The sequence below is a fragment of the Panthera pardus genome, unplaced genomic scaffold (genome assembly GCF_024362965.1).
Source record: "Panthera pardus isolate Hobbes unplaced genomic scaffold, ASM2436296v1 HiC_scaffold_26, whole genome shotgun sequence".
Lineage (NCBI taxonomy): Eukaryota > Metazoa > Chordata > Mammalia > Carnivora > Felidae > Panthera > Panthera pardus.
The window spans coordinates 27,442,480-27,514,568 of NW_026526832.1; the positions used below are offsets into that span (position 1 = coordinate 27,442,480).

Below are 72,089 nucleotides of genomic sequence, written 5' to 3' on the forward strand. Positions count from 1 at the left end.
GGGTCAGAGAGAATAAAGAGCTTGTCTGTGATCACAGACAATGCTAGGATTAGAACTCAAGTTTGTTTGATGCCAAAACCCATGTTCTTAGGCACTCTTCCTTTTTCCCAACCAACGTGATGTATTTGTATTAGCACGCCATTACAATCAAGGCTTCTTAGTAGCTGTGTGACCTTGGTGAAGAAAAATGAATATTGACCCCTGCAGATATCCAGGTCCTAAACCCTGGAACCTGTGAATGTCACCTTATATGGCAAAAGGAACTTTGTAGATTTGATAAAATTGGGGATCTTGACCTGGGGACATTACCCTGGATCTTAAATGTAATCACAAGTGTCTTTAGAGGGAGGCAGAGAGAAGTGTGACACAGAAGAGAAGGAGGCAATGTGACCACGGGTGCAGGGACAGGAATGATGTGTCTACAAGCCGAGAAATGTAGGCAGAGGCTGGACGAAGCATGGGACGTACTCTACCCCCCCCCCCCCCGGAGCCTCCAGAAGTGCAGAGCCCTCACAGCACCTTATTTCAGCCTCTGAAACTCAGTTCAATCTCCTGGCCCCCAGAACTACGAGGCAATAAATCTCTGTTGTTCTAAGCCACTAGGAGTTTGTGATACTAGCTCAGTAGCCATAGGAAACTAATACTCAAGAACGTCATTTAAACCCTCTACTAAAACACCAACCTCACTTGGATGTTGGTCAACTTGGGTAACACCTAATAAATATCTTCCTTGTTTTTCTGGGGAAAACAAAAAGCAAATACATTTCTCAAAATTGGGATTCTTTACAGCAGGAGAAGAGAGTACAGAATGGAAATTGATAGGTTTGAGGAACACAGACATTCCTTGTTCCGGGGCAGTTAGCAACCGCTTCTACCTTCGGCGAGTGTGAAGCAAAGACAAATGAATTTTTAAGCACTTTTGGTAACTGTTCGCTTAAATGTAAACTGTAAGGTGTGTTCTCTCAGCCTCCAGAGATCTTTAAAAACTGAGGAAACAGTAATCTGTCTCACTAATTTGAGGGTCTCAGCAGAAATCATTTCCATTACTCCTTGAGGCTCCCTGCTTCCCTGTGATGCTTTAACACATCATTTGTGGAATTCTTTTACCTGAACCAGGTGTTCCGAAATGCCAAGTAACTGGAGCCTAGCAATTATGCAACGCCTTCTGATACCAGATATTAGATACTATTAAGAAATTGTTGGGGCGTCTGGGTGGCTCAGTCAGTTAAGCGTCTGACTTCAGCTCAGGTCATGATCTCGTGGGTTCTCGAGCCCCACATCGGGTTCTGTGCTGACAGCTCAGAGCCTGGAGCCTGCTTCGGGTTCTGTCTCCTGCTCTCTCTGTCCCTCCCCCACTCACTCTGTCTCTCTCTCTCAAAAATAAACATTAGAAAAAAATATTATAGAAGAAATTGTTAATTTGGGGCCACATGGCTGACTATTGGTAGAGCATGTGAATCTTGATCTCAGGGTTGTAATTTTAAAACCCATGTTGGGCATAGAGTTTACTGTAAAAAAAAAAAAAAAAACTTGGGGCTCAGTCGTTTAAGCTTCCCACTTTGGCTCAGGTCATGATCTCACAGCTCGTGTCAGCTGTGCTGACAGCTCAGCGCCTGGAGCCTGCTTCAGATTCTGTGTCTCCCTGGCTCTCTGCCCCTCCCCCACTCATGCTCCATCTCTCTCAAAAATAAACATTAAAAAAAAACTTAAGAAAAAGAAATTGTTAATCTTTAGTTTAATTAATGGCATTGCATTTGTGTTTAGAAGGAGTATTTTTTTTAAAGATACTTACTGGAATACTTCTAGATTAAATGATATGCCTGACATTTGCTTGCAAAATACACTGGAGAGGAAATGAGTTGAGCAAGAGAGGAAATGAGCGTCTAATGAGATGATAATGTTCACATATGGTAGGTACACGTAGTTCCATGATGCTATGCTCGTAACTTTTGTACATGTTTGAAATTTTTCTAATAAAATGTAGGTAGGGAAGGAGGCAGGGAGGGAGCAATGCATTGTGGTTGTGGTCCTGTCTGGATCTAGTCTCTCTCTATGCCTCGAGCTGCTCGGCCTCCGGTGAGTCACTCCTCTTTCTCATCTGTTAAGTGGGGAGGGGGGCCAGATGACCTCCCAGGTGCCTCTGAGCTATCACACTCCTGGCTTTAAGCAGGGCTTAGCCCTCCTGTGTGCCTTCTTTCTCAGCTCACCCCTCCATTCCCCTGTGCTCCTAAATGCTTTGGCATTCTTCCTGAGAAGGGCAAACTATCAGATGCCAAAACAACCAAAGGTTAAGCCACTGGGTGATTTTCAAGCAAATCAAGTTCATGGATCTACTGATGTTCAAGAGAACTTTTACCCACATCACCCTCCAGCAATTTCAGGGGACTTTACTCCTCGTCACCAGATAAAGTGAAAGAAATGGTTCTGCAAATGTCTTTAATAACCTAAATTACAAAAAAATTTATGTTTATTTCTTTCTGACACAGAGAGAGACAGAGCATGAATGGGGGAGGGGCAGAGAGAGAGGGAGACACAGAATCAGAAGCAGGCTCCAGGCCCCAAGCTGTCAGCACAGAGCCCAACGCAGGGCTCGAACTCACAAACCGTGAGATCATGACCTGAGCTGAAGTCAGTCGCTCAACCGACTGAGCCACCCAGGTGCCCCTGTAACCTAAATTTTAGAGCAAGCCAATTCCCTGTGTCCTCAACAAGAAGATCTCATTGGTTAGGACTCCACTGACAGAGAATAAGACCAATTCATTGGCAGGTTAAAATCTGATTTTGCTATGTAAATTTCGAATGTAAACAAAGTTAGAGGGGAACTAGCCAGTTTGCAGAAACAAAGTAGATTACATAAATGTCAGCGACAGAAAGGATTCTGGTGATTATTACACTTAAATCCAACCGAAGAAAAGAAGCTCAGAGAAGGGCTGGCTGCTGGGCCTCCTGATCACACAGCTCGTTAGCCCTGGTGCTGACACCCAATCCCCAAGCTTCCTGATGCCCACTTCTTCCTTAAAGCAGACATGCAGAGACAACCAGTCACAAATCTGCCTAAGAACATGAGAAATACCTTTTTGCTGACATAAGGCAAACCCCCAATATCGCATTGAATCACATGGAAGCTGCTGTTATTCTAGACTTTTAAAAACTGATAGAATAATGACAATGTCATATGGTGCAAATCATCCTTTTCTGAATGCTAGAAAATGTTTTTCCAATATTAACCAGGGCACATAAACCCCAAGACAATGCACAGCATTGTGCCCTGCTCTAGATGGGGATGATACCAATTGCCCCCCAAATTCTAAGTTAAATATAAAACCAACACAAGGGGATGAGCTCAGGCATATACAAAAGCAACTGTGACTAACATAGGCATGGTTAAACTTCCACAGGAAAAAAAGGGGTGGGGAGACCGTCACATCTAAAGGTGGAAGATCCTTTAACTAAAGAAGGGTGGTGGTTGCCAGAGCGGGGAAAGAGAGGCCCCAAAGGCAGAGATTAGCACCGTCTGCAGCTGGGACCCATCCAGTGGCAGTGAAGGTTCTATCTTTAAAACTGAACCAAACTCACCAGGATCTCAGACTACAGTTCCCAAACAGCTCAGGTATGACCTCCTCCAGGAAGCCCTCTCTCTCTCACACACATACACACACGTACACATACATGTCAGCTGTAGCCCAAAGTCTCCCTGAGGGCAAGGACCATATCTCTGTCTTTTATTCCCAGTGCCCGCCCTGAGGACCTGTCCCAGGAAGCACTCAGGGAATGCCAAGTGTTAGCCTGGGCAAGCTGAGACAGTAAAACAAATCTGAGGACATGGAAGAAGAGGTCACAGGGTAGGGACAAGGATTTTGAAAGAACTAAAAGACCAAACTCTCTCAAAGTGGCCTGGTCCCACTCAAAGGGACCCCAATGCCCAGGACTGATCACACCACAACAGGCAGTGCCAGAGGTAGGTCGATCGGGTTGACTGGCTTCCTCCTCCACCCCTCAGTCCCCACTCACAGGCCAGCAAACCTGTGCAGTGGGCGTTTAGCGGCTAGCTCAACCCTTAGGCAAGAAGGAACCCGCCATCTCACCGCGTGGGATGAACAACAGGTGACCTGCACGGACTGTGGGAAAGCTAAGAGAGGCATACACCCAAAAAGGCACTGCAGCTTTGTGTCACTAGAGGCCCAGTGACCCGGCAGGGATTTTGACTGAAGAGCGGGGCGGGGACTGAGGTGAGAAGGTTCCGGGGCAGAGGCTTCCAGCCAGTGAGCCCAGAGGGAGGCCTGCTACCACCACTCGCAGGCACACGCTGCTGAGCGCCCTGGCAAGCCACCATCAGGGAATTAATTCGAGGTATAGGCAGAAACAACTCCTGTTCTGCTCCAACCAGAAAAGCTCAGGTAGAAGGTACAGGATTCTAGCTCTCCTTCAATACCCACCCGCTGAGAGACATTCCTGAACTCTTGTGCCTGCCACTCGTGCCCAGGAAGCACCCTCACAGTCTGCCTCTGCTTCAAGGGAATTCTAGAAAACTCTTCTCTGTAAACAAATGTGCCTGCTTTGTGGGTCAGGAGAGGACAGGTACATAGCCAGCATTTTCCCCTTTCGACTCACATCCTGGAAAGATCAGAGTCCGACAGTTGGTTGCTCTTTGTCTGTTCAGATGAACTCTGCCCTGATGTGTCCTTAAATCTACTCCCCAACACAGTGGAGCCGGAGGCAGTGTGATGTAGTGTTCAAAGCACAGCCTCTGGAATCTGGATCCTGGGGTCCTCGGCACGACTCCATCATTCGCTGTGTGCACTGGCACTTTTCTTGGAAGCCTCAGTTTCCTCGTCTTAAAATGCAGACAGGAACAAACCCTTGCCGATAGTGATGTTGTAAGCAATCAGTGAGATGATTATGTAAGGTGGGGCACTTACATAGCAGCCAATTATCATTATTGCTGGTACTATTATTACTATTACTATTGTTGCTCGTATTACTATTATTACTAGTACTATGATTACTAGTAGTATTGTTGTTACTATTACTATTACTATTACTATTACTATTACTATTACTATACAAGCAGTCTTCAGCTACTTCACTACTAATTGGGAAATCTTTAATAAAACTGGATCCCAAATTCTATTGCTATGCTTCAAAACTATATTTATGCCAACATCAAAAAGGCGTTTGGGGGAAAAGAAAGATTTTTCAAATGGGCAGGGGATGACACACATGAATGAATAAACCTCCAGATTTAAAAGTGACTGTAAACTCTGTTCAGTTATATCCGTCTCAGAAGTCACGGAAACGTTAAGAGGAGAGATGAGTCAGAGTTATCTTCATCAGATAACCCACAGGCAATGTCCTTCTTTCAATGAAATGCGTCTACAGACATAGGAAGTAGGGTAATAAATCCAGGCGGCTTTTCCATTCAGAAAGATCTCAGGGAAAGGACTCGGTCTGACGGCATGAGTTAGAGTCACATACACCTCCAAAATTAAGATTTTTCACTACATTCTCTCCACATGGGATGGAATTGTTCTGGAAATGAGTATGTATGTCTTCTTTCATCATGAGGGGCTTTTACATAAGATGCAGACATTACTGTCTCGAAGGCTATTTTTAAGTGGTGGCTTATTTTATAGCTCCTGGCGTAGCTTTTCCCAGTGATTACAGTTTCACTCCTCTGGCCATAGTGAATCATATCTGTGTGTTTGAACACCATTTCTCCTTCCTTCCACTCATGGAGTCTATCTCTGCCTGTGAATGTGGAGATTTACTCTGCCTTGCATACTTTTCAGGTGATGAGGTTTTATCTGGACAGGAGAAATCATAAAACACAAAATACACACTAGAAACATATCTGTAAGGGCACATGCTTCATTCACATATGGCAACTTGAGTATGACCCAAACCTGTACACGTGTAATCAATATACCCTGGACGGCATGGTTTCATCACGGACATGATCCTTCTGCCTGCCGCCCACCACCACCAGTCTACTGAACAGAAGAACTAGCCCATGGTAGATGTGTATCCAAAATTCAGAAACTAACAGAAAGGACTCTTGATGCTCCAAAAAGAGAAGTTCCCTTCCAGACCAAGTTTGAACATCCTGAAATATACTTACTTGACGTAAAAACGTACAACCAAGACATTCTCCACACTGAATTAGGCAAGTTTATTAGGCTCCTAATTTCCATGTCTAGAACGTGAACATGGATTTACATGCATTGTCTCATTTTGTGGATCTTACATGCATGGAGTCTTCAGTCAGCCGGGCCTCTGATTCTACTTGTCAGTAATGTACAGTTAGCTCAATGTGAGTAGATGACAAACACAGAATGATACATAAGCCGTAGCAATAAATCCCACCCAGTCCCATTTACCTTTTTTTTTTCCAAAATCATATCACAACTCTCTCTTGTAAAAAATAAATTTCAGAACAAGGCATTTAATTCACTTTACTGAGAAAAATAAAGAAGATTCTATCATTTTGGAGCAATGAATGTCCAACTATGGCTGAAAGGTACACCCTGAGAATTAAATTATTTTAACGAACCCATTGAGGTTTATAAAGCTGTGTTAACCTAACGTCAGGAAGGGACACAAGATACAGGCACAAATGTCCCTGCTCATTTTGCTGTGCAATTCTCCAAGGACGCTGTGTTATAAACATCCTCATTGTCTTCAATGCTTGAAGCATCTGTAGAATCGGGATCGCTCACCACAATTCCCACAGAAGACAGACTGGTAATGAAGGCGTGCATCCGCTGGGCATAAATGTCCCTAATGTTAAAGTAAGGTAGCTCGTGACACTTCTCTGGTGGGTCCTCACTGCACTGGTCCACATCAATGTCCTTCTGCTTCTGGTAGTACTTGGAAAACTTGTTGAAGATAATGGTGATAGGGAGGGCCACCACCAAGATGCCACAGATGATGCACGTGCTGGCGATAAGCTTCCCGGCCAAGGTGACTGGGTGCGTGTCTCCATAGCCCACAGTGGTCATGCTGATGGTGGCCCACCACCAGCAGATGGGGATGCTGGTGAGGCTGGATGTCTGCTCGTCTTTCTCCACAGAGTAGATAAGCACAGAAAAGATGGAAATGCCCACAGAGAGAAAGAGAAGCAGGAGCCCAACTTCATGATAGCTGTGTCTCAGGGTGGCACCTAGAGACCGAAGTCCTACTGAGTGCCGGGCAAGCTTGAGGATTCGGAAAATCCTCATAAGCCTGAGGATCTGGACCACCTTGCCCATGTTTTCAATGTCCTCACTCTCTTCCTCCTTGGTGTCTACAGCCAAGGTGGCATAGAAGGGGATAATGGAGACGAAGTCAATTATGTTCAGAGGGTTTTTCCAGAATTTCTTTTGACAGGGAGCAGCAACCAGCCGGATGGCAAGCTCGCCAGTGAACCAAGCAATGCACGCGATCTCCACACCTTCCAGCACGGGGTCATCCACCTCTCCGTCCTCGTTCTGGAACTCTGACATGCTGTGCACACACATGGCCACAATGGAGGCCAGCACCACGCTCAAGGACGAGATGGCAATGAGCTTGGCAGACAGGCAGTAGGCTGGGTTTTCCATTCGAATCCAGATCTTCTTCCGGAGCTGACCAAATCGCAGCTTGTCAAACTTCTCCAGCTCCTTCTCAAACAGGGACGACTCTTCAAAGGAGGTGTCGGTACTCACGTCATTGCTCTTCTGGTCCCAGTCCTTCTCGTGGTTATCCTCCTTGCGTTCCTGGTAGCGATTACTGCAGCAGGAATCGATGAAGAGCTCGTTGATGCCCCAGTACTCGATCTCCTGGCAGAATGAGAATACGCACAGCTCCTCCATGACATGCAGCTTCCCCGTGTAATAAAAATTCAAAACGTATCTGAACAAGGAGGGGTTCCGATCAAAGTAGTACTCCTTATCGGCCACACTGTAGTCATCGCACAGCTCCAGGATGGCCTCTTCCGAGTGGCAGGTGAGCAGTTTTCCAAGTCTGGTGTGAGGAAACCGCAGGAGGGTGCTTTGGTCGACGGACTGCTTAAAGCCCCCCACGTTCAAGTTGACAAGTTCCTCGTCTTGTCCAGGGCGATGGAAAAACTCACCAAACACCATGGTGGATACAGGAGGCAGGGAGCTGGATGGGAAGGGAGATGAGGAAGTTCACGCTGCACCTGGAAGGAGCACAAGACGGCATTAGCGCTGCCCCGTTGTGCCTTGCCAAGCTTATTTTTAATCTGCCCTTTCCAGGATGATGGGCTACGTGAAGAGCAAAGCAGGAAATGGAATAAGAAGGAAAAAGCATTATGCATTTTAACCGGAAGAAAATGAACACAAAACAGATTGTTCTCCAAAAACTGGGGTTGATGGATCCATTTTTTAGGAAAAAGAAGACTGCCATCTAAGTTTGATGAACCTTTGTTCCTAGTTCTTTATTTTTTTTAAGCATACAAAATTTACCTCCAGGCCCCCAAAAAGCAACGCCTTGTGGATCACTTACACAATACAAGCATCCCCAGTCTCAACCACAAGGTTCCTGCATTTGGCAATGCTCAGTTCAAACGTGACAGGCTGGTTGCTGCCTGACTTGTAGCTCACCTCTCCCTGTGGCCAGGTCTCAGTCATGCACCCTCACAAACAGTTCTCTTCTCTGCTCTGACCCTCACCCCCAACCCACACGTGACTGGGGGCTCAGCTCAGCTCTTATAAAAGATGTAGCTTTCCCCTTCTGCTCCCATGTTTCACTCCTTTAAGAGAAAGCCCCATTCCTACATTTGGATGTGGACAATCAAGAGCATATAATTATCTCCCTGTCCTTAAGTACCCTACATCTTAAAGATATAGTTACACTTCATGGGATAGTGTTTCAGGTACATCCACAGAGAAGACAGTGACTTGGGGAAACCTCTATAAGTTAATTGCACTATCAGTTTCCTCATACAAACACTCTCCTCTCTCTCCTGCTCCCTCCCCTCACAGACAGTTCCCCACACACTCCCAATTGTCCCATAGACACCCAGTCTATACTGGCCCAGCACATCTAGTTCTGACACTAATTAGGATGTACCAGATCCATTTCTCAGGGAGAAAGTAATAGCTTTGACTATCACCCAATACAATGATACTTCCTCAGAGCAAATGGTGCAGAAAAAAGAAAGGTAGGAGACTATCATATACTAAATTCCTACAGGGTACTATTAGATGCTTCGATAGACACGATGCCATTTAATCCTGCCAACACTTTACAGAATGTGTACAGAAAAATGGATGCTCAGAGAGGTTGAGTCAAAGATCACAGTATAGGTAAATGGTAGAGCCAGAATTTAAACCCAGGTTGGATTAATGCAAATCCATGCTACTCCCACTATATATACCCTCTCCTCCATCCACTTTCTTCCTTATTATAATCCAATAATGCAATGTGGGAAATGCTATAACAGAAATGAGTCAAGCATCTTTGGGCTTATTGAGAAAAGAGCAATGACCCTTGTCATTGGTTACATTTGGCTCAAACATTAACAGTTCAAGCAGAGTTGACCAAACAAGGGGAATGGGCATTCCCAACAGTGGGCACCAAGGGTTGGGCATAAGCAAGATTGGGAAAAATCTTGTATATCAGTCTACAGAGTCTGGACTTTACCTGTAAGCAAGACCACTAAACAATCTTTGTTTATTATTTATTTTTTATTTTTTTAATGTTTATCTATTTTGAGGCAGAGAAAGTCAGAGAGAGACAGAGAAAGACAGAGAATATCCCAAGCAGGTTCTGCACTGTCAGCACAGAGCCCAGTGCAGGGCTCGAACCCACAAACCATGATTTCATGACCTGACCTGAAATCAAGAGTCAGACACTTAACCGACTGAGCCATCCAGGTGCCCCTAAACAATCTTAATCAATGACTGGACACAGCTGTCTTTGCCAACGGTGACTTAGAAAGACCCCACTGACAGTGGAGCAGGGGTCTGCTTGGGGTGAAAGTTCAGGGCCAAAGAGACAGGGCTACAACAGAACAGGTGAGAGGAAGGGAGAAGACCCCAACTCACACAGTGGTGGTGTGTGTAAAGAGGAAGTGACAAAAATCAAGGAAAGTTTATAATGTCAAATCAGCAGTAATTGGTGATTAATTTGAAAGAAAAAAAAAGGACAGGAAATTAGAAAAGCAAAAAGAGAATGTGTTTTCTACTCTGCAGTAAGTGGGTGATACGGGGACACTACTAGAGGAGGCAAAAAGATCAGGAAGGAATTTCTTGCCCCTTGTGTTTACGAAAAGCCAAGGCTGTGTGTGAGACAAGAGACTCCTCCTTTGAAAAGGATGCACCAGAGAACACAGCCTTAAAGTCCAGCCTTCTGCCATCCAGCCCAGGAGGAAGCCTACAGTCATAAAGTAGGCATGGGCATTCGCTCTCGAGACACTAACCGAATGTGCTCCCATGAGTGTGTTCCCATGAAACCAGAGACCGCAGCATAGCTTGACATGCCATTTAATAGATTTGCTGACCTCTTCAAAATACTTGGGTTTTTTTCTGCCTCTGCTTTCTATTTTTAGTTAGATATCTTCTTTGAAGGGCCTAAATCAGAGCTCCTGGCTTGGTCCAAATATTTATGGAACTTCAGATCTCTAACAGCAGGCTTGTGCTCATGGCAAGTATAGTAGTAAAACGTTCCAAGGACCTAGTTTTAGCTAAGCTGGCACTAAGACTTTAATGGACATTTTCTTCGGGTGGCTTATTTTTCATCTCTTTGGCTATTCTGGAAAGCCCCAGCAATAGAATGCCAGGGTCTGCCTTCATGACACACCTGCATAAGCCGGTCTCAGGGGGTGTGTCATCCACTTCCCGATCATTCCACGGGCACTTTTCTACAGGACCCTGTTATCACCCTTGATGCCAGTCTTCCCATTCTGTCCTCCTAGCTTTGCATTCGCTCTGTGCTGGTGAAAGAGAGCCCTTCGTGAGGCCCACTCATGCCTCAAAGTCTGATCATTAAACCAACACACATCATAAAAGAAGGGGCTCCTGTTGGGGGCTTTCGAGAGAGAGGAAAAGGGAAGCATCTCCAGATCAGGTCCAATGCTTGAGCTCAGAGGGCAAGCTAAGTTGTCCCAGGACACAGAGGCCAGAGGACGGGGTTGTTTTCCTTGGCTGTGTCCATCCCACAGCAGCCAACAGGGGGCAGGGAAGAAAGAGTTCTCACCTTACCTTCTGTAGCTAGGCTCCCTGGCATGCAGACAGTCCCTTGCCAATCACAAACATCCCTTCTGTCATTTGTCCCTCACTACTACTCTGGGATTTTGCCAATGAGGAGGCAGGATCAGAAGAGATAAGTGGGCATAATGCAGCTATTAAGGGTTAGAACAGAGGCGCAAGCTGGGGTTCCTTACACCAATTCCAGGGCTTTCTACAGCACTCTGCCTCACACATCTAAAGCAACATAAAGAAAGGCAGATACTGAACATCATTATTTCCAAGTTTCCTATTTCAGATCAGCATCTATTTAACAGCCATTCATTTACTCCTACCCAGAACACATTCATCAGATCAAAGGTATATTTACACATATCTATGTACATTTGAGATTAATATAAATTATACATTTCTAATTTATTTATATACGTAAATGTATACATTTATTTATAGATGTAAACATATATACATTTATCTGTATTTATAAATACATAAACTTTAAATACATTAAAGCATTTTCTTTATGCATGTCCATGTGATCTATAATCCAAAAATTGGCCTGCATCCTCTATTAATGAGTCTGTGGGGAAGTGGGTGAGGAGGGATGGGCGATGCAAAATGAAGGGGAACCCTTTTGGAGGAGAATTTGACAAGATGTAGCAAAACTGTACAGGCATTTACCCTTTGCCCCAGCAATCTCTCTTCTAGAAATCTCTCCCAAAGAGAAACAGACAAAAATTAAAAACACTTGCATAACTGGAAACAATCCAAACAGCCATCAATAGAAGATTGGCCAAATAAACTACGGTCTCTCTCCCTCTCCTCTCTCTCTCTCTCTGTCTCTCTCTGTCTGTCTCTGTCTCTGTCTCTCTCTCTCTCTCTATATATATATATATGCAATGGAGTGATTTCTAGGATATATTATTTAAGTAAAGGGAAAATATGTGTGTGTATGTACATATACATGCATATACACATACATACGAACACGCATGTACACACATGCTTATGTAAAGAAAAAGAAATGGCAAAAGGATAAACCAAAAATGAAAAAAGTGCCTCCCTATATGGGGAGAGAGGGAACAGGATATAGGGCACAGTGTTGGAAGTTGGACTTGGAACTGTGTAAATATTTTACATAATTATGAAACAAAATTAAATTTAAAAAAGACAATCCTTGGGGCGCCTGGGTGGCGCAGTCGGTTAAGCGTCCGACTTCAGCCAGGTCACGATCTCGCGGTCCGTGAGTTCGAGCCCCGCGTCAGGCTCTGGGCTGATGGCTCGGAGCCTGGAGCCTGTTTCCGATTCTGTGTCTCCCTCTCTCTCTGCCCCTCCCCCATTCATGCTCTGTCTCTCTCTGTCCCAAAAATAAATTAAAAACGTTGAAAAAAAATTAAAAAAAATAAATAAATAAAAAAGACAATCCTTAAAAATTTAACCTTACTGTATATCAAGTTGGTCAGTAACTTCAGAGAGATAAATTATTCCAAGGGTTTTTTTCATTTGTTTATTTACTTTTGAGAGAGTGCAAGCAGGGGAGAGGCAGAAAGAGGGGGGCAGAGGATCCAAAGCAGGCTCTGCACTGAGAGGCGGACAGCAGAGAGCCTAATGTGGGGCTCAAAATCATGAACTGCAAGATCACGACCTGAGCCAGGTCAGACCTTCAACCAACTGAGCCACCCAGGTGCCTCTCGAGGTTTTCTAAATTTAATTTAATTTCAATAATCTGACTGTACATCCATAGTGGTATACACCATAGGACAAATATAGTATAGAAATCTTAAAATATTTTTAGTATTCATGTTGGTATAATTATTCTGAAACTTTTATGCATATACACATAGGTTAAAGCAAGTAAATTATTATGTTAATATCATTATCCCCCAAGATTTTGAGGGCAAAATAAAAGAAATATAAATATAAAATCAAAGAAATGAAATAAAAACCCAATGATCCTAAATCTGAACTAGAAATATCATTATGGACTGATAATTTAATTTTTCTTAAAAGAAAATCTTATTTCCACTGAAAAAACCTACAACAGAATGACTATCTCCAGTGGATGCTCTGAAGCATCACTTATATTTCCCCTTTAGAATTAAAACACTCATTCTCACACTTGCTCGAAGTGTTAATAGCTAAAGGGCTCTCAGTTAAGTCCCTCTTTGGGAATCACCCTCAGCCAAAGAGAGCTGCCTTGCCCAAGGTCACACTCTTTCCCCAGGCAAGTTCACATCCAGTGGCTTATGTATGGGGAAGCTACAACGACCCAGCACCTTTTTCTCAAGGTGGGCACCCGAGTTCCAGAGTTCCCATAGGATCAGCTAAGATTTCTGTCACAACTTCATCCCAGTTCAACGCCTCTCCTTGCCCAACCCTACTTCCTTCAATTCCCACTAGTATTTGTCCCAAGGGAACCTCCCAACAAACTTTCTGCACATAAACTTCTGTCTTAGTCTATTTCCCTGGGAACCCAACTGAAGACACCAAGTCAAGAGCAATGAACATCTCGAGTTTGTGCAGATTGAGGCATCAAAATACAATTTCTCACTAAAATAACAAGGGCTTCTTGGAGAAATAGCCAATCCCAGGTCTGGGGTAAGAAATACACAAAATAAGCCTGGACTATCTTGTTACATTAGAAAGCAAGGAACAGAAGGACAAGGGAAGGGAAGGACAAGGGAATATTCAAAGGGACTCAGGACCAACTGGAGACTCACACTGGCCAAAGATTTATGCATCAAAAAGAAAAAAATCTCCAATAGACTGAAACACATCAAGTATGTTAAAATCCCCGAGTTCATAATAATATTTTTTAAGAAAGAAAGAAAGAATACATTGGTCACCTTTGAAGGGTACTAAAGTACCAACTCGTTACTCTGGAATGTGAGACAAAAAAGAAAATCAAACATTTATCTTGTTTTCCTGCATGAATTATACCTTAGGAGAACCATATAGTAGTTAAAGAGGGAATTTTTCCTTATAAAAATATTCCAACAATTCAAAAACAATTGTAACAGAAACAATTAAAATAGTACACTAGAAAATGTTTATTTAGATTGAAAAACACAGTTTGAAAGTAAAAGCATGAAAACAGTAACCAAAAGAAAGCAGGAGTGGCTATACTGATAACCACACAAAATTTAAGACAAAAGTTGTTACCAAAGACAAAGAGCATTATATAAAAATAAAACAGTCAATTGATCAAGAAAACATAAAAATGACAAATATGGATGTACCCGGCAATAGAACCCAAAAATACTATCTCTATTTGTAGATGACATGATTATGTATATAGAAAATCTTACAGAATACACACAAAAAATGTATTAAAACTAATAAATAAATTAAGCAATGTTGCAGAATATGAAGTCAATATACAAAAATCCATTGTATTTCTGTACACTAGCAATGAGTAAACAGAAATATGAAATTTAATTTTTTTTTTTTCAATGTTTTTTATTTATTTTTGGGACAGAGAGAGAGCATGAACGGGGGAGGGGCAGAGAGAGGGAGACACAGAATCGGAAACAGGCTCCAGGCTCCGAGCCATCAGCCCAGAGCCTGACGTGGGGCTCGAACTCACAGACCGTGAGATCGTGACCTGGCTGAAGTCGGACGCTTAACCGACTGCGCCAGCCAGGCGCCCCAGAAATATGAAATTTAAAAAACAGTTCCATTTATAGTAGCATCACAAAGTTATTATTTAGCAATAAATTTAACAAAAGTGGTACAAATTTGTGCCCAAACTACAAAATATTGTTGAAAGAAATTAAACAAAAATAAATGTACAGACATCCCCATATAGCAGTACTCCCCAAATTAATCTATAGATTGAACACAATTGCCATCAAAATATTAGCTGCCTTTTCTTTTCAGAAATTGACAGACAAGCTGATTCTAAAATTCATATGGAAGTGCAAGAAACCCAGAATAGTCAAACAATCTTGAAAAAGAAGAACAAAGTCAGGAAACTCATACTTCATGATTTCAAAAATTGCTACAAAGCTACAGTAATCAAGACAGGGCAGAATTGGCATAGGATAGAGAGGGAGATCAACAGAGCAGAATTAAGAATCCAGAAACACATCCATATCTACTGTCAACTGATTTTCAACAAGGATGTCAAGAGAATTCAATGGGGAAAGAACAGACTTTTCAATAATTGGCACTGGGACAATTGGACAGCCACGTGCAAAAGAATAAAATTGGATGCCTACCTCACACCATATACAAAAGTTAATGAATCAGTGGATCAGAAACCTAAATATAGGTGCCAAAACTATAAAACGCTCATAAGAAAATACAAGCATAAATCTTTGTGAGCTTGGATTAAAGTGACTTCTTAGCTATGACACCAAAAAGCATAATAAGAGGAAAAATAGGTAAAGTGACTTCAAAAGTAAAAATTTTGTGTTTCAAAGGACACTATCAAGTCAAAGGACAAGAATCAAGAAAATGAAAAGACAACCCACATGATGTGAAAAAATATTTGCAAATAAATTATCAATAACGATCTAGTATCCAGAATAAAGAGCTCTTACAACTCAATAATAAAAAGCCATATAACTTACTTTCAAATGGGCAAAGGATTTCTTCAATAGACATTTCTCTGAAGATATACAAATAGCCAAAATGTCCGTGAAAAGACGGAAAATCATTCGTCATTAGTGAAATGCCAATTAAAAACACGAGATAACACTTGACACTACTAGGATGGCTAAAATAAAAAAGTAATAATAATACAAGCATTTTAGCATAATGCAAGTGTTAATGAGGATGTGGAGAAACTGGAACCCTCATGCATTACCAGGGGTAATGTAAAATGTGCAGCCATTTTGGAAAAGAGTTTAGCCCATTTCTGAAAAAGTTAAACATAGAATTACCATATGATCCAACAATTCCACTCCTAAGTATATTTATAAAGGAACTGAAAACATATGTACAAACAAAACATATACACTAATGCTCATAGCAGCATTATTGATAATAGCCAAAGAGGGAAAACTACCCAAAAGTCCATATCCATTAATTGATGAATGGATAAACAAAATGGTCTATCCATTCAATGGAATATTATTTGGCCATAAAAAGGAATGAATTACTGATACTACAACATATTTTGCTGTAGATAATAATGTTTTGAAAACATTATTCTAATGAAAGAAGCCAGACCAAAACAGGCCACATATTGTACGATTCCATTTATATGAAATATCCAGAGTAAGCAAACCCATAGAGACAGAAAGCAAATTAGTGGTTGCCAGGGTCTGGGAGGAAGAGAGATACGGTGTGAGTGCTAATAGGTATGTGTTTCTTTTGGGGGTGATAAAAATGTTCTGGAATTAGATGACTGTACAACCTTATGAATATACTAAGAACACCCCAATTATGTATTTTAAAAAGGTAAGTTGTATCGTAAATGAAGTATATCTCAATAAAACTGTTCTTTAAAATAGGGTTCCATCTAATGGAGAAGGAATGATAGAATTAAAATCTCCCTATTTCACAAGGTCATCATGAAATGACAGTTCTGGGTTGCTAACACCCAAATAAAAAGCTGGTGGGGAACTTTACCACAGCTACATCAGAATGGCAATACCTGAGCTCACTGATCAAGCCCGAAGTAACAGAAAGAAACAAGACACAATGTGCCTCATGATGGAAGTACATACACAATTCTGCAGTATTTCAACAACAGCAACAACAACAAATCAGGCCTGAATTTTATTGAGAGTCTAGATCTGCCACTTGAAATCACATGGAGATTTCAGGGGAACATGTGCGGTGAGTGACACAGCGAAATCTAGACTGTGGGAAACTGTACAGACAAATGGCACAGACCAGATAAGCGACATATCAAACAGATCCAATGTGTGGGCTTTGTATGACTCCCGATTTTAACAGGCCAAATGCTTAAAAAAATATGAAAAACAGGGGCGTCTGAGTACCAACTAGATACGTGATCATATAAAAGAATGATTATTAATTTCTCAATGTGCTGATGGTATTGTAAGTATGCTTTTCAAAAGAACCCTTATCTTTTGAAAGTATGTATTACAATTTTATGGATAAAATTTTACATTTGAGATTCATTTCAAAATAATCCATGGGGAGTGACAGAGTCGGGAGGGGTGGGGGGTGGGGGAGGTGTATTTTACTCATACAAGATATGGCCATGGATTGATCATTGCTGCAGTTGTGTGAAGGGTACAGGAGTTCAATGTAGTATTCTCCCTATTTTGGTACATGTTAAAATTCTCCATCAAGGGGCCCCTGGGTGGCTCGGTCGCTTAAGCGTCCGACTTCGGCTCAGGTCATGATCTCACGGTCCGTGAGTTCGAGCCCCGCATCGGGCTCTGTGCTGACAGCTCAGAGCCTGGAGCCTGTTTCAGATTCTGTGTCTCCCTCTCTCTCTGCCCCTCCCTGTTCATGCTCTGTCTCTCTCTGTCTCAAAAATAAATAAACGTTAAAAAAAATTAAAATAAAATTCTTAAAAAAAAAATTCTCCATCAAAAATGTTTCAAGAAAAATTTACCACGCACCTTTTTGGGCCATGTACTGTGTAGTAAGTGCTTTCATACACACTATTGGTTACCCTTGAATTCCCAGCAACTCATGCAGTACCCGGGCACTAGGAGGGAATGAGGAAGCGTCATGGAATGAATGAAGAACCTCCTTGAATTCTCTAACAGTCCTTAGTGGTAGATCTTATATCCCACGTTGCAAATAGGGACACCTGAGATGCAGAGTTTGGTCAACATTATCCAGCTTTTGTGTGGCAGACTCTTTCCACTATGCCTCAGACATGAGTATTTAAATTTAAGTGGGAGGCAGGAGGGACGGGCTGACTTTTAAATTCACAGAGTTTTTTATCATCCTCATTAAAGAATGCTATACTCCTTACTGGGGGATTTGGTATAAGCATACCGAGGACACATGGAGTCTCCAATCAGGCACATCTGGGAGCACAAAAGGCATTTGGCTGCAAAGTTGAAAAATCAACTGCTATTTTTGTCCTCTTTCTCAAGAAGATCATTGGCTTCTGTATCGCTCCCCCTGCCTACTACTAACCCAAGCTACTCATGGTGAGAACATTATCTACTGTATTTGGCTACCTTGTGCCTCTTGGTGTTTACAGGATTGAAAAGAAAGAAAAAGATGTCAAAAATCCAAGATATCCACTGAAGCTTACAAGAAAACCTGCATTGATCTTCTCTCCAAGTGGCACCCTGTAAAAGGCTTTTCAAAGCCATTAACCTCTTACTCACCTCTTCTTAGTCCACTTCCCTCTTTTTTTGCTTTATGCTCTCAAACTCACTTAAAAAATACTCTCAGAACAGAGTCTTTTCAAGGCTGACAAATACACATGCACACAAGTGCATGAGTGGCTTTGATAATGCTCTTGCTTTGCTCGGAAAAATAACAAAAGCATAACAAACACAAGTCGGTATTTTTATGGGGCAGAACAACTTTTTTCAATCAATCCCACAAAAGTAAAGAAAAACCTAGATTCCTTCTGCCCTCCCACTTGTCCAAAATCTACGTTAAATCCTCCTATCAAATTAAAGCAAATAGGGCATTTTTCAGAATTAATACTGCCATCTTTTTGGAACATTCTTTTAAGAGCTGCATTTTATCCCATTAAATATAAAAGAAAAATCACTAATTTTTAAAAAAAATTTTTTTTTTTTATTTTGAGAGAGAGAGAGAGCAGGGGAGGGGCAGAGAGCGAGGAAAAGAATCCCAAGCAGGCTCCGAACTTTCAGCGCAGAGCCCAATGTGGGGCTTGAACTCACGTACCACGAGATTATGCCCTGAGCCAAAATCAAGAGTCGGATGCTTGAAAGACTGAGCCACCCAGAAGCCCTAAAAATCACTAATGTTTTCTAAAAGGTTAGGTCCTGCTAACTCATATTTCTGCCCATGGCATGTGAGAATATTCCAAATAAAACCAAGCAGATGTAAACAGAATTAGAAATCTAAAGTCAATCCACACCCATGAATGGAGGTATCCTCCCCAGGCACCTTCGCTGACCTTCGCTGATCTTCTCTTCCAGCAAGCTCCCTGTGTACTGGTGTGGGTAACATGTAAGGAAAAGAACATCGGTAATAGATAATGGGCCAGAGAAGATAAGAGGGCATGGTCAAATGTCAGTGGCATTGCATAGCCCACCCTATGTGGATTCGGGAATGGAAAGCTAGGGTTCCTTGCTTTAGGCCCTCGTGACTCAGTGTTGTTAGAACCAGTAAAATAGTGCCATTCTGAAAAACAAATAGCTACTTCTGAGACATCTAGAAGGTCATGCCCAGAGCCAGTGTATAGAATACATGAAATTTCAAAGAGCTTTCTGGAAGCGAGGCAGCTCCCTCCACCTGGAACAGTCCTCTTAGAACTGTATTCATTCCATCTGGACCTCTAGTTAGTGTGGCTGCTCCTCTCCAGGGATCCTGTAACTCATACAGCTCATCTCCAAGCAGAGGCTGCTCAGAAGACTGAGTGATTTAGTGAGACAAGTGGCCAGAAATCTGTCCTATTTGTAAAAAGCAAAGAATCACAGATGAAAGATTTTCACCGTGGACTAGGAAAAATGTGGACGGACAACAAGACAGGAGCCTATCAACAGTCACGTTATGTGGAGGAACCCACACACTAGTGGTTATACTGGTGAAGTTCTGGAGTCCCGGGGGGGAGTTCTGGAGAATCTGAACACACCTGAGCCAAATTAATAGGTCCCCTCCACCCACTTCCTCATCCCCTCACCTTACAACAGCCCGCAGGGCACTATTATTTTAGCATCCACCACAAGACAGTATAATGTTTTCACAGCTCTCCTCACCACCACAGACCTGACCATGGCTGTCACTAGACCCTAAGCTCTTCCATGGAAGGAATCATGTATTGCCACCTCTACAGTCTCAGCCGTTTATGCTAATTTCTGCCCATGGTCTAGTGAAAGATACTCTTTTATCTGGAAGAATTAAAAGGCTATCACTGTTTTCGTCAAAGAGCTAGCAGAATGATCTACACCAGACAAGGTGAAATGAAATGCTTCCAGCAGCCAAACAAGTAAGTTCAACAAATAAAGTGGGCTGGTTGGGACTGTGGTGAACTCTCCAGGACATTGTTGTCCATTGTCCTTTGTGGAAGCAGAGGGCTGGTGCTCCAGGAGAACCCAGAAATCCCGATTTTTATGAGGGATAGCTCAAGTTTTATTAGACTTGATCCAACATGTTCCCAACGTTATGTGGCTCACACAAAATGTGTCTCCATGCCAGCTACTTCCGATAAGCCCCCAATCTGCAGCCTGACCCAGACTTACCAACCCAACTCCACAGTCCAGTTTAAACCAGACTGACTTAAATGGACACAAATGGAATTTTATCTCAATAATACTAGTGCTACTTCCTCATGTCTGAACTATCAATGTCAAAAGGGCAGATGGGCAATGTGGGCTACGGATTCTTCCAGAGCTGCCTTCGTGCATCCCCCAAAAGAATCCAACCTATTTCCTCCCAGGCTGGCTCTCTCCTTTCCTCCTTCGGTCACGTGCCCCAATTGCCGGTGAATTTGAGTCAGAATAGTCTCCCTGGTGTCTAACCTTCATTTCTGTCACTATATTGTAAGGCTCATTCTGCCCTCCCTTTGATAAGTAAGGGGGCCAGAGAAGAAGATCAGTGGAAGCTCTTACCTTTGTGGTGTTGATGTCACACTCTCTGCCCTCATCCTGTCCAGTGGAATGTCCATCATCATCCAAGAAGCTCCGCCCTTCTTTCCTCGCAGGAATGTGTGGTGTGCGCAGGCATTTAGTGGCCAAAAAGAAGGGAAGAATCCTGTTCTCTGGTTGTAAGGGCCAAAGCAATCACTGGGAAATCACTCTCACCTGCCAAAGAAACCATAGGTCAAGTTTTGGCTCCAAGGAAGAAACACACCCAACATGTTCTATCTCAAACTCAGCAATCTGGGCGTTTTACTGATTAGACCTATATCTTAGAGGCCCATCTCATCTTAGGAAGTGGGTGGTCTTCTCCCCACCACGGAACCATCATCACTCCCACTGGACACATGGATAGAGAGGCATCAGCGTCCCAGGACCAGACTCACAATTGCTCTCAGGCTCACAGACTCTCAGATCTTGACTGTAGTGGACACTTGGGACTCTCCACAGACCCCAAAGCCAATAAAACCTCCAAAGATAACACGATGCACTAGAGACAGGGCTGCGGTCATTCACCTCCCACACATAATTTCTTCTGGGAGCATTATTTCCCTAGCTAATTCATCAAGGATATACTTATAAGCCTCTAAATGAATACATTTTAATCCATTTCAGAGACCCAGTTCTGAGTGTGACTGCCCTAATAGAATTAACAGTGCTGCTCTAATTTGAAATCAATTTCAAAGACTGGCCAAATTCGATTTTGCTTTATTTGTCCATTGTTGTATTTCACAGATCAGAAAGGACTACACAAGCTAGATCAGAGTCCTCCAGTTAAAATGTGTGTGTGCGTGCGTGTGTGTGTGTGTGTGTGTGCATGTGCGTGTGTATGTGTGTGCAGGTGCGTGGGGGGGGGGGCGGGTAAATTTGTATCAAAACAAAAGGACAAATTTACATTTCTCTCTCTGAATAAATTAAAGAAACCACAAAAATGTCCAGTTCCCAACAAGGTAAGCTGTGCCTCATGTTGATACATTCCCATAGATTTATACTAGGATCTAAGCATCCATCCATTGATTTTCATGTTTTCAGATCAATGATATGTCCTACACGGTGGGGGGGGGGGGAGGCGGGGGGCTGGGGGGGACAGGGGCGAGGTGGGGAGGAAGAAGAAAAGATTGATTCCCAGCTTCAGAAAGAAAATGAACGAAGTGCCTCCAGCTACGTCAGTCATCAAACAAGCATTCATTATAGTTTAAGATCGGCCTGGAATTATCCTAGGCACTGGGATTACAAACAAGATGCAGTGGCTGCCCCTCCTCCCCACCCCCCAGGAGCTCCCAGGCCCAGAACCAAATGTAATAAACAAGTAATGGTGTCCCACCAACATCAAGGGGGCAATGGTGAGGGAGCAAAGCAGGAACACACCGGTCCCAACAATGGCCAGAGCAACGCTTCGGTGTGTTTTCACCTCTAATAAAGATAACAAGGAAAGACCCAGAAAAAAAAAATGCAGCTCTACCCAAAGGGAATTTCTGAGATGGGACTCTTAGCAGAAGAGGTAGGGAAATCTCAACAGGGATAAATAATATCAATTCAGGAGCTAAAATCTGTCCTTCTCCTCCTCCTCCTCCTCCTCCTCCTCCTCCTCCTCCTCCTCCTCCTCCTCCTCCTCCTCCTTCTCCTCTTCTTCCATGGCCCCCCAGCAACACATCATTGGGTCAACCTCAGATATTTGTGTTCCACTAAAATGCTGCTCTCCCTTTTTTAAAGGGTACAGCACACACATACAGTCTTTCCTTTGCCTACCAGATGCCTTTCCAAATGTAGCACATTTTAAGGGAAGGTAAGATTAATCTGGCTGGGAGATAATTAATTAACTGCAAACCTCTTTGATGTGACTATATTAATTACTGAAGAGAAAAAATTAACAGCACTTCTAAGAAACCCCAAGCATTGCTGAGCATTGGCTCATCACAGAAGGGCTGGCCCAGGGACAGACTGTGAGGTGAGCCAAGTGTATCTTTTTTACAGAAACTGGTACCTAGTGGGGCCCTCCATCAATGTCTGATAAATTACTAACGTCCCGGGCTGCCTTTTCTCTTTCCCTACCCAAACTCAGAATTCTAGTGTTCTGCTTCATTTCCCATCACTATGACTCCTGTCAAAAAAACAAGAACAAAAACAAAAAACAAAACTGGAGTTTTGGAAAAGATATACCAGTCAATACCTCTCAGTGTGAATTTATGCCAATTCACTCTCCTCCTAGGGCATTCACATTCTAAGGGTGACCTTTCCCTTCTAAAATGATAACCAGCACTTTCTGAGTCCAGTACAACATGCCAGGAACCTCCCAGGAGTTTCACACACGTATCACCTTAACCACCGTTAAGTGTTAATTGTTGTGACTCCCCTTTTATAGGTAGGACATCGAGGCTCAGGGAAGCTATTTGTCCAAATGCCAGAGCCAGGATTCAAACTCAGGTAAGTCTGCCTGATGTCAATCAGCATAGAAAATCGAGATCCACATCCAGTGGTCAGGGAAAGTGAAGGACTGGGAGAAGTGGGTAAAACATGGCCCAAACCAGCAGGATTTGGGAAAGAAAAATGTGTGCACCCAACACATTCTCCCCTTCCTGCTTAACAGCCCCACCAAATGGTTCTATCCTCCATGTTCCTACCACCTCTGTCAGAGCCTAACGGTTCAAAAGAAGAGAGTATTGTTTGTGACTTAGCACTGAAGCAGGTTTCTGACTTTGGTGAGTGATTCAGCAGGATTGGGGCAAAACACATCAAGCTCGCTCAGGCATTGCTCGCCTCTGTAGAACTCTCTTCGCAGTAAAAAGGGAGATCCTCTCCAGCATCCTTGTGATAGACCCTCCAGCTCACCTAGATTTCCTGGTGGGTTGACCACAGCACTCAGAAATATACAAAATGACTTTCTCCATTATGTAGAGGGAAAAAGTGAAGATCAACTCTTCCATCATCCAGAGAGCTGACATCCAGTCTTGGAACAAAACGAGGAAAATCACATGGACAAGCAGACAGTGCACAGGGGTAATAATAGCTCCCTATGCCCTTCTCTTAAGACTCAAATTAATCTATAAAATCAGTGCCTGAGAGATAAAAGCAGACATTCCAAGTGTCACTGCTGGATAGGTCTGTGTCTTACGGACTTGCACAAATCCTGAGCGTACCTGTTACTGCCCTGCTCCCGTTCTTCTGAAATATTGTCGCCTCCGTGCTACCCACTAGCTGAGAAGCCTCCAGTTAAGGACAGTGTTAAAATATCAGTCTTCATATTAATTATCCCTGTTACACAACGGTGGTTGACACATTTTTATTGAACCAATTCCTCTCCCCCACGGCAATGAGACTAAAGAGTAAATTAATTAAAAGAATCAATATGGATAAGGAAAGGCAGTTGGTCAGCAAGGGAAGCAGAGGAGGAAAGTGTGAAAGATCAAAGTTGGTTGCCGAGAGCCATCCCAGCACTTTCTAAAGGAGGTGTAATCCTGAAGATGTGGCACATTCCAGCCCCGATGGGCACATCTCGCATGGAGTTTTAAGTGTCTAGACCTAGAGTTTCAGCTATCATTAGATACCCCAAACCCTCTCCTTTTCAGATTCTAGGCTCCCTGAGGCACCTCCTGGCCATTTCAGTTCCCAGGCACCTTGCCAACGGAGAGCATATGAGCTATGCTGCCAACAACCGTGTCCACTCTATCCGCCGGTTTTATTTATTAGTGGAATGTAATAAGGTGGGAAGAGGTTTATTCACTCAGTTTTCTGTGAGTTCCTATGAGAGTCAATCTGCTAGAGTCTGGTACTCTGAAAGCGAGTTTCTGAAGTTGCCGGGCTGAGAGAGAGCTTGACCTTGACCTGTGATAAGGTCACCAGGTAAAGAGCACCATCAAGCACCATCCTGACAGCCAGCCAGCTTCCCTGGAGACATCCTGACCTTGCAAACTTCTACAGAGTTTATTCACCCTCAATGCTACTGACATTTTGAGGCCAGGTAACCCTCCTGTGGGGGGCTGTGTCATGTACTTTATGATATTTAGCAGAATCCTTGGCCTCTACCCACTAGACACCAGGAGCACATCTCACTTTCCCCTAAGGTCGTGACAACCAAAATTGTCAAATGTCCCCCGGAGAGCAAAACCATCCCCAGTTGTGAACCCCTGCTCTAAGGAGACCTCAGACACCTGTCTGGAAGCTGGGAGTTCAGAAAGCTCAGAATGGCAGATGGTACTAATACTTTGCTGACAGGGGCCAGGGATATTCCCCAGACACTTGTTCTTTTAGAATTCAGTCATGGCATTTCTGGTGTCAGACAAGCGAAACTTTGCAAGTGAGCAAAGATAAAAGGAGGGTTAACCTTTTGTTGAAACTCGAAGCATGCTTCGGGCAATTGGAGTCTGGAATAAAGGTTAGTGATTTTCTCTGAGAATCTATATGATATTTGCTAACATTTTGGGGGGTAGAACTGACACACAGCACAATGCATTAATATAGTTGGAAAGATGGCTTACTACAGCTCTTCGCAGGTACGGGTCCTCCCGCTGACCAGACCCACTCCTTTGTTTTTTTAAATGTTTATTTATTTTTGAGAGAGAGAGAAAGACAGAGATCAACCACAGGAGAGGCAGAGACAGAAGGGTGCAGGCAGTTCAAAGCAGGCTCTATGCTGACAACAGAGAGCCCAACGCAGGGCGCAAACTCATGAACAGTGAGATCATGACCTGAGCCAAAGTCAGAAGCTGAACCAATGGAACCACCCAGGTGCCCCTGACCAAACCCACTCCTGACCAAAGCTCCAATCTTGGAAACTCATCAATGTCCCAGGAAAAGTGCAAATACATGTTAGTTTTATAGTCTCACCACTATTTATCAATCACAGACTAATTTTCAATAAGATCTAAGAGTAATGAAATAATAGGAATAATAACAAAAGGTGAAATTCGATGCTACTCCTATCTTGATTAGCTAATGAGAGTTGTGGTCTGGGGTTTTGCTTAAATAAAATTAAGATATCACAGTCAGTCTGAAATCAGATTTAGTGTCCCAGAAAAATTGTAGTTATATTTAAATCCTATAATCCAAAGAAATCAGAATAATACAACACTTTCCAGTTGATTCAGACAGTAGATTACTAAGAATATCCCTGACTTACTTAGTTTTTCCAAATTATCAAATTTCAAGATATACATTAATATGAGAAATCCTTGAATTAACGAACACTTTTTAAAAATTTTGCTGTGTCCCAAGAAGAAAGTGAAAACTTCTCAGGTCTAATACATTCAGGGATTAAAAATAAATTTATAAAAAATAAGAATGAAAATAAATTTATACAAGTTCTGGTCTTCAGGGAGGAAACCAGTAAGTGCCTTCCAAAGCAAAGGCTCTAAATTGTACTTGAAAAGTTAATATAAATGATATTTTCTTGGCCATCCAGAATGAGCAAATGCAACACCATCTCCAGAAATCCCTAAGGCTTGAAGCACGGGTAACTAAATACCACTTTCCTCTTCTCGGGTTTTATGTTCCTAGACAACCCTCCCTGGGGAACAGAGGGAGCCAGCAGGCTGCTGCTGAGTCACTGAGTCACCTCCAAAGGCAATCTTCAGAACGGAGAGTAAGGAAAAGCCCTGTGGAAGGGTGTGCACTTCAAAAGGGGGAGAGAAATCTCATGGTCACTGATCCCAGCAAGGTCATCCCCATGTGTTAACAGGGCTCTGGGACCACCCTGAGTGGCCCATATGGCTGCCACTATTCCACCAGACACCCCCACTTGCAGACACCCCCTAAAGCACAACTGGCTGAAATCTGGGGCTCAGGCTGCAGCCAGGTAACAGGCAGGCAAATCAGCCCACCCAGGGGCTTTAGGCCCTGTGCTCTGTCTCATTCGTCCCCAAGTTTTCAATGGCTGATGCATCAAGTGTCTGCACTAACACAGTGACAAAAAGAGCAACTCAAAGCGAGCAGTTCTGTAGCGTAGAGAGGGAGAAACATAGCATGCCAGGATAATTGTGATTGGAAACAGGTAAACGGAAACCTTCTGGAGGACACTGTAGCAATTGTGTATTACAAAACTGTGGTTCCACCTCTGAGAATGTATCCTGAGGGAATGAATTAGACAAGTGTGCAAGGATGGGTATCCAAGGATGTTCACTGCATCAGTGGTTACTCATAAGCGTAAAAATTCGAAGGCAAGCTAAACGTCCATCAACAGGGAAATAGTCAGATTAGGAGGTAGCCATGTAATACTAGTCTGTGGCCATTAAAAACACCAAAATCATAATAATGGAAGGAGGTCCCGTATACTGAATCAGGTGTCTCAACACCTCTGAGTGTTTGCACGTCTGAACCCATTTAATCCTCATGACACTTGAACAGGTAGTATTTTTATTGGATTCATTTTACAGATGGAGAAACTGGTAGATAGAGAAATTAACTAACTCTCCAGGGTCAACAGCTAAGTGATAGCCTCATGGTTTGAATCTGAGCAATAACACTCTAAAGCCATCCTGTTAACTGCAATCAATGCTCTACTACCTCTAGATTCATGAGAAAATCATCAAAATATGCCAAGTAAAAAAGAGAAAATTATAATACAATATAATGGCATGATCTGATCCTTATAAAATATGTCTAACTTTACAAAGTGAAAAAAAATAATCTATAAGAATATACACTAAAATGTTAAATGCATTCTCTCTGGGTGATAGAATTCAGGGTGATTTTTGCTTTCTACTCCGTACCTCTCAACATTGTGTGACTTTCTTTGCAAGCATTAAGAAACACTTGTGTAAACAGTCATTTCTATTTGGAAAATAAACAATTGAAAGTAGGCTTAGGCAGGACTTGGGGAAAGGAAGGGGGGTGGACATCAAGTGAACGTACAGGCTTGGCGGAGGTGGGACCCTCGGCCGATGGACTCCTTGTGAGAATCATAAGCTTCTGCCGTAGATCCACGTCTGCTTTGTGGCCGGCACTGTCCCAGGGACTACAGAAATCAAAGGACAACATGACTCTTGCCCTCAGAGCTTAGAGTTGCTTAGAAGCGGTTACAGGAGGGTACGTAGGTAAATAAATAAGTGTAGTACAGGCGGGAGATGTCAGGTACCCTGAAGAGAGGTACCAAGAAGGTTCCATGGAAATTCAGAGAAGGTAATGGGTCCCTCTGGGATCGGGAGGTAGGGAGAATGACAGGAATGGGTGGCATTTGAGCTGAGCCTTGAGAGTGGGGTCAGACATAAACAAGTAAAGGAGACAAGTAAGTGTAAAAAGGCCGTTCTCCAAGGAGAGGAAGGAACATACGCAAAGCCGCGGGACTGGAAAGCTTGTGTTACGCACAGAGAGCAGAAAATAGTCGAGTCTGGCTAATGGAGCCCTATGACCTAGAGCTATTCATATAGAATATAAAGAACTCTACCTGCACTACCCACACCTTTGTGAGCCAGGAATCACCAAGGTGAGTGATATCCTTTAGGAAAGGAGAAAGGATTACAGGTGACCATACAGAAAATCTGCTGAAACAGGGACCATAACCGAGGTCTCCTGAACTATTTAGCCACAAGGAACCAGTCAGGGAGACATAAAAAAACAAAAACAAAAACAAAAACAAAAAAACCTCTTGGAGTTATCGTTGTTCCCAGAACATCTCAAAAATTAGAGGTTGGTGTTGGGTACACCAATCCACCGGCAACTGCAGCGATCAAAGGTGGCAAAGAGTGAACCCCAGTAGTGTCTATGGAAGCACAGACTGATCAGGCCAGAAACGTGGGCAACATTCCATGAATTCACCCACTTCTCTTTTGCACCTCCACTTAACAGAGCAGGAAAGCAGGGGTCGGTAGGGAGAATTCAAGAGGTCCTTGGATTTAGACAGGGGGTGGCAAAAAATCTTGATTTTTCACTGAAGTTAGTAATCCCCCCCTTAAAAATGCAGGCAGTGGCCCAGGGCAATAAGAGCAGTACCAGTGACTTCACCCCACTAGAAATTCCAGATAATTCTGTATCACAGCAGAATTGTTGCAGGCCTCAGAAAATAATCACATAAGTTCATTGTTTCTTTGAAATCACAGTAGTAACAGACCAACTGCTAGGTCATCCTTAAGGAGCTGATAAAGAAGCACACATATCCCTAAATCATAAGGTGGTTTAACTGTTTTGGTAACTGTATGCATTTCCATACAATTGGGTTCCTTTATAGTCTGTGGCTCTTATTTTTTGTATCTGAAAGCACTGTTCTGAAAAGTGGTCCCTAGGCTCCCAGACTGCCAAAGGGGTCCCTGGCACAAAAAGGATTAAGACTCCTTTAGCTAGAGATCCTGTTAAAATATACATCACACCATGTACTCCTGTGTTCAACTCTTCAGTAACTTCCATCTTGCTCAGAGCAAAAGCTCCCTTCCTCCATTTTATTTATCTGATTTCACCTCCTTCTCCTTTCTCTCTTTCATTCCCCTTGGCGTACTGGTGTCCATGCTATTCTTTAATCATTCCTGCCTCAGGGCCTTTGCACTGGTTGATCTCTGTCCCTGGAATGCTCTATCCACAGGGGATTGTATGGCTTCCCCACTCTCTTCAGGCCTGGACTCAAATACCTTCCAAATGAGCCCTTCCTCAGTTACCCTACCTAAAATACCCCTCAACGAAACTCCTATCCCCCCACTCCTTGCTATATTTTTTCTCCTTAGCATTTATCACTCCCTAAAATAGACTTAAAGACATATACTCTGTTTTTTTTATCATATTTATTATCTATTCCCCCACTCAGATATGAGCTCAGTGCAAGCAGGACTTTTTATGTCTTAAATACCACCATAACCCAAGTGCCTATAACCTCGTCTGACACACAGTAGGTTCTTAAAAATGATTTGTTGAATTCATTAGTTAGCATTTGTCACATAGCTTGGCTACTGGCTGCTTCTATCCTATGTCGAATTTTAAAGTCTGTCTGTCTACTGTGCTATTGGGAGAAAAGAAAAATCACAGCAAATGTGTTTCTGAAGTTGTGGTCACCACAGAAGAAAGGCAGCTGATTTATCAGCCACTGCAGAAGGAGATGCATTTTCTTCCTTAATAAAAAGGGTTTTCATCAAAGGCGAGATAGACAAGTTCACACACACACACACACACACACACACAATAGGTTATCAGATCAAGTTATATCATAAAACAAATAAAAAAAAGTAAATGGGAAAATTGGCACATGGCATACAACCAATAAAAGGCCCGTGAACCCAAGCTGCCAGAGAAGTGATGCTAGTTGATAAGACCATCACACAGATTCCACCTGGCAAACGGCAGGAGGAAATGGACAGCATACAAACACATGAGTAAATGCAGGCAGTAAGTCACCACATGGACACTGCTCAACTTAGCCAGCTCTGCTGAAACGCACAGGGGCCCCTTTTAAGGCACTGTTACTCAGACTAGCAAAAATGCAGGTAGCCCTGGGAAGATCTGCAGCTGGCAGGGCAGCCTTCACAGACGTACAAAGCACCTCATTCCGTTCCACCCCCTGGAGCATTCTGTTTCGGTAAGAACAACCAAAGCAAAGCCTGGATTCCTTGTAGTTCCAAAATGTGAGTCGAGGACAGAGAAAGTACTATTTTATATCACAAACATCCTTATGTGCTCAGCTCACTCACATACGGAAAAATAAAACTCTCCCAACCCCAACTGCCCTTCACAACACAGCTTCTTAAAATCATCGTTTACACTCACCCTTCCTTCCTCTTGTGCAATTCTTGCCCTGACACTCCACGAAGTGTTTTTTTTTTTAATTTTTTTTTTTTAACGTTTATTCATTTTTGAGACAGAGAGAGACAGAGCATGAACGGGGGAGGGTCAGAGAGAGGGAGACACAGAATCTGAAACAGGCTCCAGGCTATAAGCTGTCAGCACAGAGCCCCACGCGGGGCTCGAACTCACGGACTGTGAGATCATGACCTGAGCCGAAGCCGGCCGCTCAACCGACTGAGCCACCCAGGCGCCCCTCCACGAAGTGTTTTTGCTGAGGGCACCTCTGGTTGACTTCTGCACCAGACCTCCATGTCCAAGGCATGTGTCACTGTCCACTTCCCACCTCCCAGCCACCTCCCGGCCCCTCCCAGTTCACTGGTGCCACTTGTCTGACTACTCATTCTTGGCTTCCTGTGGCACACCGGCTTCACCTTCCCAAACCTTAAATCTGGGGTCACAAAATAAAATACCTGCAGGGGCCAGGTGCCTGAAATGAAAAAAAAGAGGACATCCGGCCACGGTGACAAGCTGCAGAGCACCGGCCCTGCTGAAAGGGGACTGCTGTCCCTTGTTTGTGCACATCAGGTAGTCGGATTGCCCAGTTTGCCAAGAACACCCACAAATCTTGTTTTTATGTGAACTTTCCCAATTTTCTAAATGTTGGCAACTATTGGTTTTAATGTTTTACTGCTGTGAGCCAAATCAAACAAATCTGTAGCCGGATACAATCTGCAGGCCTCAGATTTGGGTCACTGCAGCCCCAGGGGCTCCTCGTATCCCTCTACTCTCCCTGGGAATTGCATTATCTCCAACCCGGATCTCCCCACTACATTTCAAACTCTTGTAACTGCCTACTGGACGTGTCCATTAGAATGTCCCATTGGGACCTTAAAATAAACATGTCCACACTTCCCTTCATCCTCTATTCCCCAACATTTCTCAAATTCCTTTCCTTTCCTTGTCCCTCCCGCCTCTGCTTTAATTCAGACACTCAGTATTTTTCCATGGTTTATTACGATACATTTCTTAGTATCTTCCCTGCCTTAGACCTCCCCCCATCCCCTACCTTTTTGTCCATCTCAAGTTCACACTACCTTCTAAAATGTGCAGGCTTAAAGTCCTCTGATAGCTCCCTTGCCCTTCAGAATAAACTCTGGTTCCAGATTGCTTGAGTCTGAATCCCAGATTCAACAGCACTAGCTGCGCAACCTTGAGCAAATCACTGAAGTTCTCTGAGCCTCTGTTTTTTCATTTGTGAAACATGGATACTAAGTATCACACACCACATAGAGCCATCATGAAGTTTTAAAATGAGAATAAGGGCACCTGGGTTGCTCAGTTGGTTGAGGATCCGACTTCAGCTCAGGTCATGATCTCACGGTTCATGGGCTCGAGCCCCACATCGGGCTTTGTGCTGACAGCATGGAGCCTGCTTTGGATTCTCTGTCTCCCTCTCTCTCTCCCCCTTCCCCGCTCACGCATGTGTACATGCTCTCTCTTTCTCTCTCTCTCTCAAAAATAAACATTTAAAAAAGAAAGAAAATCTTTAAAAATGAGATAATAAAAATAAAGCTGTCTGTGCTTAGTACATAGTAAGTGCTCAATCAAATGTTAGCTGTCATTATGTTTCCTCATCCATCATCCTCACATTCCACAACCCAACTCAACTCTAGGACTATAAAGAATAACCTGAAATTCTCCAAAAGTACCCCCGACTTCTCACTTATCTATCTGCTCAGAATGCCCTTCAAGACTCATATTCTCTATCATATTCTCCAGAACCGAGCCTTGACCCCAGATCTCTCTCTACCCTAAAACCAGCCACTGGCCCCCTCCGCCATTGCCCCCTCCGTTGAGTATTTAACTTGCTAACCTGGAGTAGAACAATTTCCCAGAAGCCTCCACCACAGCACTGGGAGCCCCACAAAGGCAGGGCCTATTTTTTCTTAACCTTTGCATCCTTAATGCCTAGCAGGAAACAATGAATGAGTGGACGAACTTCTTTAATCCCCAAACCAACCCAGAAAGGCTGGCATTATTATGATCCGCCATTCTGGATGAGGTTCAGAAGTGTTAAGCACACAGGAGAGACAGCGAGCCCAGTGCCCGAGCCCAGCTTTCCTGGGGAGGCCCGTGTTGGGGAAGCTGCTCACACTTTGCTCCTCTTGGCGGTGCTCTGCTGGCTGTCTTTCCACACGAGGCTCATGTCCTTAAAACTAACTGTACTTCTGTCTTATCTCCCTAAATAAGTGTGGGACGACAAAGACGAGTTTTCATCAACTCATGCTCTTTCCACCAAGAGCTTCAAAATATCTACAAAGTCGTTGTAGATACACGCAATCAGTAAAAGAGTCAAATTTTTTCCTGTGCTTACCTCCATGAAGTATGTACACTCAGTCTTCTTTACAGTCTCCATTACAAAAATAATCTCTAGTAAGCCCTTATATGGAGCTTACTTTGTACCAGGCGCTGCTTTAAGTATTTTATCTACCTTAAGGTAGATGCTATTATTATCCCCACTCGGCAGATGAGCAACTGAGGCCAGAGAGGTTAAATAACTTTCCCACCATAAGGGGCAGAGCTGAGATTCAAATTTGTAGATAAGAGCAGAGGCTGTACCTGGCCTGCCAGGATTTGAAACTCAGTCGTGCCAACTTCTAGTTGCATCCTTGGGTAAATTATTAAAATCTCTTAGATGTTTCCTTGTCTGTTGATCGATAGATAAGTACATGATAGACAGATAAATAGATAGATAGATAGATAGATAGATAGAAATGGTATAGATAGAACAAGAAATATAATTTCACTTAAGATAAAATGATAATGCCTACCTTAAATTGCTATGAGAATGAAGCGAGTTGATATGTATACACATTCAGAACAGTGCCCAGCACACAATGCAAGTGCTACACAGTGTTCATTATCATTATCATGTGAGTAAGAGCTGAAATTCTACACAGAAATTCTCCTATATCCGTCTGATGCTCTTTTCACTCCGCCAGGTGCACACACCTCAGCGGAACCACCTGCAACACAGGGAAGCCGGCAGGGCCGTCCGCAGGGCCTTGGTCTCCTGTGCCCCTCTCGGTACATCCCTGGCTCCATTTCAGCAAGCACCATCCTTGAGTTCACCCCCCACTCCCCTCTCAAAAGCAGCAGAAAAGGCTACAAGCTTAGCCTTTACACGCCGGTGTGAAATAGGCCTTTGGATAGTTCCCACATCTATGAGGGTTCTGGGGATACCAGCAGGAGATACTGGTGTTGGCTCACTAAACAGACAGGACTTTTGTCCCAAGGCAATCTGTGGCTCTCAGGGTCAAAGAGAAGTCTGAAAAAAAAGCACACCTGGAAACAAGCAGGAACTGGGGACCTTCTGAGGGTCTGCAAGCAGAAACTACTCCTAAAGGAAAGGTCTGGTCGGGGAGCCACTCCAGAAAGGACACATCCAGCGGCCTCTTCCAACCGGGAGCGCCAGACACATTAGGGCTTTTCCAAAGGATTGTAGAAAAGCGCTTATTGCTGCTGGAAGTAACAGACTGCTTTTGGCAAATCATAACTCCTCAGCACATTCACAACAAACCCAGAGAGCCAAGTGTCTGTTGCTGTAGTAAGCTGCCACAGTGGCTATTTCATGGGGTGAAAAAACAAAAGTTGCATTTAACGTTTTAAAAGATACCGTCAAATAAATACGATAATTCCTTTAGCATCCAATCCATTATCTGGAAGGTAGAAAGAAATGTTCTTCTTCACAAACATCCACATCCAGCTCCTAGAAGCTATCCTGGGAGGATTTTTTAAAGCTTTCCCCAGGACTGTCTGCTGTGACTAATTCCATACTTCATCAACATGAAAAAAAAATAGAAATAATGAGATTCCCCAGACAATGCAAGCCAAAAAGCTTTCAGTTGGACTTGTTAAAATTAGATCTCACACCTCTCTTTTTTCCAGTTTGTTTCCTAAACGCCATCTCCTCCTTGAGTTTCCAAGTTCTCAAGACAAGGAAGAAAGAGGTGGGGCAGAGCTGGAGGGAGGAAAAGGAGATTCTCTGAAGAGCACGGCATCCACGTGAGAGCACAGCTCAGGACCATGCGCCAGGAGAGAGCTCTGGGCACCACCCCGGGACAGGTGCAGACTTTCCCCAGAGAAGCTGAAAGAATGTCTTCACTCCACAGAAAATAGGAACGAACACTTGAAAAAAAGCAAACTTTGTATACCCTGAAGGAAACACTGGATTGCTTTAGCTGATTTTCACGCTCAAAATTTTCCATGTCTTGAGTTTCCTACTCAAGTCAGTTTAGCAAGGGGAATTCCAAACAGGTACACGCTAGATCAATTTTGTAGCTTCTGAAAAAGTTAACAACAGAATGGTGCAAACAGGGTTTTTTTTGTTGCTTGTTTGTTCCATAAACAAGAGAAAAATCATGTGTCGTCCCCCCCCCCCCCCCCAGCTAAGGAGCCACCTAGTTCTTTTATTTGAAATCACAGATAAGCAACACATTGAATTGCTAAAGTTCAAGTTCCTATAACATTTGATGAAAAGAGGCTAAAACAAAGAACATAACAAAAAATTAACTTGGCTGCAGATTTATTCTATAGCAGTAGTTCTCAAAGTGTGGTCAGGGGACCCCTGGGGTTCCTAAGACCCTTTAAAGGGTCCATGAGATAAAAAACTCATTTTCATAATAAACGAAGATGTTATTTTCCTGTTTACTCTCATTCTCTCATAAGTGGCCGAGGAGTTTTCCAGGGAGTATATGATGTGTGAGATCACAGACTACACAGAGAAGCAAGGCTAAGAATCCCCCTGCCTTCCATTAAACCAGACAATAAATACATTTGTAAAAATATAAAATAATGCTACTCTTGTATTGTTTTTGTTTTGAAAAAAAAAACAATTTTTCATAAAGATATGTCATTTATATTAACATGTAATGAGATTACTATTATTATTTTAAATGAATTAATAATACTTTAAATTTTAACCTCTTTAAGATTTTATTTTATTTTAAATTTTTATTTTATTTTTTGTGAAACAGAGAGAGACAGAGCACAAGCAGGGGAGGGGCAGAGAGAGAGGGAGACACAGAATCCGAAGCAGGCTCTAGGCTCTGAGATGTCAGCACAGAGCCCAACGCGGGGCTCGAACTCACAAACTGCGAGATCATGACCTGAGCCAAAGTTGGACACTCAACCGACTGAGCCACCCAGGCGCCCCAAGATTTTTGTTTTTTAGGTTTTTTTATTGTCTATTTATTTTTTTTTTAATTTTTTTTTAACTTTTTATTTATTTTTGAGACAGAGAGAGACAGAGCATGAATGGGGGAGGGTCAGAGAGAGGGAAACACAGAATCCGAAACAGGCTCCAGGCTCTGAGCTGTCAGCACAGAGCCCGACGCGGGGCTCGAACTCACGGACTGCGAGATCATGACCCGAGCCGAAGTCGGCCGCTTACCCGACTGAGCCACCCAGGCGCCCCTTGTCTATTTATTTTTGAGAGAGACAGAGACAGAATGCAAGTGGGTTAGGAGCAGAGAGAGAGGGAGACACAGAATCTGAAGCAGGCTCCAGGCTCTGAACTGCCAGCACAGAGCCCGACGCGGGGCTCGAACTCACAAGCTGTGAGATCATGACCTGAGCCTAAGTAAGATGCTCAGCCGACTGAGCCACCCAGGTGCCCCAGCCAAGATTTTATTTTTTAAGTAATCTCTACACCCAACAGGGGATTCGAGCTCAAAACCTTGAGATCAAGGGTCGCATGCTCCACCGACCGAGCCAGCCAGGTGCTCCTAAAATATAACTATTTTAATTTCTAACATATATATTGATAAATGAGAGTACACACTGCAGCAGCCGGAGTGATGGCAGGGCAGGCATTTAGAAAAGTTTCTTTACTTCTTTGACCAAATTTTAGTTGAAAGGAGTGTGTATGAAACTGTAACCAAAGGAGGCATGATGCTTCCAGAAAAATCTCAAGGAAAAAATATTGCAAGCAACAGCAGAAGCCGTTGGATGGGGCTCTAAAGGAAAGTGTGGAGAGGTTCACCCAGTTAGTGTGGAAGTTGGACATCAAGGTCTCGTCCCAGAATATGGAGGCACCAAACTAGTTCTAGAAGACAAGGACTTTTTATTTAGAGATGGTGACATTCTTGGAAAGTATGTAAACTAAAACACATTATTGAAACGGTATCGGAGCACCTGGGTGGCTCATTCGGTTAAACATCTGACTTCAGCTTAGGTCATGAGCTCACGGTTCATGAGTTGGAGCCCCGCATCGGGCTCTGCACTGATGGTACAAAGCCTGGCTTGGGATTCTCTCTCTCTGTCTCTCTCTGCCCCTCTCCCCACTTGTGCTCACTCTCTCTCTCTCTCTCTCTCTCTGTCTCTCTCCAAATAAATTAACTTAAAAAAAATGGTACATGTAAAGCTGCCCATTCATAACTGAAGTTGTGAAATCTTTCATCATGTAGTATAATTTCTATGTCTCTCTTTTATAATAAACTAATGGTATCCAAAAAATACTGATAGTTATAATTCACACTAACAGGAGCTTTGGGGGGGGAGGGCGTTCAATAATTTTTAAGCATGTAAAGAATCTGAGATCAAAACATCTGAGAATGCTATTTTTCATAGGATTGGAATCTCAATTTCTTTTTTTTTCATCAAATTTTTTTTTATTGTGAAAAAATACACAGCACATATAATTTACCATAGTAACCATTTTTAAGGGTACAGTTCAGTGGTATTAAAAGTATTCCTGGGGCGCCTGGGTGGCTCAGTCGTTTAAGCATCCGACTTCGGCTCAGGTCATGATCTCGCGGTTTGTGAGTTCGAGCCCCGCGTCGGGCTCTGAGCTGACAGCTCAGAGCCTGAAACCTGCTTCGGATCCTGGGTCTCCCTCTCTCTCTGCTCCTCCCCTCCTCACGCTCTGTCTCTCTCTCCTTCTCAAAAATAAATAAACATTAAAAAAAATTTTTTTTTAATTCCTAACATGCAACCATCAGTACCTTCTATCTCCCGAACTCTTTGCATCTTGTCAAACTGAAACTCTATACCCAGTTACTACTTGTCTATGGTTTGTCTACTTCTGTGCCATCAGCTGAGCTGCTCACACCAGTGAGCACACCTGTGGGGCACGTGTCTGAGTGCACGGTGTGTGGAGCAGGACCCTGCTGCCAGGGGAGAGAACGGCCACCTCTCTTCTACACCTCCCAATCCTGGAGTTCCAGTACGAACCTTCTAGCTTCCCACCCTTTACAACTTGCCTCTGCATCTATGGGCATTCTGAAACCTAACCCCGGTGTCTAATAAATGCTTACGTAGGATTTATCTCTGAGTGGCGAACCCTACCGTATGAGGGAAGGGCTGTAAAACAGGGCTGGCTTGTGCGATTTTAAATGATGTGTCTGGCTGACAGCAGCGACTGGCCAAAAGCAGCTAAAAGCAAACCCATTCGTTTAGGACCACATGGCACAACTTCATCCTGTACTCTCGGCTTCTAAGCCCCACATAAAGGACACTGCACGAGAAGGCAAGATGCACTAGAGCGTCCACATTTTAAGTCTGGGGGGCACCGGGAGAAGAAAACTCAGTGCCCCTCACCACAAAGATGCACGACACTGACATGTGCTTTTTAATCAGATCAGGAAGTCTGGGGAAACTGCATAAAAGGTGAAGTTCTCAGGCATCATATGAACTTCCATGAGGTTCCTATTTTTGCATATCCAGAGAGCCTATCCTGTAGATTTGTGATCTAAGGAGATGGTGAGAAAAGATGGGCTTATGGAGACCCTTTCACTCTTTGACAGAGATGATTGGTAGATGATCGATAGATTAGATAGATAGATAGATAGATAGATAGATAGATAGATAAAGATTAGGTAGATAGGACACTGCCACACAAAGATACTTTGCATTTACACATTTAGCCTGGAGGAGGAGAAGAGTCAACCCTGAAATAGCCCCAGGGCTAAATCATGACCAGGCATTGTCTAATCACCAAGAGGAGGAGGGTAGGAAGAGGTTTGAAGTCAGCAGCCTCATGAGGGTACCACACTTAGAATACTGGGAATTTTAAAAACCCACAAGAAAAACACGGCACAGAAGGTATATTTATTGACCTCAAAGACAAGCATACTGATATAACCTTTTGCCAGAACCCAGGCGCCTCCTCTCTGTCCAGACCTTCCAACCACAGTCTGTAGCTACCAAGTTCTCCCATCCCTCTGGCCAATTAAATTGTTTACCTTAAGTAAATCCCAGGAAATGCTTTTAGGGTCACCTTGGCACGTCAGTCAGGGCTTAAGAAAGCCAGACCCGTCCACAGCAGAATGAAAGTTACACAATGTGGGCATGTTTGGGGCGCCTGGGTGTCAATTGGTTGAGCATGTGACTTCGGCTCAGGTCATGATCTCATGGTCAGCGAGTTCAAGCCCCGAGATGGGCTTGCTGCTGTCGACCTGTCAGCACAGAGCCCTCTTGGGATCCTCTGCCCCCCTCTCTCCCTGCCCCTCCCCCGCTCATGTTCTCTCTCTTAAAAAAACCAAAAAACAAAACAAAACAAAAAACAGGGTATGTTCAAACCCCAAATTTTAGTCTGCTGGCATTCTTTTATCTCACCACAATAATTACTTCCCAGGAGAGAAGTCAGCATTCCTGAAAGACGTCATCAGGAAGCAGCAAATGTCTTAACTGATCTGGGGGTAACTTTCAGTTCTATGGTCCTATCTATATTCTCATTCCACACAGCTACAAATTGATCACTTTTTCAAGGCCCCATCAGGCTACCTGTGATGTTCATTCTTGATCTTTAGTCCAGCATATTCTGCCAAACCTGGGTCCCCAGGTATCTCTCCTAAATCTTTTCATAAGATACCCACGGGTAAGGAGGAAGAGTCTCACGTGATGAAGAGCAGGTGGTGAGGGATTCCACCGAGACACAGAAAGTTGGCTTAGCCATACCCGGGGCTCTCCACCAGGCCTCACTCCCACATATCTCGGTGGGGCTCGGCATCTCCACACCACCAGGCCTATCACTGGTGTCTCACCATTGAAGGCAGTTGGTAATCATCAAAGAGCAAATGCTTCGAATCTCACCACAAATGTTCCACATACCCACTCATAGTTCTCCTAATTCAATTTATGAAAACGATCCAAATTAACACATCCGAATGATACGACTGAAGAAAAGTATCCACAGACAGATCGCCTATTTTTTTTTAAATCATAAAATCACCAGGCTGTGAGGAGAACAAGAACAAAAACAAACAGAGAAGGACAAGAGATAAGCTCAAATTTCCCCAGCAGTTAGTGACAAAGGAAGAATAGGATTCACATTTCTAATCTTCTAGAAGTGCAAGTGCCATATAAGTCCAAGCACAGAGACGTGGACGTGTTGGTTCACTGAGGACGTGGGTGCAGTTCCCTAACCTCGGCCAGGGTGGCTTCCACACAGACGGGCATAGCCTCATACCTCATCTCGCACCTGCTCAGTCTCTCCAGTCCCTTTCACAACCAACCTGCACAGATGTGGCCTCCACTTCCTCCCCTCGCACTCTTTTTCACTCGGTCCGAGATGGCTTTAGGTCCTAACTCTCTGACACTCCAGTCAAGGAGGCTCCCAACTGCCACGCCTGAGCCTCTCCGATCTGTTCTTCACAGGTGATCTTGCAGAAATATGAATTGGCTCCTGATACTCTCCTCCTACAAATCCGCGAGCTCCTTCCTACAGACCCCTGGATAAACTCTCAGGTCCCCAATCTGGCATAAAGGGTGCGGCGTGATCTGCCCTTGTCCTCCTCTCCAGCCTCAACCCAGCCACCCAACCCAGCTCTCCAGAAGTTCCTCCAAGAATCAGTGTGCATCCTTGCCTTCAAAGCTTCACATCCCTCCGCAGCCTGGAATTCTCATTTGATAAACTTCTCATTTGATCAACTCCTGTCCATCCCTCCGAATGAAAAGTCTCTTCCTCAGAAAGGTCTTCCCAGCTCCCACATCTTAACTAGTGCCTTCCCCATCCTTATTCCTCTCTCCTAGGAAGTTGTTTAGAGCACCTGCCAATCCTTAAATGTTGGTTTCCTTTTTTAAAATGTTTTCATCTTATTTTTTTTTTTGAGAGAGAAAGAGAGTGAGAGCATGAGCAGGAGAGGCAAAAAGAGAGGGAGACACAGAATCCGAAGCAGGCTCCAGGCTCTGAGCTGTCTGCACAGAGCCCGACGCGGGGCTCGAACCCACAGACCGCGAGATCATGACCTGAGCTGAAGCCGGACGCTTAACTGACTGAGCCACCTAGGCGCCCCTAAATGTCTGTATTTCTTTGTTTAATATCTGTCTCCCCATCCACCTCCCACCCCTACATGTCTGTTTTTTTTTTTTTTTTACCACAGCATACTAGCACCTAACAGTGCATAACACTGGGTAAGTACTCCAATCCTTGTGGAATGAAGGCTTATACATATTTTTATATGTAAAGAGGATACATATGATTACATAAGTTCATTGTTAAGTCAACATTGATAAGCATCTGCTAGAAGGTCAGCTGAGCTCAGATGATCTGCTCAGGATGATGAGCAAGAGGCTTTCATTCACCAGGGACCTCCTCAAGCACACTGAAGCCAGCTGCTATCAACATTAACTGCTAATCTGTAACATTATTAGCTAAAAGCAGATGTTAGCCCCTTATCATTCAACATGTGTGCAATTAAAGATAATTTTAAAGGGTACCTACTCCAAGCAAACCATGGTGCAAGGCTCTGCAGGATTGCAAGGAGAGCAAGACCCCCTTGCCCACAAAGAAATGATAAGAGAAAGAAAAATGATAAAGGAAGGCAGGGACGGAAATTCTTCTAAGTCAGATTCTACATTTGATTGCACATTCTCAACATTGTTATTGAATTCGTAATTGGGATTTCTCTCCACGTTTCCCATACCAGGCTCCTGAATGCAAAAATAAAACAACAGCAACAAATATTTTCTCCTCCTTCCCTGTGCCTCCTGACTGCCAAGAGCAGTGCCCAAAAGCCAGTTTCAGGATGAAATTCACAATCAGCCACCTCCAAGGACCCTCCACATCCACGACCTTACTGGAGAGGCAGACGGATGATGTCTTTGGAGTCAGAAGACCCCTTGCTATGACCAATTCCAAGTGGCTCACTTTGCCTTGTTTTCTTCATCTGCAACGTGGGCTTCCAAACCACCACCTGTCCATTGCTTATCACACTCTGTTACTAGAACTTAAATGAGATAACCCTGCGAAAGTTTCTGCAAACTATAGGAGGCTATACAAATGTGACAGTTTGTGACTTTTATCAGGCAAATATTTAGCATCTTGTATTGACCTGTCTCGTGCTTGTTAATCTTGAGCCTCCAGGTCCACTGTGTGTTCAGGCTCAGAGAACACACATCTTTTATTCTGCCTGCCCTTGGTATCTGCAGTACTGGGCACACGGCACCCACACAATAGATTCTCATAGGTTGGTTACTTATTGGCTTTCTTGACGGATTTGACTCAGAGGACAAAGTGTTCTACGATTTTTCTGGATTTCTCATGGATAAGAAGCACTTTTTCTGGAAATAGCCATAATGTTTACCTAGCCCATGATCTTTATGATCTGTCTTCCTTTTTCCCAATTACATTGGAAAGAAGACTTTTTTGGCAAAAGCCAGAAGAACATTTCTCTAATGCAGTTCTCAAGGTTCCTTCTAAGGATGAGACAGAGGCCAAAAAGTAACTCGGTAACAGCGAGTCACATCTGGTTGGCGTAGGGCACAGTGTTGGGGCTGCAGGGATGAACGAGGAGTGCAGAATTTCACAGTCGCTCTGCACCCAGACTGCCAGGGATAAAATCTCGGCTTCACATAGTCCTACTTGTGTGATTTTGCACAAGTCATTTCATTTCTCTCTTTTTTTTTCTCATCTAAAATGGGGTAATAATTGCTACACTTATCGTGGTGAGCATTGTGTGATGTATGGCATTGTGAAATCACTATGTTGTATATCTGAAATTAATATAATATTGTATATCAACTATACAGCAATAAAAATAAATAAATATTTAAAAACTAAAATAGGTAATAATAGACCCCCACCTCCAAAGGTCGCCATCTGGATGAAATGAGTCAATACATAGAGAGCTTTTAGCACAGTGCCTAGTAGAGGGTAATAACAAATATTAGACATCTAGATCCTTGTAGCTAAAAAGACTGAGAGTCAAGAGATGATAAGTGACTTAAGTCCAGGAGCCATAAAGAGATTGAAACCAGGGCTGGACCGCACATCCTTGTGGGTATTTCACCCAAGTGGCACTCTGGAGAATCCACCTTCCAGAAACCTGAGGAGCAAGGGCAGTAAAGACACCCACCTTCCCCTCTGCCTGGAACTACCCTGGATAGCTGCCCCTGCCTGCTAGTGGGACCCCCAAGCCCAGCCTCCTCTTTTGATCTTCCATGGGACTCAGAATATACCTAGAGGGCTCCCACCTAGTGCTGGCTCCCCAGAAACACTGTGATGAAGAAGGAAAGCCTCACTCCCTAATGGGGTTGTTCTGAAGATTAAATGAGATAATGCCTGGAAAAGTGCCGAGAAGAGTAGCTGGCATATGGTGTGCAGTCAATAAATGTTCTCTATTAAAAAAAAAAAAAAAAAAAAAAAAAGGAGGAGGAAACCCTGTGGTGCCTGCTCTCTCAAAGCTGCACACATTCCAACCCCAAATGCCAGACACAGGGCAGATTGAGATCTCGGGTAGAAGAGAGGGACGCAGAGTCCTGGAAGAATTACAGCAAAGGGCGAAATTCACTTAAGATAGAGGAGGTGTCTGGAGTCCCCATTCTTCCCCATCTTTCTTTAAAAAAACAATAAGGAAGAAGGAAAAATACTTAGCTGGTGCTTTGCTGGCAAACCCAAGCGTCAGAGTATTGGATTTTTAATATTTTAATATTTCTAAACAGAGCGAAGACTGCCTCCACCCCCTACCCTAATTATTTTTATACACTTGACCAGCAAAAGCTTGGCTTTGCCGCACTGATGAATGGGCTTATTCAGGCTGGTTTTCCAGGTAAAAATGGCTCAGACACAAGCCGGAATTAAAACAGATCCTACAAATCTCCTTAGAATATTCACCACCTGCTTTGGATTCAGAGTTCTTAAGCACTTCAGGACCACCTTCTCCTCCCTACCCCAATATTGACAATCCCTAGTTGTGAAAAACACAAATTTAGTATCAGATCAAGAGAAGGAAGGAATCTGGTGGAAAAAAGAAAAGGAAGAACAGAACTAGACTGAGAGCAGAGATTCATGTCGTGCTGCGCATCCCCCAGAGCAGAGCCCAGGGCCTAGCCCAGGGGGAGCTGGTTGTAAAGGCAAAGTGATGAATCCATGCCCCCGCGGAATTTACCACCCAGGGAAGGAGGGAAACCGACATATTACACCAAATTCAACCACAAAATCAACTCCGCCCTCTTTCAGCCTGAACTATGTGGGGAAGAGAAGCACCAGGGCATCTCCCTTTAGCAAAGGGACAGGTGCTCAGGAAAATGCTTGCTTCCTCTTCACCTGCGCAAGGTATTTGCAAGTAGTCTAAAAAGGGGGGAAACACACACGGTTCTATGCAAATAGTTATGCAAATCACTTAAGCAAATACATGAAAAAGGGAGGGGAAGGTTTCCGATCTGGTTTTCCTCACCTGCCCCACTCTTCAAAGGGTAAGATGAAATACAAAATCCAGGAGCGGGACGAACTTCAAGTCCGCTCTCTATGAAGACTAGGCACAACCCCGCTCCACCCGCTCACGCTCTGGCCTCAAACCAGAGCCCCCGGGTTATTCAGGTGGGTGGAGGCGGTTCTTCGCTGTCCTCCACCCCTGCCACGGGCTGCCGGAGTTAGACTACCGGCTCGGTCTCCCTTGTGGAAATGCGTGTGACAGCAAGGACGCAAAAGGTGCTCCTTTCCCAAAAGACATGGGGAGAGACAGAGCGGGGAAGGCAGGGGGAGGGGGGGACGGGCGGGGAGACCGAGCCCTGCAATGCGAAAGGCTCCCAGCCCGGCTTGCCGCGGCTCCTGCCGGAAGGTCTGGCTTGCTCACCAGCCCATTCACGTGTAGAGGTCCGGCAGCTACCCCGAGGAGCGCGGGAAAGGGAAGTTCCCGACCCCCCACCACCGTTGCAAAACCGAGGAGTCGGCGGGCGAGTCTACATGGGCCCTGCAAGCCCCAAGCGTCTCCCACCCCGAGCGCCCCGGCAGTCCGTGGGCGCAGCGCCGCACCAGGACAAGGGCCCTGGGTGCGCTCTTCCCTGCAACTGTCGCGGGGCGCCTTGCACCGCTGTAGGGCAAAGGGGAGGGGAGGACTGCCAGGAAAGAAGGCGGAGCAGGCGGCCGGGGAAGCACTTACATTCGCCAGGAAAGCGCCTCCTCTCGAGGAAGAGAAGGAAAGGCTTCCCGGCTAAGGAAACGCCCCAGGGATGCCCTACGCAAAGTGCCGCCTTCCCCCCCGCCCCCCTCCGCTCCCCGACTCTCCCGCCTCCGGTCCGTCCTCTACCCCGCAGCTACCCACCCCACGTCCCAAAGAGGATCCTAGATACCCTCCCGAGGCCTTCAGAGGGGCCCAGCCAGTCTCGCCACCCGCAGCTCGAGCAACAGGCGGATCTTTAGGACTACCAGCGACGGCGGGCTCCGAGGACCGGAGGATGAGGGGCGCCGCGAGACAGGCGCCCAGCAGAATGCAAAGTCCCTGCGGGCCTAGACCTGCGCGGTCTTGCCCCCGTGACCTGGCCCGCGGGGCTGCTGGGGCAGCAAAAGGTGGGGAAAGTTGCGGGGTCGCACGGGGAAGTCGCCGGAGTGCGCGCGGAGGAGGGGACAGGAGCAGGTACCTGCAGGAGTCCCGGCGCCTCGAGCTCGCTCCGCTTTGCGACGCCGCCTGCCCGCGCTGCAGGAATCAGGCCTCGCCGCGCGGCCCCGCGCCCGCCGCGGCGGCGGCGAGGAGAGCGGGGTGGCCCGCCTGAGTCCGTCGGTCCGTCCCGCCCGGCGGGAGCTAGGCGCCTGGGAGCCGCGAATAGGGCGGGGCGGGGCGGGACGGGGCGGGGCCGGCCGCTCGGCCGCCGCCCCATTGGTCGGGCTTCGGCAGCCGCCTGGCTTCGGGCCCTCCGCCCGCGCTCCCCAGGCGGAGGGCCCGGCGCTCAGACGCCGGCTATTGCAGGTTGCGGGACTCAGGCCGTGCGACCCACGGATGCACGGAAAGACAGGCGGCCTTGCGGAGCGCGCGCCCCCGCCCAGGCCCGAGTGCAGAGTCACCCCCGGAGCCGCGTGCCCTGTCCGGGTGGGAGCAGGAGCGCGCCCAGTGCCTCCTACCTGCGCGCCCTCCGGGCTGGAGCCGCGACCCAGCGGGAGACCGACCACCTCATTCCGCGGCCCCGGCGCCTCCGGCAACTGCCTCTCCAGAAGTCGCGACCCAAGCGACACTCTGTACATTGGCCGGGATTCTCTTAGGAAGTCCCGAGGCCCCAACTTGTTTTAAAACAAAGTGCGAAGAAAAAAACGGCCCCGGTCCTGCCTGTTTACCAGCCGCCCCGCTGCCCGAAGACTCGTGCACGGTGCAGAACAAGACTGTTTCACACGCTCCGTTCCTCGACTTACCTACCAAGTCACATGCACTGAGCGAAAGGGGGACGAGTCGAGTCTCCTTCCCGAAGGATGGAAGAGGGGTCAGAGGGAGATGCCTTCGGCCGAGGTTGAGGAACAAACCCGGGCCTCAGCGAGGGCGGCGTGCGGTCCAGAAGGCGTCGCGGGCCCCTCTGCAGTGAGCAAGAACTCAGTGAACCGCCCGGCGGAGAAATGGGACGCTCGGGGACCCACCCCCGCGCTCCCCCGCCCGCCCCCAAACTGCAGATTTTTAAGTTGTGCAGACTTGCAATAATTCCTCAGAGCCAGCTGCTCCAAGCTGTAGGCTCCCAGTGTTCCTGGGTTCCCGCCCCACATCACGCAGTGGAGCAGCCGCCCCCAACCCAGCACCTGCTGACCACTGGCCTCTGACTAGCACCTAGCAAGACCACACAGAGTGAAGTTCCAGGCCCTGAACCAGGCACATGGGAGAGGACAGGGGCAAGGGGATGTACGGAAAAGGTGAAAGACACCTTCTTTGACCTCGTCCAAGTACCGGCTGATGTCTTTGGATTTTCACATTGTTTTTGTTTGATCAAAACCCACAATAGGAATCAAAAGGAGCAATGTTTACAGTATCTGGTAGGCTAAAAGGGGGTGAAATCTGCTCCTTACAGGGATAAGGATAGTAGCAAGAAGGAATGGCAGAGGAGAAGAGAAAGCACAACACAGTCTTTCCTCAGACACCAGCATTTTCATTTGGCTCATGGAAGGCAAGGTGGGGATGCAAGTGACTGGAGAACAGGTATTGGGGGCCCTCTGTCCCTAATCCCATTGTTCTTTGGCTCCCCCAAGCCTGTCCCCTGTTGTGGACGAGGATCCAAAGCATTTGTCTACACTGCTGTTTGCAAGCCTCTGAAGAAGGTAATTTGCATATGCAATCATGATGTTTAGGGTAAGATCTAAGATTATTCTAAAAATACATTTATATTTTATCAGCACCTAAGAAGAATGCTTCCAAATCTCTCCCAGCAGTTAGCTATTTAATCATTTTAAATCACTAAGTTATCCAAAAAGTCCAACATTGTTTACTTGAGAATGAAATATGTTCAGAATCTTCCAAGCACTGCAGAAGGCATCTGCAGTGCAGAAGAGTCAGGGAGCAAGGTCTTTCTCATGGGTCTGGATGGCACCTGTGAACTGGAGGGAAGGCACCCATGGTGGAGGTCAGAAAGCACCCCCACATGGCATCTGTGAAATCTGGAGACAGAAAGGACAGGCCTCCACTATGGCCATATGGGGGTGGGATGTAGAAGGGGCACAGATTTAAGAGACAGACTGGGGTTCTCATCATGCAGTACCCTAGGGGGAGCCCCATAAGCAAGTCACTTAGTGAACATGGTGTTTCTTCTTCTATAAGAAAACTTCCTCCCTTACAGATGATCATGTGAAGCAAATAGAATAATAAACAGGAAAGCATTGTATGGACCATAAATTACATGTCTATTCCCAAAATGTTCACCCCTGACAGTTTACCAAGGTTGGGCCAGGCAAAGTGACAAATGCATTCATACACACACACACACACACACACACACACACACACACACACACACACACAAAACCATGCTCTCCATCACCGCCCCCTCCTACTAGGGCTTCTTCCTCTGACCTCAGTCTCTGTTGCCACAGTGCCTGCTCTGATCCACTTGACTGCCTCTTTCCTCCCACACACCCATCTCCTTCCTACACCATCTAAATGTCTTTATGCCACATGGTATGACCCCATCCCCTTTTCATTAGCCATGGACATAGAAAAGCATCTGGACAAGCCATGCATTAACCTATAAGGGGTTCATCATCAGCTGACAATAGTACTCACTCCTCCATAGTTTCCAAAGAGACTCCCAGAGTCAGTGAAGACGTCTCAAGCAAATGTGGGCCCAATGCAGTTTGTCTTCTAGGTTTCCATATTCTTTCCTGCTCTGGACACTCCTTTTTAAGGTCTTTCTCTCTTATCCACTTACCCACTGTCCATGTTCTCCCTCTCCTCTTCCCTCCCAAACCTTTTCCTGACCCTTCGTTGTCTCTAAAATCCAAACGACAGAAACCCAGCTGAATGTCACCGCTGGAAGTAAGGGAAGTACTGATTTGCTTTTTAAATTGAAAAAGGTCTACGTGTGAAAATGAAGGTGTTCTCACCTCTGGCAAGAAGATGGTGAGTGAGGAAGCATTTGTAATAGTGGCTAACATTGATTCCATTGGTTCCGCTTATTGGCTTCCCTTTAGACAGCAGCCTGAGTGTCACTCCAGCCCATCTCAGGATGTGAAACACAATTCCCCCAAAGCGCCAGTGTTTTTCATGTCGCCCTGCACTCACAGTGGTCTCCCTCTGCTTGGAATATCCTTCCCAACCTGCAGCCTTCTTTGCTCAAGCAACTCACTTTCTCTTAGGAGACCATTCAGTTTCTAATCACTACCCTCTGGAAAGCACCCACCTCCCCCCACCCCCACCCACCCTGGGTTGTGTACCTCCTCTCCATGCTCCCTCAGTGCCTTTAGCTTCTTGCTTAGGTAGCACCCACCATATTGAATTTTCATTGTTTATCTTCAACCAGGCAATGAGCTCCTTGAAGGCTGAATTTCTAGGACCTTTCATAGGGTCTGCATATTTGTGCAGTGAATTACTGAAGGCTCCGTCATAGGACTGCTCAGCTCCATGTACTTCTGATGGGAAGTGATATGCTTTATTTCTTCCATCAGGTAAAGAGAAAACATATAAACCATCACATCAATCTCTGCTTGGATGCCAGGCAGGTCAAGACTAAATGTAGTTGGGGCACCTGGGTGGCTCAGTCGGTTGATCATCCAACTCTTGGTTTTGGCTCAAGTCATGATCATGGTTTTGTGAGTTGGAGCCCTGCATCGGGCTCTGTGCTGGCAGTGCAGAGCCTGCTTGAGATTCTTCTGTCCCTCTCTCTGCCCACCCCCCACTTGCACTGTCTCTGTCTCTCTCAAAATAAATAAACTTAAAAAAGATAAGAAAAAAAAAAAGACTGGATCTAGTTAATTAGCTAGAATGCTTTTATTTCAGATAATTGCTACAATGATTTCTCTTCTTTCACAAATTATTTGTAAGCTTACTTTAAATGTCCTGCTATATTATTAGATTGAAAGTACCTTAAATATTTGTGGTGTTCAAGACCAAAGCTTGAATTCTAATCTTTCTCTGCCTCTGATCAGCTCAGCGATATCTCCTCTCAGGTTCTCTGTTTGGGTTTGAACAAGATGACCCCCAAGGTGTTTGCCAGTTCTAAAAGCCTTGCAGTTCTATAGATAAAAGGACAAAATTTATAAATTATTAAAGAAAAAAATCTCTGTAACAGAATATGGCTTAAGTCTTCACGCGCAAAGGAATCCTCTTCTCAGGGAATTGGAGGTTTCCTCTGAGGACCCTTGAGCATTTCCCAAGATGAGTTCCATAGAACACCTGTGTCATGCTCAAAAGACTTTGGGCAAACACATACTGTGTTCCACTTGTCCATATTCATAATACACTTTAGCATAGTAAAGGCTCTGTCTATAAAAACACTCCAAGGGATGTGCTCATAATCTGGCTGCAACCTACCTTTTCAGTCACATTTCAAGCTCTTCACACTTTTCTTCCTGTCTCACTCATACCCACAGTCCTCCCCTGCCCTGATGCACGCATGGTCCATTCTTACATTCCATCCTGACACATTAGATCCATCTTTCCACTGTGCTCATTGTGTGCTCTCTGAGCCTTGTTCCTGCCTGAATCCTATTTCTAGAATGCCCGCTCCTCTGCCTGGCAAATGCCAACTTAACCTGCAGTATCATTATCACTAGTTCTTTGAAGCTTTCCTTGACCCACAAATCATATTTAGTTGTTCCTTCTACTGGGTCCCATTATACTTTGTACAAACCTCTAGTTACAATCATATTCTTATAATATTGTCACCTTTTTAGATTGAGTCTTCTCAATTAAACTGTGGGCTCCTTGAGGGCAGGCACTATGTAGTATTATTTATCTCAGTATCTTGAGAGCTGGGTGCATTACAGATGCTCAGTGCCTACTTTAAGAATGAAAAGGTAGGGGTGCCTGGGTGGCTCAGTCAAGCGTCCAACTCTTGGTTTCAGCTCAGGTCATGATCTCACAGTTTCATGGGTTCCAGTCCCGTGTCGAGCTCTGCACTGGCAACATGGAAGCTGCTTGGGATTCTCTCTCTTCCTCTCTCTCTGCCCCTCCCCCACTCACACTGTCTCTGTCTCTCTCAAAATAAATAAACTTAATTTTTTTTAATTTAAAAAAGAATAAAAAGGTGGATGAATGGTGGATGGGTGGATGGATGGATGGATGGATGATGGATAGATAGGTGGATAGGTGGATGGATAGATGGATGAACTAAGGCCTTCAGACTTCAAGGAGAGTACAAGAAAGCAAACCCAGAGGTACCAAAGACCAAATGAGTCAACCTCATGGTTTTTCCTTCTTTTGGGGTGTTATACACCTATTTTAATAATCCTTCATTCCTGCAATGGAACTTAGGGTCTAGCCTTTATTTCCAACTAGAAAAGTGAACAGTTGCTGCATGGTAGAGACTGCTAGGCACAACCCCGTGATCTTTTCTGTTTCTTCAGTAATAATATCCCCAGTGGTCACCTGGATCATAAGGTGACGAACTCTTCCTGGATTGTCCCACTTTTAAAAACCTTAAAATCCAGGGTTTCAGGAACCTAACTAGTCCAGACAAACCAGGGTCTGGTCATCCCATTTGATGGATGCCCAGGATAAAGTCTACATGTCCAAACCTGTGGGGGAGAACTTGCCACTAGGGGAGAGCACATGACTGAGTTCTTTCCAAGGGGGTGGTGGTGGAAATGGTCTATTCAGTCTCTGGGACGGAAGGAATTTTGTATTAAAATTTCTTTTGAAAAAATATCACAACTTTTTACTGCAATGGTAGGGTGACAAGAAGGAACCAAAAGATCTTTCTGAAGGAGCAAGGTGGAAAATCAGTGCCCTGCTGTCTGCTGGGAGAGCACTCTCTCAAATGCATCCTCCTCTTCCTCTTTAATTGCAGCTGCAACTACCCATGGATGTTGGGCAGCTGCAATGACTTCATGTTTCTTGCCTTTTCCTTTTTTTTTCTCTTGGTCACAGAGGATTAAATCCCTCACCATCCTCAAATATGGCGTATTGTCAGCAGCAGCACACACAAAGCCTCTCTCCTGTTTTTATTATTTATTTATTCCTTTATTCCCCATTCCACACATGCATTGCCAGCCCACTCTCCACAGGCAGCCATTCTAGTGTGCTTATTGATAACCTTCTGTTTCCATGTGTCCTTGTACAAGGTTGCTTTGAATGCATGCATTTTTAATTTATGCAAATGGAATTTGTCCTTTATCTTAATCTTCTCGAGTGTTTCACTCCACACTGTGGTGGTTTTGACCTCCATCCTTATTGCTCTGTGTGCCTCTGGTCTGCTCCTCTTTTCCACTGTGCACATCGTCCCCTCCCCAATGACAGGTGCCCAGAATGCGCCACATTCTCCACCACCACCACAGCCCTGGACTGGACAACCTCACAGGCGCCCCCTTATGGACCTGGGAAGAATGGGAGAGGTGGATACATACCCAACAGCAGGATTGCTGGTCATAGGGTATGCACAGGGTTGATAGAAATATTGAAATATTTATGTACTAGTTGGTAAACAGTCATGCCCTGAAGCTCCCTCAGTATCCTTCCTGTTGTCTCAGCTCCTTCTCCAGGATCCCCCAGAACTTCCCACCATCCTACAACTAAAGGGTCAATGCCTGGCCCAGCCAGAACTGACAGTCTTTCTAGCAGTTGTTAAATATTTTGACTCTTGCCCCTGAATATGCACATACTTGATTCAATGGTCCCATTCCTTATTTCTTTTTTTTAATGTTTATTTATTTTTGAGAGAGAGAGAGAGCGTGAGCAGGGGAGGGGCAAAGAGAAAGGGAGACACAGAATCTGAAGCAGCCTCCAAGCTATTAGTACAGAGCCCAATGTGGGACTCGAACTCCCAAACCGTGAGGTCACGACCTGAGCTGAAGTCAGACACGTAACTGACTGAGCCACCCAAGCGCCCCATTCCATTCCTTATTTCTTCATAAGGAATGAACAACAAAAAGAAACCCGAGGGTTCAGTCCAGTCTCTTGTCCTATCCTTAAGGAATTCTCAGAGCTGCAGAAATCCTGCTGATGTTTCTATCTGGATTACCAGGCTTGTATCCTTCCCAATCCTGTGCAGAAATGTGGGAGCCAGCAGGCTGAGACCACTCTCCCGCTATCAGGGCCAACCCCTGAGGCAGCGTGCCAGCAAGTGAAGCACCCTTCACTCCACACCCTGAGTCTGACCCTAGCTCTGTTCCTCTCTTGCTGTGTGACCTGGAGTATCTCACCTCTCTCTCTGACCTTCAGTCTCCTCATTGTCTATATGCTCCCTGACAGGGTGGGAGTAGAGTTCCAATAAGATAATGATATGATATAGAGCAATATAGAGGAAAGAAAAAAAAGCCTCTTGGTATCCAACTCAGAGTAAAATTAGCTGTGTCACCTTGGCCCTCCCCGTGTCTCTCTTTCTCCCGTAGAAAATGGGGATAATTATACTGTATTGTATCCCCCAATTATTATGAGATTCCATGTGCTGCCTTGACATCTTTGAGTGTCACAGGGCCCCCAAGGCTTAGTCAAGATTCCCCTGCTCTGGCCAGATATGTCCCCCACACAGTGGGGAAAGCCTCCCCTTTTGGTTCCCTGCTTTGGTTCTCCCCTTTGGTTCTCCCCTATTGACTGGACCAGTTGCAACCTATCTGGTCCTCAACCTAATGGGTTTTGCCTCCCTGACAGCCTGTGGAATTGTTCAAAAAAGCCAATCGCATCCTCCTGCAGGAACCAAGAGTAGCCTCATGCTCTTGTCACTACAAAGTCTGCCTCCTTGGTGCCCCTGCTGGTTCCCCTGTGCTCCCAAGTGCTCCCAAGTGGCCCTGTGGGTTGTGCCGTCCTTCTCCTCAATGCCCACCCCCAGGAGTACACATGACTAATAACCAGTTGTCAGTCTCATCTGTCCTGTGTCGTGTGTCATGTGTTCAAGGCTCATCCTGTTTATAGCAAGAACCCTCCTTCACCAACCAAGTGACTAGGAGGTGATCAGAACAGATATCTATCTCAAAGAGTCATAAATCTGGGGCCTCCACTACTTCATGGAACTATTATATAATGCCATATACGGCCAATCATAGCCATTCTTTTTTTTTTTAAGTTTATTTATTTATTTATTTTTGAGAGAGAGAGAAAGAGAGAGCACGCACAAGCAGGTGAGTGGCAGGGAGACAGGGAGAGACAGAATCCCAAGCAGACTCCACACTATCAGTGCAGAGGCTGACTCAGGGCTCGAACTCACGAACCATGAGATCATGGCCTGAGCTGAGATTAAGACCCGGAGGCTTAATTGACTGAGCCAGCCAGGTGCCCCTGCAATTCCTTTATCTAAGAGAAAAATAAATAGTTTATTTGTGTGTCAGTGTGTGTATTAAGGCAAGTGATCCTTATCTCAACTGTTACAACAAATACTTCGTATTAATAAATATTATGCATACTATTTTACTTAGCTCTTGAAGATGTCATTAGGTTTTTTAAAAATTGAGATGCTTCATGATCTTTTTTCTTTTTCTTTTTTTTTTTTTAGCTTCTGAAATGTCAAGCTTTGTGGTGGTACAGCATTGCATCGCAGACATTTTCACAACTTCCTTTAGGAGATCCAAATCAATGTTCGGGCTCAGGTCATTTTGTGACTGCAAAGTATGGAAAATTCTACCTTCTTCTGAACTAGCAGATAAATTTCAGGCCAGTAAATCTGCTGTACAAGACTTGGGCCCATGTGCACCCTCATTCACATACAAACACACTAAAATGCCCACACCTGCATGGGTGTGCACCTACTCTCAGGAAGTTACACATATGCTTCAAATACACACACAGCCACACACAGGTACACCCTCATATCCACTCTCCAGTGGCTCCCTGAGATTGCGGAGTCCCCACGTCTCTCCTTCATCAAAGCACTAAGCTCTTATGAGTTATTAATTTCAATAACCTTATATACTAGGCTGACGGTAGGATGCTGAGTCATAAACAGCAAGAGCAAGAAAGCCTGATAGTCGATCATTAGTCATGGAGGTGCACTCGGGGAGAGGCAGGAAGAGGGGGATCTCCTCCCAGACACAGTGTCAAGGTCAGAAGAAGAATCCTGATGAGCTGGGGGGTAAGTTGGTCATTATGAGGGCTCACCTTCATGGAGGACACTTCCATGAGAGTATGAATTAAGCTTCTATCCAAGCCTTAGTTCTCTCTCCAAGGGTGCTCTTCTCGACAAGCTTATCAGTTGACAGTCCCTGCTTGTATATTTTGATGTCACTTAGACCTCAACTTCTGGCTCTGATCCCAGTCCTTTGAGAGGCTGCTCAGAGCTGCACATAGTGTTAAGGACTTTGGGAAACACAAAGAAGGAGAAACATAATCAATGCTCTCAAAAAGTGAGCATTCTATCAGATAATCAACTGAGAAATAAATGTCGAGAGCCAGCTCTAAAAATGTATGGCTAATTTAGGAGATCTAAAATAATGCTTACTACCTGTAGAACTTTGGGAATAATAATTTCTGCCCTCAGAAACTTGTGAGCTATTTATTCGGGGATATCTTCTGATGCTCAGCAAGTCTTTATTATTTTTTCAACACTTCCCATAGAACCCCATCCAAATCTCCCTTCTAAGCCTTGGAGTGTCTCCATCTCAACTCAATCCCCAGGTCTCATCCTTAGCACATGACCTGGCCACCTGCTGACTGAGAAGATAGAGGCTGTGGGAGGTGTGGTCCCTCACCTTCCATCTTGTCCACCTCAAAGTCTCTCTGAGGCTTCCACACTTTCTCTCTCTCCTGCTTTGAAGAAAGGTGCTTATACCAAAGTACTTAGGAGAGTCAATATAATGGTGACCAATACATGAAAGACTATAGAGAAAGAGAATTTTAATAAATGACCACCAAGGAACAAATTATAATCCTAGAATGTCAGAGTGTAATGGAAATATGGAGTTTGGAAATATGTAGGTTTCAGAGGTATTTCCAGGGTCTACCACTTACCACCTATTTAGCCTTGAGCATGTGACTCAACTTTCATTTATTAATTCCTTCAGCCAACATTTGAAGGTCTATTGAGTGTCAAGTGTACTAACCATAGCTACAATTGAGGCATTATAAAATGAGGGGTAATAATAATACCAATTTAAAAGTTTATCTTGAGGCTTGGTGCCCCACCAAGCACAAGAAGGAATAGTAAGTGTGAATTACCTTCCACTTTCCTTCCTGGCTTATAGCACTCATGTTCCTATTCTGTATATAAAGAGGCATTTCTCATAAACAAAATAAATTTCCAGTTGGTTAATGAGAAGTATCGATATAAATCCCACATAAACTTCACACCCTTTTTTCCTCCTAACAATAAAGCACTAGGTTGTACGTAGCTAGTTGAACCACATTCTTATTCTACATAAACCATCCCAGGGACAAATCCTGCCAGATGATGACAGGAGGGACCCCTTAGGCTAGAGGCCTGGCAGCGTGGCTTCCAAATATGTTCTCCCTGACAATCAGAAGAGCTATGTTGTCATTCATTCATTCCCGCAGTCAACAAAGGTTTTCTGAACATTAATATTATACCAGGATCAGTGCAAAGAACTGGGATTCTTGAATGTGAATTTCAAGAACCCAGATTTAAAGGTGCAAATTTTTTTATTTTCTTTATTTCTCTATCCCTGATGGCTCTTGAGAACTCATTTCTGCATGGCAGCAGAAAACAATATTGGTAATTCCAGGTAAATCTGGTGATTTCTAGAGTTAAATTCCCCACCTCCACCCCCTTCCCTTATTTTCTGAAGTATCTCTATGACCCATGGAGGGCTGTGTGTGCATCACCCCAGCAGTGGGGGTAAGTGAAGTATAGCATCACCATGGGCCTCTGCTGGACTGAGCTGCCCACTGAGTGATACTCCTCCCACCCCATCACACATCTCTGGTATCCATGTTTTCGCTGGGCCCTCAGTTGCTTGTTGAACTCACCCTGTTCCCTTGTGGACCTGACCCCAGCACTTTGGGGCCACCACTCCATCTCAGCATGCCTGCACTATCTCTGCAGGGTCTAAATCTCCTGGTCCCATTTCCTACACTACATGGGGCATGTGGCCCCTGTAAGGTACACCGAGGGCCACATTTTCAGATAGCTTATTCCGCTGTCACTGCTCTCAAAGGCCATGCTGGGAGCAGGTATCTCTATATGGCTTCAAAAATGGGCAGTGGTACCCTTGCTCTGGGGTTCTTCCAAATTTACGTGGACTTTCCATCTTCCTCCCCTTCTTAGGGCCTCCACCAGCTCTCTTAGATCTAAGTTCCAAGGTCTCCCTGCCATCTCTCAGCTTGCTCTATCAACTCTAGGAAAGTTGGTTCTTCATGTATTCCCTTTCCCCTCTACTGGCTATGCCATTTGTGGGGCCATGAAAAGAGCACAGATAGAGGTCCCCAGCGCCTTATCAGATACTCTTCCCTTCCTATTCTAGTTCCTTCTAACAGTATAAGGGAGCCTCACACACAGCCTAATGAACACAACTCATTCATCCAAGATGTCTGTAAGGCCTGGTTTCAAGCCTGTGTACCAAAGGGTTTTTATTTTCTCAGACATGTTATCGTCAGAGACCATGTTTAGGTTAATGTCATGGTGTGGTAGTTCTATGGACCATAAGATAGTGTAAATACAAGTCCCAAACCTAATTGTGAGAGTAGAAAAAAAAAATTATTCTACCCAGAATCCAAATTGAAACAGACAAGCTTTCTTGTCAGCTCCATTTGTCGAAAAGTAGCTTTTTTTCCTTCTATTCTAGCCTTTTACTAAGTATGTAGTCGTCTGTGCTTTCAGGCTGTATGGAAGGGTAGTAGTTACTTTCTATGTTCATTGGATTTCCCAGGTTAGTCAGAGCAAAAGACAGGTTTGGGGGGCAGGTCTTGGAGACTGCCAGGGTGATCATCCTCCCTCAGGGAAAGAGAACAATTTAATCACATGGAATGGAGCCCTCTGTCTGGCCAGTCAGCCATTCTCTCCCAAGCTGTGTGTTGTAAGTGGGCCGTGCCAATGTGAGGCAGGCGGTGGAACCGGATTCAGATGGCGGTGGTGGCGGCCGTGGCAGCAGTTCTGACATAGCTGCCATGCTTCTGCTTTTTGCTCCTTGACCTTCCAGAATGCCCTTGATTCTTGCTCATTCCCAAGTGCGATCTTTTGGGCTCTCATGAACTCTGTGAGCTCTCAGGAAATTACTCTGATTAAATTGGTCAGTCGCATCTCAGTTACTAGCAACCAGGAGCACAATCGCATTCGCCACCAGAAAGGCCTATTTCCTACCCCACCCCAACCCCCCACTATTCTGCATCTTGGAATCTTCTCAATGAGCAGTTTGCCAACCATTGTTCTTCCCTATCTTGGGTCGGTCTGAGTGACATAACTGTCACTGATGTGCACTCAGTCTCCCGCCTGGGTGATATTCCCATGGCTCCTTCTTTGATAGACCAGTCCCTTTGCCATTGCAGAAGCCTGTGGTCTCTGACTGGAAGTGATGGTCTGAGGGTAGGACTGGCAGGACAGGAGTCCTAAGCCTCTGCACCTACACCTGGCTGACGATAAATGCTAACATTAATGGTTACTAAAGTTGGAGCCCAGGGCTGCCCCCACAGCACCCAACTTAGCCTTGATATGGACATAACAACCTATGTCATTACTAAAAGCTTCACATGATGAAGAAAGTATTGGACTTTGCCTTTAGATGAGCTCCCAAAATTTCACAAATACCACAAAGGTTTTCTGCCATCTTCTCTAAGCCTTTGAAGTAGGTACCAGTGTATATTATGAAAGGCTCATGAAGGTCAGTGGACCTTAATGTGGAACCCTTGTCCAGCCATTCCAGTAGAGTCAGACTGCTTCTAACAGGTCTCTATTCATCTGTCTCCTGAGCAAGTGCAAAGATGTATGTTCCATGCATCCCTTACAGCCCTGCAGACCCCCGGACAGACTGGCTACTGGTGAGAAACCGGGAATTCTAGCTTACTCTTTTCAAACCATCCAAACTCTCCTCTGAACACCATTCCTGATTTATTTAGTTCTCTTGGTTGGTGAGCCCAGTTCACCTGGTGTTGGAAGAATCCATTCCCAATCAGAGCTAACTCCCAGTTGGAAAACTCTCTGCCATTTATTTCTCAGACGTGCTGGAGAATTCACACTTGTCAGGAAGTGCCAGCCCTGTCTCCTGGGGCAGGCTACCACTCAGAGAACCATTTCAAAAGGGCCTCCAAGTTCTTCTTTATAAAACACCGTATGCAAGCACAACCACACACTTCATGCTCCCAAGCATTCTCTCAACTAGCTGCTAGAACAGGGCTAGCACTCTGGAGAAGACCAAAATGAAGGGAAAAAATCATCATCATCACCATCATTCTAAGAAAAATGAAGCCTATTCCTTTCTTTTCTTCCTCAACCATGAATTCGTCTAGTAATACTCACACCTAAAACCTGACTCTGAGAGGCACATGGGTGGCTCAGTTGGTTAAGCGTCCAACTCTTGATTTTGGCTTAGGTCATGATCTTCTGCTCATGAGATCAAGTCTGAACATCAGCATGGAGCCTGCTTAAGATTCTCTCTCTCTCAAGACAGATACCATATGTTTTCACTCTTATGTGGATCCTGAGAAACTTAACAGAAGTCCATGGGGGAGGGGAAGAAAAAAAAAGAGGTTAGAGAGGGAGAGAGCCAAAGCATAAGAGACTCTTAAAAACTGAGAACAAACTGAGGGTAGATGGGGGGTGGGAGAGAGGGGAGGGTGGGTGATGGGTATTGAGGAGGGCACCTTTTGGGATGAGCACTGGGTGTTGTATGGAAACCAATTTGACAATAAATTTCATATTTAAAAAAAAAAGATTCTCTCTCTCTCCTTCTGCCCCTACCCTGCTTATGTACACACTCTTAATAAATAAACAAATAAATACATAAATACAAGAAAATCTAACCTTGAAACCACTGACCCACTGCCAAGCAGACTAGGGTATCCAAACCTGGGGACATTTTTAATGCATTTATTTTGTGTCCAATAACTCACACATATTTTAATTTTTCAGATATTTTGTGCTCTAGCATGAGTAGGGATGCATAGGAATTTTAAGACTCACATATTATGTTATTGGTTTTTTTTAACATTTATTTATTTTTGAGACAGAGAGAGACAGACCATGAACGGGGGAGGGTCAGAGAGAGGGAGACACAGAATCTGAAACAGGCTCCAGACTCTGAGCTGTCAGCACAGAGCCCGATGCGGGGCTCGAACTCATGGACCGCGAGATCATGACCCGAGCCGAAGTTGGCCGCTTAACCGACTGAGCCACCCAGGCGCCCCTATGTTATTGTTTTTTTAATATGTGTCCTTAAATTATTGTTTTCTGATAGAATGATTCTCAGGAAATTTTTTCAAACATTGCATGGGATGTATTTATACTAAAAAAATTTAACTGGGATATATGTATAGATATATATATTAGTCAGCTTAGCTACTATAACAAAATATCATAGGCTGGGTGGCTTCAATAACAGACATTTATTTCTCACAGTTCTGGGGGCTGGAAAGTCCAAGGTCAAGGTGCCAGCAGATTCAGTTCCTGGTGAGAACCCTCTTCCTGGCCTATATAAAACCACCTTCTTGCTCTGTCTATACTCACATGGCCTTTCCTTGGTGTGTGCTCTAGAGAGAGAGAGAGCTCTCTGTCTCCTTCTTCCTACAAAGACACTAATCCCATCACGAGTGTTACACCCTCAAGACCTAACCTAAACCTAAATACTTCCCAAAGTCCCCACCTCCAAATACCATCACAGTGGAGGCTGATGAAGCTTGGGAGGTCACAAGTATTCAGCCCATGGTTATTAGGGTACTACATACACACATTAATGTGTGTGTGTATATATATATATATATATACACACACACACACACACACACACACACACACACATACACACACCTTTCGGGGTTTTTGCTAAATCTGGCAACCTATCTCCTACCAATGCATCCCCTGCATGGCCTCTGCCCACCCCCACCCCCAACTTATGCACACAAATCCACGGCCTTAGGGAACTGCTAGCATCCAATACCACCACCCTGGAACTTGTCCATGTTCCCTGTGTGACCATCAGTGATTCCAATGGCTGCTCACGTCTCTGCTATATTGCTTAAAAGCTCTCCTTTCTCCTGAAGGAATCCAACTTTCTCTAAAACACCCATGTCGGATACGTGCATTTATAAGATTCTCTGCATAGGTCAGAAATGTATTGCGGTACCCGGGTGGCTCAGTTGGTTAAGCATCCCACTTGGGCTCAGGTCATGATCTCGTGGCTCATGAGCTTAAGCCCCACATCGGGCTCTGCACCGACAGTACAGAGCCTGCTAGGGATTCTCTTTCTCTCTCTCCTCCTCCTCCCCCACATGTGTGCATGCTGTCTCTGTCTCTCACAAAACTAAACTTAAAAAAAAATTATTTCTCACGATTCTGGAAGCTGGAAAGTCTAAGATCAAGGTGCTGGCAGATTTGGTGTCTGTGAGAGCCTGCTTTCTGGGTCATAGATAGCCATCTTCTCTCTGTGTCCTCACACGACAGAAGGAAGCCAGGTAGTTAGCATTAGAATTGAATTGACTTGTAGGACATCTAGTTAGTGTCCACAGAGAGTTGGGGACTGGCTTGAAAGGGAAAACACACACATTTGGTGTCAGAAGTGGTATGAGAGTGAAAACTCATTCACAGAAAGTTCAAGGTGGGGAGACAGGGATGAAACCACCTGCACTCCTGTGATTTGTTGTCAGAGATGCATGGTATCTCCATGCATCAAGCAGACACTCGGAACATAGCTCGGCTTGGGCCATCTTACAGGTGCCCCACGCGGGAGGGCTGCCCATCCGGCTCAGGGCGAGCACTAGCGAGAGGCCCTGAACTGGGCTCTGGTGGCGGGAGCCGAAGAGGAGGGAAAGAGTCAGGTCTTCCCTGTCAGGGGCTGAGCAGTGGGGCCCCCAGGAGCCAGCCCACAGAGGACATGGGAGCCCATCAGTGGCAGCCAGAGCAACAGAGGCAGTCAGCAGAAAGAGGACCAGATCTGTGCCCTCTCAGGTAGATGAGCCCTTTATCCGTCATCCAGGGGTGTGCTCGCTGCAACTCAGCCCACCTCACGCTGGTTCACACCAGCTCACATCAGCTTGGGGGACTGCGCACACTTCTCCCCAACGCCACGTCCAGCAACATCGCATTGGCAGCTTGGTGGGACATTTATCCCACAGAAACAGGCAGATGCTACAAATCAGGGAATCTTTTCTGGAGACCTGGTCATTATTTACCAGCACACCGCCGCCCCCTTTTTGCCTCCCTGCCCCAACTTTCTGCTGGATTGAAGACCAGAAGAGGCAGGAGAAGCAAAAGGAGGAGGAGAAGAAGGGGAAGAGGAGGAAGAGGACGAGGAGGAAGAAAAGGAGAACATTCTCCCTCCTCCTTCTGAGGCTGTTGAGCATGGCAGTGGCCTCAAAGGGCCAAGGAGAACGGCTCTGAATCTCATACGAGTCTGGCATCATAAACTGGGTTGCACTAGCCTTAATAAAAGAAAAGAATCAGAGTCTATGAAATCCGCCCAGGACAAGGCTACTTGGAGGGACCCGGAGTCAGACACACTTTGGAATGGAGAGGTGTGATTGTTTCCCAGCACCCCCCACACCTTCTTCTCTAGCACCAACACCTCCAGCATATTGGGGCAGACAGGAGAGAAAGAGGGGGAAAAAACCAAGCATTTGTGTGTGTGTGTGTGTGTGTGTGTGTGTGTGTGTGTGTGTGTGTATAGGGGTATGATTTGGGGTCTTTTCCTTGTTTTTAATGAACTGGCCACTGCTGTGGTCCTCTGTCAGTGGTCATGGCTCCTCTGACCCCCACCAACTGGCCAGCAATGCTCTTGTGTGACAAGTGTCCGATGTGGGTGGAGATGAGGGGTGTGCACCCCTCAGACAAGGTCCTTCCACACGTGCCACTCACCCAGGAGGTTCCAACCCAGATTGCCACCTCTCCCTTCCCCTTGCCAGCTACCTCCTTTTGCAGTTGAAGCCCCTCCCGTAGATGGCTGTCAAGGAGGGCAAACTTGCATGCCTCAGGGTCCTCCGCGGTATCCAGGAGGGCTGTGGGAAACTCATCCTTCAAGCCGCACCAAAGGGTGGCCATGCCTCTCTGCCATCTCTCCCCGGTGGCCTTCCTACTTGTTCAGGATGGCTCAGGACAGGACTGCAAGATCTCCACTCCGGCGGTCGCCCAATCTCACCTTTACCTAATGTCCTACTGAATGCTTGGAGCTTCCTGCGTCCGAGCTTGTGGTGGGCACTCGCCTCTGCTATGGGACTTGGTCCTTCCACTTTGGTTCCCAGAGATGCACAGGGGCCAAAGGAGAAGCCCAGTCAACCCAGGAAAGCAGAGGGGAGGCCTGGTCTCCCGACCCTGAGCCACACCACCTCAGACCTGAGATCGTCTTTCTCAACCCCAGCCTCATTCTAGCATGTCGCCTTCCCTAATGGAGCCAGCTGGTGTATATCGCAGGGCTTAGGGCACATTTTATTTCAGTGGGGTCATTCCAAAGACTAGGACTGTCCGAGGCCTACGCCACTCTCATCACCACCTGCGGTGATGCAGAGCCTCCTGAAACCCATTAGAGAGCCCCGGGCGCCCCCGTGTGGCTTGCCTCTGCCATTGCACCGACACAAGATTGCCGACTGAAAATTTTAAGGACTGAGAACCTTGCACACAGAAATCATCACATTACCATTCTGTTGTATTTACTTCCAGTAACCTTTCCATTTGCACAAAAAGAATGCAGATCTATAAGTCTCTTTTTTCTCATAACTTCCCAAGATAATTTAATTTTGCTACTCTTGGGCATTTTTTAATATAAAAAAATTATTGTATAAAACTATGAAGTAATTGCTGAACTACTGGAAATAATGACCTATATTACACTCAGTAATTCTCTCAACTGTCTGTATGTCTGTCTGTCTCTCTCTCTTACACACACACACACACACACACACACGGAATCTCTATTCTTCCAGGTAGGAGTTGGGGATGGAAAGAGAGAAGGGAATTTCTTACATGTTCTCCTGAATGTGTATCCATAATTTGCCAGGTGCTTTTTACAGGAGAACATTGTGGCACAGGAAAGCCCTACTTTACAGATAAAGAACTTTAGTTCAGAAGAGTTAAATAATGGGGCACCTGGGTGGTTTAGTAGATTAAGCATCTGACTTCGGCTCAGGTCATGATCTCGCGGTTTGTGAGTTCAAGTCCCATGTCGAACTCTGTGCTCAGAGCCCAGAGCCTGCTTCCAATTCTGTGTCTCCCTCTCTCTGTGCCCCTCCCCCAATAATGCTTGCTCTCTCTCTCTCTCAAAAACTGAATGAACATTAAACATTTTTTTTAATTCTTAAAAAAAAGAGTTAACTTCCCTAAGGTCACACAGCTGGAGGATATCAAGAGCAGGAATCAAGCACACCTTTCTATGACCCCAAAGCCCCATTACCTCTGAGATGTTAGACCTGCTGGACTAGAACTTCCAGCTATCCTACCGAGGGGGTCTTCGAATCCCATCTGCTGGGACAGCTTCCAGAGTTGTCGTTGCCGTTGTTGTTGTTCATCAATTTTACACATTCAACCAGAATGACTTCAGCGCCCCCACAGACCCCCAACAGGCACTGGCATTGCCTTCCAGGGGTCAGTCCTGGGTCTGCTTTCTCCTGTTCCCTAAAAATGCTCCTCCGTTGGCTTAGGGACATTCCAAACTCTGGGAATTCCTCCCCACTCATGCTGAAGCACCCGTTCCAGCAGATGTGACCAGCCAGGAGTCCCAAACTGAGTGAAGAAATCCCTCTGTGTCCCCACAGTCCCCAAGCCCTGTTGGATGGCAGCCAGACCCTCCCAAGCCTGTGCCCAAAGTCGTAGTTCAGCAACCAGCGCCCTCATGGGAAGAAGCATCTTTAATGAGAAATCACACGGTGCCCCAGCTAGCAGGACCTCAGAGACCATCCAGCCTGGCTACCTCCTTGCACTTATCAGGACATAGAAGCCCAGCAACCTGAGGGGACTTGACCAAAGTGCTCAGCAGGTTAGGGAGAGAGGCAGCTCTGTAACTGTGGATCCTAAGAGAGTGTCTTAAATGTGAAACAGGTGGGGGGGAAAGGCTAAACTCCCAGTGTCTGGCACATCGCTGGCAGCAAATTAAAAACCAGAGCCGTAACACATTGACTGGGGATAGCTGCCCCCTCATCATCCACAGGGCTGTTAGAAAGGAACCACCAGGGACACCTGGGTGGCTCAGTCGGTTGAGCATCCGGCTTCGGCTTCAGCTCAGGTCATGATCTCATGGTTCTTGAGTTTGAACAGCAGAGTTTGTCAGTGCAGAGCCTGCTTCAGATCCTCTGTGTCCCTCTCTCTGCCCCTCTCCTGCTCGTGCGCGCGCACACACACACACACACACACACACTCTCTCTCTCTCTCAAAAACAAATAACCTTTAAAAAAGAAAAGAAAAAAGAAAAGAAGAGAAAATAAAAGGAAAAGAAGAGAAAAGAAAAGAAAAGGAAAGAAAAGAAAAGAAAAGAAAAGAAAAGAAAAGAAAAGAAAAAAAGAGAAAAGGGACCATCAGCCATGAACTGCTCACTGAGCCTTCTGCCAGCACTGGATGCCCAACCCGGGTTAGCAGCTGAGCGTAGATAAGTCCACACAGAGCACTGAGGAGCTCATGTTTCCTGGGTGTGTCCCACCAGCCAGCTCTGCTTTGAAGGACATCATCAAGAGGATGTGACTGCTGGTTGACCCTCCAGCTTGACCTGGACAACCGGAGGCCCCCTCCCCTGTCCTTGGAATGTATGTGTGGCCCACCGTTCCTGCACTAGGAGCTGGTATTAAGGATGTAGACTTGAGAAAAAAATGTGTGGCTGAGAGCTTCTGGACAGGGTATGTGACTGAACCCGGTTAAGGCCTCTATATAAATTTTTAAGATCCTGGAGGATGGGTGTGGAGATCCCCTCATCTTGTGGTGCCCAGGAGAAGCCTCGTAAGTTCTCTTGTGTAGTAAAACTACCACCTACCAGTCTGGAGTGGCCTGCCTCTTTCTTTGGTTTATCCCTGACGTCTGTGTATGAGGCCAGCTTCAGATCTCACCCAGGCAATTCCTGAGGATGCATACCAATGGCGTAGGGGCTAAGTTACCAGTGGGTGAGCCATGAGCAAGAAATTGTTTTATTCATGCCCATATTCCTGGTCTCTAGCACAGTCCCTGGTAAATAGTAGGGTTTTCATCCATGACATATTCTTGCCGTGGAAAAGTTCCCATTCCGATGAGTAGAGATGTTCTGGTGTGCACAAACATATTGAGGGTTACTCATGCCCTGGCTGATTTCACCTAGTCTTGGCCAAACATCTCACGGGTCTTTCCTGGTTACCCATTTAATTTGTACATCTGACCAAAAGTGACAGAAAAAAAATTATTTAGTTATATATATATAACTATATAGTTATATATATATAGTTATATATAGTTATATATATAGTTAGTTATATATATAATATATATATTACTGTCCATATATATATGAGTTATTCTAGCTCATTCTAAAGCTTTCCTTTTCTACTCAATAAAGCCAAAATCTTTTCACCAGAGATGTCATGTTTAGCAAATAAACATGAAGGATGCTCTGTTAAATTTGAATTTCAGAGAAACAACGGGCAATCTTTTACTATAAGTATGTCCCAAATATTGCAATATTCCAAGCATCATCTGAAGTTCAAATTTAACAAGGGCATCCTGTATTTTATCTGGCAGCCCTACTTGGGCCTCTATGGAGTGTCTGTGGAACATTCCTAGTGAGCTGAAGGGAAGCCGTAGGAAAGAATCAGCAAACGGTGGCACCTCCTTGCAGGACGGCTCTCCTGGATCCTGTCTTATTGCTGGGAAGGGAGGAAGGGCAGCCGTAATGGTGTCTCCTGATGATTGCAAGCCCCACTGAGGGCAGTTCCATGCTCATAGGCCAAACAGAAAGCAGAGCTTGTCTGCAGAGATAAAAGGCCAAAAGGCTGGGCTTCTTGCTGTAACACGGCTCCACATCTTGTGAGATGAGTGATCCCACCGGGCTCTAACATTGGGGCTGAGAGAGGCCGCAGGACCTCAGGGTTCAGGGTTCTGATCATCTCTCTCTCTCTCTCTCTCTCAATCTCTCTCCCCGTGTGTGGGTGTGAGTGTGTGTGCGTCCGTCTCTCTGTGCATGTCTGTCCGTCTCTGTCTCTCTATGCATATGTGTCTGTGCGTCTCCTCCCCGCCCCCACCCTGTCTTTCTCTGACTGTTTGGTAAACTTCCCTCAGCACTTCTCAAAGCAGAGACAGGAAGGCATTCGTGTACAGACTTAATGGTCAGATCTGTGCTTTTATTGCATGTTAATTCATCTAGGAGCTTTGGTTTTCAGACATGGAGCTGCTACCGCAGGTAGGTGATAAGACTCTATATCCCCCTGGACACAGAGGGGCTACAAGTGGTATTCAGAGCCCCATCACCCCCCTTCACTTTGCTCCACACACGCAGATGCAGACTTCCTGACTCCGGAGGGGATGCATGACCCTGGAGCCCTGCGCACAGCAGAGACAAGTAAACTGACCTTTATGCAGTTGACGAGTTCAGCTTCGACTGCTCTGGATTCTCAGGGGTATGGTGAGTCATAGCAGCTCTGCTTGGTTTTCATTCTGTCAAAGGACGGCAGCTCAAACCTCCTGTTTCCCATAAATCCCTGGTACATTTTGCCTTTCTTAGCATTAACCAGCCCCATTTGCCATCTGTAGAGTTTTACGTCACTGGGACCTGCACCTCTGGCCATGGAATAATTGGTAGATGTCACATTTGGATGGATGCGTGCTTGTAAATAGTTGACTTTGACCAATAAGCAACAGCTGTTTTGGGGTGGCTCGCCCTTCAAAAAGAAGCTTTATATCTTAGAGAAACCACAAAACATTATGGAGAGCACTTAGACTTGAGTTTGACCCACCACCACTTGAGTTTAAACCCACCTCTGTTCTTCACCAGGTGTGTGGCCTTGAAGGGGACTGACATCAGGGTCGTGCTGTGAGCTGTGTTCACAGCCCCTGAAGCCCGCCAATTGAAGGTGGGTGAATTTCTAAATCTAAGAATATCTTTTCTTCCGATAAAAACAATGTATGAATTATGAATGAAAACTTGTAGAGTGTTTTTTCTCCCTCCCAAGATTAACAAAGACTGTTTTTAATGATAGGAACACTAATTGTAAAGCAGTTTGAATTTGTTATGAAATTCTTATTGCTTGACCTTGTGATACCCCTTAAAAGAACATATATATAGATTGAGTATAGAAAATATAAATATTATGGCATTGTTAAGGGAAGTTTGAAATCTCAGACTCTAAGATTGTTTAGACTATGGTCTCTTCATCATCAAATAGCCATTAAAATACTATTTAGTCAAAAAGGCTTTTAAATGACAAGAGGTGGAATGCTATTTGCAAATAGAAGCAGACGCTATTTCCCATAAAATTCTGAGACACACATTTTGCATAGAAAATGCAAATGGATTTATTTTATAACCACTCAGCAATACAGCTTAGACCTTGCAAAAACAAACTTTAAAACAAATTGTCAGGATTCTAACTACTTGTGATTCTTGGCAGATGCCAGGCATTACTTTTACTGTTAGATCATTCTGCTCTAAGCCGTGCTGGATGGTTTTGTTGGTGCACCCAGCCGCAGCCTGCCTGTGGGTAACAGAAAGCGAGCTGTTTGGGGAGCACTTGAATCTCTGGCTTTTTTAGCCTAGTGTACTCAACGGATCCCCAGTTGTAACCAGGTCAATGAAAGTTCTTCATTCAGGAAACCGAAAACTTCAGTTAGAGCTCGCTCCCCTTGAGGCATGCCTGACTTAGCCTTTCACTTCATCTTCTTCCTTCTCAGAAAGACCTTCCCTGTCGTGGCAAAGATAAGCTCCGAACAGCATGGGGTCCTCTTCTTCACCTCTAAAGATAAAAATGGCCATTTCTGTGCTTGGGGGTCCCCAGGCCATGCAGGGAGTATACATTTGAACTCTAAACTATGCATCAGGCAGAGTCACGGATATACTGTTTCCATAAGGTTCCAAACACATCATTCAGAACAACTCACTGTAATTAGCAAAATTTATGTTATAAATCTTACTGATATAAAAAAAGTCATTAAGAACAATTAGGAGATGAAATAGGTAAATGCCAATTTCTCTGTCTTTCATAAGGCATTTAAACTCATAAGGCAACCTCTAGAGTATAAAACAGTATGGCCGTTGTCTAGGCAATGAGGAAAAGTTTTACTTTGCATTTTCAGTTTGTCCATACTGTTTGAACTTTTTTTTTTACTGGGTTACATAATCAAACACTTAAATAATTCTATCATCTCAAGACTGAAATAAAGGCAGCAGCTTCTTTCTGTGGTTGATCTGGGATCTCTGCCTCCAGGATGGATCATTTATAGTGAGCCCAGTCTCTGACATCATGGGGCCATCTACCCCCTACCCACTGGGGGGGAAAAAGATCATGTACTGCTAACTCTCCTCCACTAAGCTTACTGATATAACTTTTTGATAATTGTTTACCAGATCTCCTTACCTTGAGGGGAAAAAACTAGCATTTACTCCATCAGTCACTGTGCAGGAAACTTAATGCCATTTAATCTTCATACTGGCCTGTGATGTAAGCTTTGATCCAACATGTTACAGATAAAAACTTCATGAACTTTGTAACTTTGGAGACATTGCTATGTTACTTCACTAAACCACCGGGCTTCTCACTGTCTCGAGTTCTCAGACCGTGCAACCAGAGGCTCAAAGCTGTTCCTTTGCCTTGGTAGGCAGTCTGTTCAAAGCCTGGCTGGCAGAAAGGGCTGTCACCTTGGAGCCCAGGAGCACAGCCCCTGAGGTGCATGCTGGAGCCTCCCTGAATATTCCATTCCTTCCGCTCTTGCCTCTCTGCAGCCCAGGACCGGTTCTGCAGGATTGCCTGCTCACCCGGAAATAAAGTTTTCTGAATGGATCCCTTGTTTTGCAGCAAGGGGCCTCCCTGGCAGCCAGAACATCTGTCCATGCCCTTCACAGTGAGCCTGGGCCGTGGGGCGGCCAGAAGCAATGACTGGATGTCTGGTGGCTCGGGAGACTTACCTGCAGTTTGTTGACAAATGGGACGGGCAGAGCCTTCCAAAAGAGGGGGAAAGAGCACCTGCCTCCAGTTCCTGTTTTCCTGTTTCTACAGAGATGCACTGCACTTCTGCTACTGGGTCCTTGGCACCGTGAGCCTGTCATTCCCCTGGTATTTAAAATCCACACACACAAACAAACAACAAGGCCCTAGCATTTCTCCGACACCTTTTGCTCCTTTTAAGTAGAGCCCTTTATGATGGCGCCTCTGGTCCCTCCAGCCCCCCAGGGGCCCACTTTGGCACCTCCAGCCTGGCTGGCCTGCTGCGGAGAGAGGTGGGCAGGGGGGCTCCAGAGTAGGATAGACCGAAAGGGCCTCCATCACAGGAACCGGGGACCCCGGGGAAGTGACCGGCGCATTTATTTGGTTTTATATACCTATTTCACCCCCTGGGATTTTTGAATGGGCCCTTTCCAAACAGGAAAACTGAAAGATCAAAAGGGGGAGGCATTCGTACTTCCTTAAATCGGCTGTAAACAGAGGACGAAATCTGCCCCTCCCCCTCTCCTGGAACTGATCATTTCTAGTGTGAATCACAGGTATTCCCTGTGTTTAGAACCTGCCCTAAGCAGTTATTCGTCCCTCGTGATCATCATTCTGTAGTTTGTACTTCCAGGTTCTTTGTCTGAATGAGGGTGGCTCCGCTGAGAGGGCCTGGGGAAGCTCTGTGACCAAACAGCCCTTTAGTAGCCACAGGCCCCAGGCAACTTGCTTCCCCTCTGGGAGCCTCATTTTCTCATCTGTAAAATGGGGATAATGGCAGCTACTTCACAGCCTTGCTGGAAGGGCTAGGAAGTGGCAGGCATGCGGTAAGCGGTGTATTAGGGCCAGGTGTTCACTGAAGTGAGTATTTGAGAGCAACATAACGCTCGGGTACAGTTTTCCAGAAAGCTGTCTTTTACACTGGCTTTTCCAGAGCTTTCCAAAACGAGACCTACCTCTCCCTTCCCACCACTTCTGGCCCCTCATTCACTCTGCTCTTCAGTTCTTCTAAGAATGCTCTACCCTCCACTCCCTTTCCACCACCCACCCAGCCTCAGTTCTCATATTCAGGAACCCCTTCAACCCCTCAGTCTGCGCTGCTCATCCCCAGATGAGCAGATACTCATCTCTAGGGTTCCTAGCAGACTCACTGTCCACGCCACAGTCCTTTCTCCTCCTCATGGAATCTGACTCCTCCACTATTAGGGGATAAGCTCCCAAAGCGCAGGGGTCCTGCCTCTCTCCCAGGTACCAGGTGCAGGCTAAGAAACATGCCATGAACTCACAAGTTCTTGTCCAGTGCATAAATTTATCATCATCACATACCCTGCCAGAATGAGCAAACAAAAAATAAAGGTATGTGCCCTTATTTTATAGCTCCAACCCCTTGGCTTGACATTTGGCCCTTCATAACCTGTTCCCAAACGCCCTCAGCCCACACGCCCAGGCGCTCTGCCTCTTGCCGATTCCTGCCTTTCTACCTCTGCTTTGCTGCTCTTCCTGTCTTGAAATGCCCCTCTGCCCTACCGAGATTCCACTTACCCATTGAGGTTCAAGTTCAATGCTGGCTTACCTACGAAGCCAGGTGCCCCCTCAGACAGAATTCCTCTCTCCCTCCCTTATTCCCATTGGTTTTGGACACCTCTTAAAAATGTTTTCTCTCTTTTATTTTTTGCTTATAATATGCTTATTTAGGTATAGGCCTATCTCTCCCAGATCCACTGAAACATCTTGAGAACAGAGACTGCATTTTGCCCTCACAAGGTTATTATGAGGATTGAACAAGACCACAATGGTCAAGAAAGAACACAATGTTACTTGTGTTTAAATATGTGGCGCCTTGGTCCCCCTCCACCTGTGTGTTGCCACAAGGCCTGGTACTCAGCCAGACACGTATGGTTAATAATCTGTAGCACACAGACCATGAAAGAGACCCTAATTGCAAGCCGGTTCACCCAGTGCTGTCCTCACCAATGGGACAGGACGACCATTGATTGAGTGTAACCTGCCACCAAAGAAGTTTCCGGCTGTGTCTGCTTAGTCTCCCGGCTTCCCCTGCTAGGCTGGGCAGGTGTGGTGCAGAACAGAGGGAGGGGCAAGTACCGAAGGCTGGGGGTGCTGGGGAGACAGAGGGGTGAAGGACAAGGGTGACGTGGGCACACCCGGGAAGGAATTGTTTGCAGGGTTTGAAGGAAAGGAGCTGTGAGAGGCAGAGAAAACAGACACGAGTAGGAAGAAGATTGTAAGCATGATCACTGAGCACTGGATTTCTCTGTCACAGGTACGAATAGCAGGACTGGCAGAAGTAAAACGGGAAACACTCGAGCATTTAGTGACTGAGCCACGTGGGACGCTGCCCATCGTTCACTCCGTGTGTGTGAGGTTCTACGCCCGTTGCTGTGCCTGGGCCCCGGGGAGCTGGCCCCCCAGTTAGCCCGTGAGTGAGGGGCTGCCCCCAGGTTGAGAGTCGGCTCCTCTCCGTGGCAGCTTGGAGGATG

The 72,089-nt window shown here is 45.3% G+C and overlaps 1 protein-coding gene and 1 pseudogene across 3 annotated transcripts; one reads left to right on the forward strand and one right to left on the reverse strand.

Moving 5' to 3' along the window:
* Nucleotides 1–6,145: 6,145 nt before the first annotated feature.
* On the reverse strand, nucleotides 6,146–46,386 carry KCNS3 (potassium voltage-gated channel modifier subfamily S member 3). Of its 3 annotated transcripts, none has more exons than XM_019451316.2 (3): nucleotides 46,210–46,386; nucleotides 20,861–21,052; nucleotides 6,146–8,158 (listed from the first exon to the last, which is right to left on the reverse strand). In XM_019451316.2, the coding sequence occupies exon 3, from the start codon at nucleotides 8,097–8,099 to the stop codon at nucleotides 6,624–6,626; it is 1,476 nt and encodes a 491-aa protein (XP_019306861.1). In that variant the 5' UTR covers nucleotides 8,100–8,158; nucleotides 20,861–21,052; nucleotides 46,210–46,386; the 3' UTR covers nucleotides 6,146–6,623. The 3 variants fall into 3 exon arrangements, with proteins under 3 accessions (XP_019306861.1, XP_019306869.1, XP_019306854.1); XM_019451324.2 differs by having other exon boundaries at nucleotides 46,206–46,386; XM_019451309.2 differs by lacking the exon at nucleotides 46,210–46,386 and adding an exon at nucleotides 45,443–45,581.
* LOC109268176 (10 kDa heat shock protein, mitochondrial-like) lies at nucleotides 36,442–36,749 on the forward strand (annotated as a pseudogene).
* Nucleotides 46,387–72,089: the final 25,703 nt, after the last annotated feature.

Bases quoted from the DNA above. Each gene is read 5' to 3' on its own strand.
- KCNS3 (XM_019451316.2), bottom strand. From the start codon at position 8,099: ATGGTGTTTGGTGAGTTTTTCCATCGCCCTGGACAAGACGAGGAACTT.